Source organism: Cyclopterus lumpus, chromosome 22 (genome assembly GCF_009769545.1).
Source record: "Cyclopterus lumpus isolate fCycLum1 chromosome 22, fCycLum1.pri, whole genome shotgun sequence".
NCBI classification, from domain to species: Eukaryota; Metazoa; Chordata; class Actinopteri; order Perciformes; family Cyclopteridae; genus Cyclopterus; species Cyclopterus lumpus.
The window spans coordinates 3,752,561-3,821,513 of record NC_046987.1 but is presented as its reverse complement, the minus strand read 5'-3'; the positions used below and the strand labels follow the sequence as shown (position 1 = coordinate 3,821,513).

Below are 68,953 nucleotides of genomic sequence, written 5' to 3'. Positions count from 1 at the left end.
TAGCCCCGTGAAGGGACGGCCTAATCCACCCACTTTCCCCACTGCCGAGCATCCCCGCCCACCGTCCAACCTCCTGACCACATGCAGCTGGGATGGAGGGATGGAGCAGAGGGAAGGAACAGTTGACAAGCGCGTACTGTATTGAATCGCATCAAGCAGCCAAACTTGTGTGTCTGTGTGTGTCCGTGGGCGTGTGAGTGTGTGTGTGTGTGTTTACTCACTTGCTTCCACACTTGAGTGAGTGAATTACAGCCCTTTTAAATGCACAAACCTCTCTCCCAAAAGACATTTTCAGAAGAATGTACACAAATGTCTGAGGAACTGAGAAAGAGGAACGCAACTACTTAAGAAACATGTTTATGTATGCAGATGGCTCCAGAATGAATTCCAAGGGTCTTAAGTAAGAGACAAGAGAGGCATGCTGGGCTGTGATCAATAAAAAACTCTTGACATAATGTCCATTATGCAACTCTGGCCTAAGAAAAATAAATAAAAATCCCCACTTGCTAAAAAATGCAGAGCACCACGAGAGTTGCTATAAAAGGAGAAGGTATGCGACCGATTTTCCATGCAAAATGGACCAGATGTACGCGCGGGCTATAGTTTTGGAATTACTTTGATGAGCATTTCTAAAGCTGTTACCAGGAGGCCAACGAAGAGAGTTATGTGAAAGCGTGATGTTTACTGACAGCAGGAAATGCAACTCAAGATAATCCTCGAGGACAAGGACGAGGCCGAGCAGGTCACTGCGAGGTGCCCAGCAAAGACACCGACGCCGTCACTTAATTCTGCTCACAGTGTGACATGAAGCAGCGACTAGTGGTGACCCCTCCCCTTTTCAATCGTATAGACAAACCTGCGGGCCCAGCGTTTGGTTTTGTTTGCTCTGGGCTACAGTAGAAACATGGCGGTGCAACAAGGCGGACTCCATGGAGAGGACCCATGAAGATAATGTCGCTCATTCTGAGCTGGTAGGGTTTTTAGTTTTAGGGGATTATACACTCATGAATACGTAATAATGAATATTTAATTCCATCTCTGCCCTGTAAGATCCACACAGGTCCTTTAACTACTGCCAATAAAATGTTTCTTGGGTTTGCACTCACTTTTTATTTCATCTGTCTCTAAGTAACCCTAAAAAATGATATTCAATTATTATAAAATATTGCATCACAAAGGGATTGCTACGGAGTGTCTGGGTTATATTTTACATTGCGATTGCCTCGTGAAAAGACTTTCATATTTCTTCTTTGACTGGTCTTCGTACTGACAGAAAAACAAACATGCTGACCGCTATAAAAAGAAAGCTAAATGTCACCCTGTCTGTGACTTCTTGCTCGTCCCCAAATCCATCCCACAATATTGCCGGTCTTGGACTCTTGGAAATCCATATACTGTATTTCAGGAATGCAGACTGAAGTCTGATATGCCTGAACCTAGCTAGCATAACAGAGGGCAGAAGCCTCAGAGAATAACACATAACCAAAGCCCTAAATAATTCCCTTGGACACAGCTACTGCCCAGAAAACTGCCCTGAAGCTGCTGAAACCCCAGACTTAAATAGCATGGACTCCACTGCTGTGACTGCCTGAGATAGACACTCAGCACTTTGGTTAGTGCTGCTTCTGGACATAATTGAAATGACATCTATATATATATATCGATATCATGTGAGAGGAAACTGTTCTTCCCCTCAGCTCTACCGTCACTTTTCAGCCTCTGTCAAAACTTTACTCTTTAGAAAAAGGTTGATGGTTTATAATCTCCAGTGCTGAGGAATTGAAGCTAAAGTGCCAAAAACGACAGTTCTCTCAATTGGCCACTTGAGACTGGCTCCATCCCCACGTTAACATTCCCAACTTTATATAAAAAATAACCATGTTTAAAACTGTACGTGGGGTGAATTGTTATTGAACTCAGCCAAAGTCATGCATGATAGGCATGGCCACCTACCTGTCACGATGTTGATCAGCGTTTAGTTGTATCAGAAGACTCTCCAAGGAGTCGGCTGTTTTATCCGGTAAGTACATTACAAACAAATGCATTTGTCTGATACCAAATTAACATCCCAATGAACATGTTACACAGTTAACGTGAATTACAGAGGCAACTTGTTTTTCAAGCTAGCTAGCTAGCCCTAGAGTTAGCTGGTAGGTTAGCCTTTGTCATGCTAACGGTACTTGGCCCCACGAGGCCTTGCTCTTTAACAGCTTTAAGATCTCGTCGAACGAGGCTTCAAAACCGTCGTCCACAAACCAATGGCGGACACCGCGGTCATGATGTCATCACCACGTCCACCACTTACGCGTTTAACCCATCGAACATTTTTTAGTGATAAGTATAATCCCCCCCAATATTGTCCACATTGTTGTGTATTACTATGGGAGAATATCTTTCTTTTATTTCTTCTTTTATTTCATCAATTCTTTTGAAAAAGATGTTATTTTTAAGAACATTACCCTCAATATTGTCATTATGTTTATAGAATAATAGAATAATATATATTATTTCCCCTAACATTTTATCACACATCCAAGTCAGTCAAATCCAGTCAGTTAAAATAAAACAATATTTCAGTCTCTTAATTTTAATTAATTATGATTTCATATAATTAAATTAAATACAGTCTCATTGCTTTGCTCTGTCGGCGACCTGAAATCGTGTTTATTTTTTTTATTTTAGCTAATTAATTCACTTCACCGGTCATTTGCTCGTCAAGTGAAGAAATGAAATATAATTCTGAAAAGCAGGGGCCAAAAAGATGAATCTCTCTTTGCGCGTGTGACCGGGTGTGTGCTGAAAATCCTCCGCACACTTATGCAGCCCTATCAGCCATACGGGGACACTCGTGCCTTGTTGGTCAGTGTGGGCACGGACACATTTTTAAGGCCGGTGGTGACGTGGTGAAAATAGGATCCATGCACCCTACACGCTAACTTACATGTATAGGTCAGAGCATGCGCTGACCTCCTCTCACCACAGCGACCGCGTAATTCTACGCCGAAAATAACTCGCTTGCAGTTGTTCCCTCTCCGACTGGAGCACGCACCCACTCGTGCTGGTCTCGGTTAAGACCTTTTATGCGTCTTGCTCAGACCGACTCCATTCACCAGTATGAACGCGGGCCGTGTCCTGAGGTACTGAATGTGACCCAACGTGTGGTTTTTACGCGTAGGTCTTTTTGATGTTAACTGCACGTGATGGGCGGTCACCACGTTCCCAGCGTTCAAAAGAGTGAATCTTTTTTTCCCATCCGCCCTGTGTGTAAGCCTATGCGTATGCCTGGTCCATGTGTGTGTTTGTGTGATGACACTCAGCGGCTTCACAGTATAAGCATAGCAGTACCACCGTAGCAGCAGGAGCTGGTCTCTAATCGTCCTCCTTTGGTTAAAGGAGCCTTCTACCGCTGAGCCTCATGTGGCCACCCTCAGACAGAACTGGGACGACACATACGCACACACACGGTCACCCAGCAACATATCATCCTATGGAATCTATCTAACCTCAACACTAAGCCACAGAGAGGCAGCTACTTAACTGAAGCATCATCTTCCCCTACTCTGTAATAATGGCCTGGCCGAATCAAAACCATTCCTGCAGGCTTTCCTCAGGGATTGATTAGTCAGGAGCTGCGGAGGGCGTAGTGTTTACAGCTTGTTTTTATTCCCACTCACAAATAAATGTTCACATTTACCGCAGCCTCCATACCCACGGGCTGCACACGGAGGAACACTCCCACTTTGGCGGCCTACTGTTTGGTGCTGCAAGCGAGCGGTGGTCTAAAAGTGACGCAGACAAGAACATACGGATGGGTTTCATGAAATGCAATGCCACTTTAGTCACTGACCGCCCGCCCGGTCCCCGTGAGGAGGGCTTTGTTTCTACATAGGCCCTATACCAAAAGTCGGCCAGAGTAAATATACTTTGTAGAACTGGGAACAGCGATCGCGCCGTGGCCAGCTAACCATATCATCCAGGCCATGTGATCTCCTCCCATTGGTCCACACCGGTTAGGTCTGTTAAATGCCATGACGAAGACCTATGGTCGAAACGTGTTCTTTTTCAATGATTTGAACATTGAACAACAAAGGATTTTTTATATATCCCCAGTTACTCGTTCTGAGATTTCGGAGAGCATTGATTGCTTTCCTGTTTATCCATATTCTTTCTGATCTCCAGTTGAATACAAAGATAAACTAGTTACCTCGCTCCCCACCAGCACAAATGAGTGTTATGCATATTCACAACGCTTTACTTGCGTGAGTTTACTCGTCCGACTATTTGTGCTTTATTCGCGTCACTCTCTTCATTCGTGCCAGAGAGGGGGTGTGGCTTATCTCTGTGGCTTTACTCCGTGGAAACAGTTATCATTTCACCATCCACCATGGAAGAGATAACCACCATTTCTGCTTTATACTTGTAGTGGAAATCCCACAACATCTAACGCCCTCGTGTTTGGGTTCATAACATCGTGGGCTCACGCAGCTCGGTGAATGTCACCGACTACGTCTGGATAACTGCCGCTTCCAGTGCTACTAAAGTAGCAGCAGCCAGTTAGATTCACCAACGGCACGACGTCAGTGATGACGGGGGGATCATCTCCACGCTGATTGGCTTTCGCAAATCCATTTGCGCCGCCCGCCCGAAAATTTGCTTTATCCGCAAACATTCGCATTGACTTTGCATGGAATCTACTCGCGCGAAAAATCCTCAACACTTTTGGTGTGAACGCAGCATTAGTCAGATGCGACCGGGGAACCGTGATGTGGCAACATGTGTGACATCTGTGCAGAAATAACTAATTTCCCCCAGATGTATTGCACTGCACCAGACAAGTACACAAGTACACACACGCAGCACATTACGGGGAACCAGCTCATCTTTTGCCAAACATCCACGCAAAATTCCAACCACAGACTGTCGGGCGAGTGCTGCACACACCGAACACACCTTCTTGATTAGCTGCCAGGCCACCGCTTTCAGATAAAAGTGACGAATCCTGGCAGAGACGACTGAAAAAACTGGTTTCTGCCGCCGGAGTTGTTTTTCCACGAGTTTTGTTCCTGTTTTTAGCCTCGACCTTTATCTGTATCAACAGCCTTTACTGTATACCTTTAAGGGTTGATGAAGCATGCACGTGTGTGTGTGTGTGTGTCTGCGTGCTTGCACACGTCACCGTACATAATCTGCATCCACGGCGACAATTCCCCTCTTGACACTTTCTCTTGTCACCTGATCTCCCTGTGAACCCAACACAGGGAGATGAAAGAGAATCACAGCGTCAGAATTACGGGACATTTTTTGAGGTTCCTTCGCTTTGCCACGGGGAAATGCAAAAAGAAAGAAGAAGAAAAAAAAGTGTTTGTGAGTAAAAAAAGTATTTTTGAAGTCCGTTTCCGTGTGCCGGACTCGTGCAGTACCAGTTGGTTGCCTCCTCTGGGGGGAAACCATAGCTATGTCAGCTGCAGCTGAAGACAACACATGGACCAAAACAGGAAATTAGTTCACAGCTCCCTAACTAGCCCAGTCCAGCCCTCGGATGGTTTACTCATTGCCTGCCTTCAGGGAAACAGATTTACATATTTAATCATTTTGTAGAAAGTTGGAAACGTTGCTTCCTTCTTGGAACTCATGGGCACCTCTTTTTTTTTTTTTTTTTCAAAGGCTGCACGTAGGGTTCTCTCAATGAAACCACTGCGCTGTATTTTTGTCACCAGCTCCAGTGATGCTCTCTTTCCTCTCTTTGGTCCCATGGGAACGCGCATGGTTCATACTGTGGAGCGGTTTTAAGAAACCATATGAACAACATATATAGTGACTTCACCACTTTCTGAGGGACTTCTGATGTAAAGCATATAGCAAAGTGCCCTCGTGAAGCCGGTCATATGATATCTAAAGCCACTTTCCAGCAACACGTGTCAGTTTCCGCTCGCTGCACCGATGCGGGGCCTCTTCAAAATAAACCTTCGTCTTCACAGGAAAACAACTCAGTGCGGTTGCGGCAACACAACCACTTAGGTTTCTGAATAAGATCGTGGTTTGGGTTCAAATATCAACAGAAAAGTGCTGCTGAAGTGAGCAGGTTATGTGACAAATGTATCAACGCAGACTTCCCCTTTTCCCACGGGGGGGGGGGGGGGGGGGGGGGGGGGCTCCCGGGTTAAAGGTTTGACCCATTCCTCACCTTCCCACCCGGCCCCTGCGCGGCCTTCATACGTCTTGGTTTATGATGGTATATGTACTTTATGAGGTACAGCTACGAATGCTGGATGAGCATATACATTATGGAGGTTCAGAAAAAGTTCATATGCAAAAAACAAAAAACAAAGATACATTTAATAAGCTATTCAATGAAACTGGAAAGGTTCCCACTTTAGATGGTGTGGCACAGAAGACTTGGGCGATGAGGTGCTGCCAGTTGTAGCTTGGACACTAGGAAACCCGAACAAACAGCTTTTCCCGCTGCTGTTCTGGCTCATTTAGCAAATTAACCTCCAGTATATTTGTCATAACCAGTGTGGGAATATTTAGTGCATCGACGTGGCTGGCAAACCAAGCGGACATGCTCCTGGACGGTTTTAGCCGGTTGTTCGTCCTGGCGTGCCCACGAGCTGCAGACCTCCAGCATGGCGGCCACGAGGACGCGCCTCACCTGGCGGCCCCAGTGAACACGCTACTGTTTGAAGTAGTCTCACTGCTCCAGGGTTAGCTTTCATCAGCATGTCGGCAGCAAACCCTCTGAAAGGCTGCTCTTTTTTATTTTATTGTAGGGGGGGGGGGGGGGGGCTACATGTCACACCATTTGGAGCCCGTGTGAAAACGCATTGGTTATCCTCACACAATCCTCTCATGAATGCTCGTCCCTATGCGAGAGGACAGACTGTTTATGTTGTTCTAAGAAGTCATGTGTGGCATCTTTACCTCGTTTATTTGCTTAGGAAACAAGGACGAGTATGTATTAGGGTACACGGAGGGAACACGTATAGTGTAGTGTTGTAGTATTTATTGGAATAGTTTAGTATTTTATTTCAAATATCTTGTTTTTTATAGCAGGTTGAGCATTTCTGTCTGAGACTAATGCTGGAGAGGCAACTGCACCGCGAACTTGGCACGTGCTTATGTGCACATTGAAATCAAACTGCCCACTAAAAGCAGCAGCATGTAGGACACAGCCATGCACAACAAGACACACAGCACCATATTCGAAAAGCATGGCACCACACACAAAGTATTATTTTTGTTTGTTTCTGTGGCCCCGAGGAATGCACCGGAACCAACACGATCCATTCTCCCGAGTGCCACCATGAAACCAGCCTTTCTACGCTGGCTGGTGTGCAGCTGGGAAGAAGGCCTACTGGTCGGCTATATTTGTCGGGCGGGGGGCCTACAGGGTTTAGGTGGAATACCAGAAACAGACATTGGAGACAGGGTCAAAGGCACCCACCACCACACACCCCCGCCTTCCCAAATACAAGACATATGGTTCTGTGTAAGTAAGCTGATAAGTGAACTTCTGTTTCTCAGGCGGGCACGTTGTGCCTTCTGCTGGTGGATCTCGGTGTTATTATATAACATCTGCCAGTGTTCTTAGTAAGCCGCACACTGCACAGGTAATATAAGTGGCATTATTCAAAAGTCCACTTCAACCACAGCAATGATAGTTTAACCCCTAAAGCTGCACATCAACAGATGCAGTGTGGTGCGTGTGTGTGTGTGTGTGTATGTGTGCGTGTGTGCGTGCGCACGTGCATGCAACGCCAACCGGCTAGTACCGTAAAGGACTGTTGCATTCCACCCGTTGGACCTTCAAAACACGTGCAGAATTCGGCACTGCGGTCTCTCTCATTTCTTATTCGAACACTCTCAAATCGTTCATCTCCTAAAACACAGAATGTTTGCACCTGTTAAATGATATGGTTTGCTGCTGGTGGTGTTTTTTGGTTGTTTATTTGAACGTTTTTTTTCTTTCTACATCCAGATACAGTACACACAGTGAAGAACAATACTTCAAACATGGGAGGTGCGTTGTAATTATTGCTTACGGTCTTATTTTATGATATATCCATGACTGTCCAGTCTGTCAATTGTTGTTGAACTTATTTGTATGTTATGTGTGAGGAGTGGCTCCAGTGCTGAATACACCTCTGTCAATATAACCACCGGATGAGTCACTGAACCTGCAGTGACCTTTTGTCTTGAATACACAAAGCACCAGCTCAGAGAATAACCGGCATCAAAAGAAGAGAGAACAGCATTTCCCTCTGATGAATCATCTTCAGAAACATAGACGATCTTTATCAGCTGGAGGGGACCGCGGTCGCCTGGCAACCGGCTGCAACAAAGTAGTGCGCCAGCACAGCGTTAGCCAGCGAGCTAACCAGCTAACCAGCGATGCGGAGGAGTTTATTTTGTGCTTTATTTAGAGGGGAAAAAATGGTGAAACAGACGATACAGATATTTGGTCGCATTAAACCTTCTAAGAAAACTACAGCGGTAAGTGGACAACTGGGGCAACGTGTAAATACAGCGCAGTGCATGACGGGATGCTTATTTCAGCTCGCTGATGCTGGCCTCCAAACACCAGTTCAGACCGGCATGTTGTCCCCTCACGACAGGCTGGACCCACTGAAGACACACCTGTACGAACATCACACCACTCGGGTTGTGTTTGCACTTCAAGTTTCATAACGTTTTTTTCCCCTTCACAACAGACATGTCGTAGCAGGTGAAATCACAGGTGTAAACTAATGGAATAGATAATGATAGCTCCCTGCCTCCCATTAATTATCCCAGTAAATCATTCAGGTCATAAATATTGGACTATGCATACAGCACCAGGGCTCTGGGGCTGGCGCACCTGCACGGGATGCGATTCGTGTTTTTAATGACTTCTTCTTGCTATGACACGCCAACATATGGCAACGTGTAGTTAAAAAAAACAACCAGAAACGATGTAAAGTGACCATATATTTTATAGACCTTTGCTAAATGGGTCTTTTTGGGGCTTATACAAATTTCCAAAGTGTTGAATCGAAGACTCTAGTTTTGTTGTTGTTGTTGCTGCCGATGTTCAGTATGTTTACTTGTGACCTCCTTTGGCCACAAGTTGTCTTTGTTTATTCTTTTATTTTATTTCTGGGAGATGCCTTTTTTTATTTATTTATTTATTTTTTTTACAACATTAGATCCACAATAAATTTGAATTCCTTAAACTGCATCATACTCATACTGGGCCGGAATCAAAAATGTTTTAAATGTACCGTGGCAAGCTTTTACAATAATATCAACCAACTGGTGTTTTTTTGTTGTTGTTTTTTTTCACACACGTGTATGTAATGTTCACCTTTTATCAGTGGCCTTTATATTGGATACACATGTACACAAAAGTAATATCAATGACAAACATACCTGGCAGCACTCTCACCAATCACCCAAACACCCAGTTTATTGTCTGTGCGCGACAGCTTATGGAAGAAATGATCAAATTACTTTCTGTGGCACTTTAGTCTGAGCTTGATAATATCCAGCGAAAACGAAATGGGCACAGCTACCTCCTTGGGGGCTTAAAAAACAAAAAAATGTTATAAAGGTTTCCTAGCAGAGCAGCGGTGGTCAGGAGGAGGTGACGCTGCTAGAGTTGACGGTGAAAAACAATCCAATTATATTAGGCCTTATCTTTTATTCCCCAAACCCCCTGGGGACCTTGTAATTGCATCGGTGTCCAACCCCGAAACATGTGCCAGAACATATGCTGAGGGCTGCGGGGGTTTGGATCGACCCGGACGGCCCTCTCTTTGAATGTCTATCTATATCGGTTTAATGTTCCACAGCTTTCCTCCTCTCCCCCGGGCGACGCTGAGCGGAGGTGATATTACCCGGTACATGGTCACGATTGCTGGTTTCGGCCTTCTGCTTTCCACTGGACACATGCTTCATGAGCTCCAGCTCTTTCATTTCGGGGCTCTCATTATCCGAACCACAAGTGTCCAGACTTGTATTTTAGACCTAACGTGATGCATTGTTCTTGTGTTTAAGTTGGCATGATACCGCATACCATAACAGTCTTAGAACATATAGGAGACAACTGTTTTCAAAAGGGTAACTGAGTGCCTATGGCTGTAAAATAATGTCCACATATTGTGTAAGTTAGCCCGCTCTCTTGCCCTGCGGTGATGTCCAGTAGCCCGGAGGCCTCGTCCCACTGGAGGACTGACTGCTGTTGTCTCTGGCTCCCTCAGGTGTACTCTGTGGACAACGATGAGCCGGCCGGTGCTTCCTTGGAGTTCCTGGTGCCCAGGGACGTGGCTGAGGGCTTTGTGAACAACAAGAGGGAGTGCTACAAGTTCAGGTGGAGATGTATTCGTATCTGTGAAGCCTGTGTTTTATCTGCCGATTGTATTCACGCTTCATTTCCCACGCCGGCCGACTCATTTGGTCCAAATAAATACCTTTCACAGGTTCTCTTTCTTTTTGTCTGTGACTAAACTGATCCGTTTCGTCTTCTACGTAAAAGAAGCAGTTTTCTTCATGGAAATAGAAATTAGAGCACTAAGATATATAACTGCATGTATACAGTGCGGATAAACTGTGATTAAATTCAATCTTAAGTGGGTGCAGAACACCGAAACAACGGCCACCCATTGGGGCAACATCTTGTAGATGACCATTAAAATGAGCTAAAGACTACTGTAGGAGTACAGTACCTGTGTAGTTCATGATATAAAGATACCATACAACATGGAGGAAGGTGAGCTGCCCAGCAGAAAGTTGCACAAGAGTGGTGCAGAGCCAGAACATCTGTTTGACGCCGGTGGGGAAAGCTGCAGCCTTATGCACTGCAGGGCCCGTGCCACACTTCCAAGCCCTAAATTCACAGTTGGGGAGTCAGTCGGCAGCGGACACCACAGAGTCTGATAATAGCCTGCGGAGGTTCCCTCGTGCCCTTACAGAAATACAATTTCCACATTTGGAAATCTGGGCGGACTCCTCTCACATCGCTCTCATCTTTCTGTGGGATAAGAAACGTGACGGGCTGAGGCGTCTCTAGAGGACGGAGTGACCGAACTCCTCCTCATCCACACGGGAAATGAAATGAAAGTGTGTATCCAGGGCTGCTGTGGGTGATTCTGTTGAGCCTCGGCTGTGTGTGAGATAAACCATCAGCGTGAACTATGCTCGTAAACAATGTTCTGACCTCGTCTGTGCTCCTCACTTGTGTCCAGGTTCCTGAAGGTGTTTGATCAAGCTGTCAAACAAGAAGAGATATTTGAAAACATCGCCAAACCAGTTGCAGACAGGTAAAATCCTAATGTACTTCTCTAAATGACAATTGTAAATACACGTTTGTATTAATGCCACGTACATTTGGGAAGGTCCATGTCTTTTAAACCCTTCGTCAAGCCTTCAAACCACGTCCCTTTAGGCTATCCCATTCACAAATCCCTGCCCACCTGTGCCCAGCAGCGCTCGGCTCCCCGTGCTGAGTTCAGGGCCACACAGGCTCTGAGCGTCCCTGTTGACAGGAAGTCAGTAAAGCTCAGCTTTCTTTTAAGGTGAAATGGAGGGTGTCTGTGATTTTTGGCGTGCTTTGCCTACTTAAACCACTAAGTGGGCCGAGCTGGCGGGCGAGATGGCACACTGTGCCATCGTGAGTGTGAGAACATTTCCAAGCCACAACACAGAGCCGCGTTGTAGCTGCTCGCTCATTTTGAGGATCACATTCATTAGAGCAACCTGCAGGAAGCTCTGGCCCTCAAGATCATCACAATCAAAATCTATTTTAGATACTAACGTGCCTAATATTTCTGGTCGACTGTGAGTAAAATGCAGAATGAGAAAACCCCGCCTTCAGCCTGGATCTCCTCCTTATTTTTTACGTGTTCGGCACGTTTCTGGCCGTCAACCTTTAAAAAAAAAAAATATATATATATATATATATATATATATATATGTAGCGACCAGGAAAGGGAAAGCTACAAAAATGTCCAACACAGATATAAGCGAGGCTAACCACCAAGCGGGCACAATTTGTTAAGAAATGAGAGTTAATCCGGGATTGGCTTTCACACACTGAACCCTAACCGCGGTCAGGGGGCGTGCATTTCTGGCACGACGCCAAAAGGGCTGTAAGGCGTCTCAAAAACCCACTTCAGACAAACTCAAAAACGAGCTGCGATGAATGCACGCAGTCGGCACGCAGTTGTTGAAGACGACATTTCGTCTTGCCAAAAAACTAAATTGAACTCCCCAACCTTTAAAAACATGTTTTTATCCCTTCTATCATAAAATATACACAACACAACGTGTTTTCCATTTACATTTCCGTTCTTCCATCTTCCAATTAGCAGAATTGTTGCTCCTTCACCTCCTGAGATGCCTCTCCACATGTTTCCCCTCCATCTTAACAAAGGGAGACTCTTCCAGGCGTCACTTCACTCCTCGCCTCTTAAATCAGGACTGACTTCAGAAAAGAGACGGCAGCCAAGAGGAGAGGAATTTAAATTGGAATTTCCTTTAAACAAATGTTTGCTGGTTGGCTGTTGTGGTTGTTATGTGAACATCATCTTGGCTCCATTTAGCCCCACCACGTGCATTCCTGCCGGGCTTCTTAGTCACAATAGGGGCTATTTATGGGACCTCACAAGTGCTTTGCGTTACCTTTGCTATTAGAAGACGCATAAACAACATGGCGAGACGTCTGGATTGGCTGACTAAGGACTCGGATGTATTTGACCTGACTCACACAGGGTTCACAGACTCTGGTATTGGGTTGCCCTCCCCAGCCAACCCTTTAACAGTCCCCCCTTTGTTGTGGCAGATGGTACACATCAGGTGAAAAAGCTTCAGTCACAACCATGTCTGTCTTGCCGCATCAACTTGAGCTCGGTGTCTTTTCGCCGTTAATAAGACAATAGCGTCCTCAGCCGAGAGGACAGTCATCCTGTCTAGCCATGACCTATCTGTCTCTCCAATCAGACATTTCTAAGTCCACTGTCGGTTGCTCGGCCCCTTCTGCAGGATGCCCGCTCACACACTGGATGTTCTGAATTCCACAGAGTTTTAACCTTTTTAAATCCAGTCTCACCACAGTGACTAATTCAGCCATCTCGGCCCCCGTGTGCCTTTGAACACAATCACAGGAAAAGGCCAAGACTTGTCTCCTAGTATTGACAGAGATTCTGAAAGGAACTTTCTCTGGCGACCGACGTGACCCAAGCTACATGAGGCCCAGTTGGTGTGCTGATAACTCGTGAAGCTTATGTTGATATTGATATGGCCCCTGTTCCAGAAGTACGTCTGGCTGCAGGAATTGCAAACGGAATCAAATTTGAAGTGACAGAGCGTTTGTCCCAGAGCCCCCGTCGTCTTGAGACCTTCATTCAGGTTTGGTCGGTTTGAATCACGGCACTAAAACTCTCAACTAGCAATAACTGTCAGGCCGTTGTTTGGGTCGGTGCTGTCATACTTGGGCCCACATCAAGTTTAGCCAAAAGCTCCAACCCAATCACTCGCACACTAGTCTGTCTCCGCTGTGGTGTAACCCAAACCAGTCATTTCAGCCCCAACACGGTAGTTCAAAAGCAAACCAGCATTAATAGCTCCAGTAGAGGAAGAGCCACCGTAATGATGTCGGGCTGGCAGGGCGAACCCTCGATCAGTGCTGTAATCCAATTTGAAACCGTGAAACCTGTAGCCCAAAGTTCAAAGAGGAACCGGGCTTCGTTCAGTTTAATCCTCGAGCCCGGCCACCTCAAAAGATTGGACAAAAGGAACGGGAAGAAGACGGATCTTCTGTGCGACGAGTTGCCAATCTCCAGGAGAGCTGAGGTGTAAACAGGAAGAAGCGTTGGGGAACGCCCAAGCCTCAGCGGCAGGGCCGAGGCCACATCATTAGCGGTGACATTACACTAAACACAGAGCCGGTGTCTTTTCTCCCCGCTGCCAATCACTGGCCATGACTCACGCTAAGATTAAATGGACGCTCTACGGCCGTCCAACAACTCATAAGTGGACACTGTGTTTTATATAAACTGACATGCAGTTTGTTCCCCTCACCAGTCTCAGGCAGGGTGTGGAAGTGTACGGTGCACAGGAAGGGAAACCCACACACTGACTGCTCCAATACTGGGTTGGCAAATCCATTAGAATAAGCGAGAGGCTTAGATTTGTTTAAAATTCATCTTGAAAAATATAGTGTCAAGATATCCTTTTCCTTGCAATTGGCAGGTTAGTGAGCACACCGTTGATCCAAGCCTGTACGTCATTTGGCTAGTTCTTCATAGTTTATTTCCAAGACGATAGAACAGAAGTTTTATTTTGATTTTATCAAAGCAAATGTATCCTCCCTCATTTGAGCAGCACTATTTTGTGCGTTCTTTCATTTAAAGCAGCTCGATACCATTGGTTTCCATGGCCCTGTGCACGTGCAGAAGGGGGCAGTTCAGTGCCAAACCAAAATGTACCAGGCCCTGTCTCGTTGAGTGGGGTTTTGGGCCTTTTTTCCTTCGCTCATACTCGGAGACATTCCTCCCTCACCGGCAGATGTCTGTCTCCATGGCAGTTCCCCCAGTCGCTGCCATCCTTTCCTGTGGATTTAAAGTGTCAGATTTAATTGGATCAAACCTTTGGTGTCTGCTCGGGGATATTCTGGACTGTCGCTCGCACACTCGCAGATCAAGATGTGACTATTTCTAAAGAAAACATTTCTCTACTTTCTACTCTTAGCAATCAGTCATCTTCTGGCACATGTTGTTGTTGGGTTGCATATATACTCATCCTTCTACAGTTCAGCAGTAATCAGTGTTTATTACAGCTCATCTGTTCTTATGTTCTTGTGGACGTACAGTAATATAATCTTCCAATGGTACAATAATATCTACTATACTTGTAAAATGTCCTTGTCCAGCCACCTATGGAACAAATTGGATGTGGAAGGAGCGCCTTGGTAGCGGAATGGTTCCAGCGTTTGATTCCAGCCAGCAAAATGTCCCCCAAAAAAATCTTTAAAAGATCAGAAATACTTTGTGGCAGAAATCAATGTTCAAGAAATTGTGTATTAAGTGTGTGTGTGTGTGTGGGGGTGTGTGTGTGCGCATACAGTGTGTTGGCTGGGTATAATGGCACCATATTCGCCTATGGCCAGACCGGCAGTGGGAAGACCTTCACCATCACAGGAGGGGCCGAGCGCTTCAGCGACCGAGGCATTATTCCCCGCACCCTCTCCTACCTGTTCCAACGCGTCTCCCAGGTCAGCACAAATCATTCAGGAAATCGATGTCACTGGAACAATACGGCAACAAACTGTTTTATTTTCTTTGTTCAAACATTTTTAGTCCACATTTTGAAGCATTGCATTACAAACCCTGTACGGAAACGGCAACATTGGGGGTTGCATCGCTTGAGGTGTTTTTTAAAAAAAAACCTTTGTCAAGTTGACGCTCTAAATTTGATATGGAAACACCTTTGCCGATTGATTTCTGACTTTTTTAATTTCGCAGAATTTAATTGCCATGACTCGGCTGTTTCTGGTGTCGCCGTCTTCTCGGATGTTATCAAATGCTGGTCTCCGTCTCTGAGTCAACGTGGAACCCGGCCAATACTAGCTGTCATGAAATGACAATTACCAATTGAGATATATTCATGAGGACCTCTAGTGTTCTATCGTAGATGAGATGGATGACAAAGCGGACTTCCAGTTCCAACCTCTTCTGCTTCGTTTACTGGCGGGTCGCAGCGATGCGTCAACGTCTGACCAAACTTCACTGTAGCCCAGTGCATTGGCTCCAAACCAGGCCATTTAACCGTGTCTAGAATTCGCATTGAGTTTTTTTTCCGACATTTCACAAGTTTGAAAGAAATGTATTTGACAATTTAATGGAAACCAAGCTACTGATAACTACAAGAAACATGCAAAAAAAAATACCCTACTGTCTCTCTCAGCCATCCTTATTTTCCCTGTGCTGCAAAGCATCTACATTTTAAACATCTGCTTCTGCCAAATGTCAAAAACACTAAGATTTCCCTCTGTATGCACCCAGTGCAATTTAACATTCAGTATTTTATGCTCCACAGGACAGCAGTATGGTTTACACCACACACATTTCCTACTTGGAGATCTACAACGAGATGGGATATGACCTTCTGGATTCCCGACATGAAGCATCTCGACTGGAGGACCTACCGTCAGTGTTCTTTTCAATACTGTAACTTTTACTATGCTGGTGGTTTTTCAAAAGTCCAAACAATTAGAGTCTTATATTTAACCTTGTGGAGTGATAGATATGCTTTTTTAAAAGCTGCAAAGAGCCGTCACCCCTGGCTCCATCATGCTCCTAAACATTGTGGGTTTAGCTGTTTGTCAGCCTGGCCTAGAGTCGTGATGCGGTGACATACGGAGACTCAAGTATTTACCACCTCACTACCAACTGCCAACGGACATAATGAGACTGTGAGACAGCAATGGATGCGGTCTGACCTGGTGGCAGACTCCGCCACTGGAGTGGAGAGCAGAAGGCTCATGTGGAGAAATAACCTCTCTTAGCTTGTTGCTGCTGCAGCTGGTCTGATTCCTATTTACATTTTTTACATTTTTACTTGCTCGTGTCCATCTTTCTTTTTGATTATGAATTCCATTTCTCTGGAGGTTTGTCTGTGTATGATTTTCCTTCTTCTTTTTTTAAATGTCAAACTCAATAGTTACTCATTTCCAATGAGACGTTAGTCCTCCAGGCACAACATCGTCCCAGTACATCATTTTACTGTTTACTGTTTTTTTTACGGTCTTGTATTTTCTTGTCCCAGTTCCATTTAAGTTTCTTCCCTCCTTTCGCACAGGATCCAGCTTAAGGTCCAGATAGCCACAAATCACAGTCTTCTGGAAATAGACAGTTAACCATGCTGTGGCCACACTTGCTGATTCAAGAAGAAGCTGTGGCAGTGACGAATGTCTCTCTCCTTGTCCTTCCCTGCCCGCCCCTTCTCGTCTTTCTCACATACTTGGACTCATTTGTGTTCCTGTTTGACTTCATCTCGTCTCCATTTGTGCATTATTCCCATCATGCATTCAGCATCTCACCCACCGAATGCTCCACAGTCATTACCTTTGAGTGAAATACAATAATCATAAACGTCTTTGAGTTTGTGGGGCTGCCAAAGCACAGGCCTCTAATCACATTTAGATTAATACTGTTTTATCAAACAACATCAATTACCTGCACATGTTAAGATAAATGTCCACATGTGTTCTCCAGTCATTCTACCCTCTTTGACGTCTCAATCCAGTAGTCATACTGTCACACGCTTGCTGGCGTGATGGAAATGATGTGGTCTGAGGAGTCCTTTCAGCCCCATCTGTCCCAGCACACTGGGTTTCAGGGGGCTTGATGTGGGCCACAATCAATCACCTGTTAGTGCCTTTCTGCTGTCAAAGATAATGTGTCAAAACTGGGTCGCAGATGTGGTTTGTTTGGATTTAGAGCAAGGCCAAGGCGATGGAAGAGAAATAGATGACATAACTGACATAATTGGTTTCTCATAATTACTTCAGTGTTGGGATTATTTGTGTTTGGCCTGGATTTGTCCTGCTTTGTCATTTTTCATGTTTTCCAGTAGATGTATTATACATGTAATTCCCTTCAAGAAGGTTTCTTTTGTTTCCCAGAAAGGTACTGATCATGGAAGATCCCGACCAGAACATCCATCTGAGGAACCTGTCCCTACAGCAGTCAGCCAATGAGGAGGAGGCTCTGAACCTGCTCTTCCTGGGTGACACCAACCGCATGATTGCAGAGGTGAGAGAGAGGGAGACACATGCTTCCATCGGGGTACTCCACTAACAGTATGATGGGACTTTAATTCTATCTATTAATGCGCATATATTTATTTAGGACAATCCCCTTCAGGTGGTCATACACAAAATACAAACGACACAAATAGACTGCACACAAACAGTTAACTAGCTACAAAGTAGCCAAGGACATATTCATTCATTAATATCACTCACATTGTTACAATTAATCTCAAAATAGGAAATCAAAGCATACTTTAACATATCAAATATCAAAGATCGATTGTTAGAAGGTAAATGAGGGAGCCTTGAAACACAAGCTGGTTTTCCAATTGCTTTAGTAACTGTAGGAATACATCTGAGCAGCAACGTCTGTGTGGATTGTGATGGTCCCTGTGGACAGAAGGTTCCAGTGCACCAGAGTCCCTTTAGAACACGTAGAGAAGCCTGCTCCCCTCAGTCCTGGTTCTGGGTATCGGTGAGCAGAGCAAGACAAAGCTCTGCTCCTGCGACAGTCTTCTTGTTGAAGGTCTCGTCTAGGCTCTTGTTTTCTCCACTGACCATACATGCAATGTTAGTAGTAAGGATTGTAGTCGGTATGCACAAAATACCTGACCACACCCAGGATAAGTGACAAATGTTTTGTTTTTTTTGTCCACAAATTCTAAAAGCTACCTTAAGACCCTTCTAAAATATGATGTTGGTCCCCTGTGGTCCCTTTTACCACGTCGCCCCCCCAGTAAAACCAAGCATTTTCTCTATAATTTCTGTTTATGTTGCGTGGGTCTTTTCTTCACTCAGACACCCAGACTCCCCAGGCCAATAAGACGTGTGGTGGGTCAGCTCTTGCTTTGCAGCAAAGGGCTGATCTCACCTTGTTTACTCTTGTTGCTAGTTTGTAAGTAAATAACAGACAGTAAAAGTGAACTGCCCGGTCGGGCTTCAATCAGATACTTGCGTTTGCGTTTCTAACGAGTATTCCAAAGTCAGTTCTTGATGTGGCTGGAGCAAAACCAATCCAAAGGACATAGTTATGGGATCAAAGATGGAATTTCTCCGGAACACGGAAATGGGTTTAGGAGGTCGTACAGTCACGTACGTTTTTACCAGAACAATAACTCAATTTGTTCTTCGTCCACCTTGAGGACACACTGCTAGTGTCCACTGTTGTAACACCTGGGGGTATAATTCAGTGGAAACACATTCTCGGATGTTTCATTTGTCTGTTGATCAGGCATTCGAGGCGTCTCTCAGTTCACTACAGTCCACCCACACGGACACTTTGGTGAACTCGTCCTCTCTGGGAGACCCAAGCAAACAAAGAACCGTCAACAAAGAGTCCTCCCAGAAGCCCTTGCTCCTCATAGACGTCGAATGAAGTTAACACTTGTGCTTTTCTTTCGCCTTCTCTTGCTCCAAGCCATGTGAATAAAAGATGACACATCCGTTGAAGCTGCACTCGGCAGACCATGAGTTCAGTCGCTCTGAGACTTGGCAATCCCCTCTCCACTTTTATTGGACAGGAAATAAAGTACACCTTCTAAACTCCTCACCCTTCTTTTAACCTTAGCAGGAAACAGTTCCTCTCATCTGCTGCATTTTCTTTTCTTTCTTTCTCTTCTCTGCGTCCCTGTTTTCACATGTGGGCCTGGATCCTTTCCGCTGTCTACATCCCAACTGCCTGCTGAACTTGTACGGTGCATAGCAGGTGTTCTGAATGAAACACTTCACTTTTAATCTTTTGAATCATCAATCTCTTAGCGTTTCAGGGTTCGTGGCACCACATTGGCCCTTTATGCTGACCCACTGCAGCCCCGTGTGTGTGTAGTCAGCATGTGGTGCGTGTAAGATCAACATGCGGTCAATTGAGAACATCGGAGAATACAGGAAGTGACTCCAACAAGGTTGAATGGTCCTGCTGTTATTCTTTCTCACAGCTTAGCCAAACCTAAATGTCCCTGTGTGGACACTTTTCTCTCTGTAGACATGAACACACAGTTTGTAACCATTTAAATATACATACTGCGCTCGTCTGCACTATTTTAAACTGTTGAGTTTTTCTGGGACGTTTATATGTTTATATAATATCTGGTGATATCAAAATTAACTTATAGTTGCGCTCACCCGGACTTTCAGGAAGGACACAATGACGCTCAGAGATTAGAGCCAACAGTCACTTCTTATCTATGGACTGCTGCCAGTGCATTTTTAATACTTTGAACTGTCATCCATGAGTGCTGCTATCAATTTCCACTGTAGGACAGTCACTTATTGCATATGTCACACATAGCTGAAATGAATGCAGCCCAACACGGCAGCCCTGCAAAGAATCCCACCACCATGAGGGTTATATTGTTAAGCTTTTGTTGAAAAAGAGGTCAATTAAATGATCATTTTAGAGGATAAAGTTAGTGGTACTGTTGAACTGTATTGTGTTCAACAATACAGGTGGTTTCTGCTATTTATATATATATATATATATATATATATATATATATATATATATATATATATATATATATATATATATATATATATATATATATATATACAGTATATCGGGTGAACACAATAATAGAAATGCAGTAGAATTCAATACTGTTTGACAGCGCCACTCCTCTATTTTCAGGCAAGCAACCCCTGATCAGCAGAAAAACATTGTTGTGAACGTGTTTTGTTGCTTTTGTTGGGACAGTTTACGGCAGCTAACAACTGCAATGAAAACAGGTATCACATTGAATATAAAATGTGGTTTCTTGAACATACATTTACATTTATATTGAACCTATTTCTAGTATAGTTAATTTAGGAATTATGTACGACTGATGTTCTTTTAAATTAACATTAAAAAAATGGTCACGTTCCTCCTGCAGTACTCCATTTTACCCCCGTTTGAGAAATACTGAACTAATCTGTCTTATTCCGGCGTAAACCTCCGGTTCTGAAAAGTGAAGCCAAAGCGGAAGTGTCTTAAACCTGCATTCTATCTAATGGCCAGCAGGGGGTGACTCCGCCTTTTAGTTAACGCTGGTCCATGTAGAGTAAACAGACCACAAAGCAGTGTATGACGGGGCTACCAAAGGATTGACAGTTTACCAACACTACCAACGCAGTACACGGCATCTCTACGTCACTCGTCGGCAGTCTAAATATGGCCACTTCCGGGTTGCAAAAAAACAAGATGGCGACGGCCAAAAAGCTGTCATGATGACTACGTCCACTTCTTATATACAATCTATGGGCTTATCACTCAGAGTGCTTCAGACATCAAAAATACAATTACACATTTTTACTGTCCAAATTCAGAGCGGGGGTGGAAACCGGAGCACCCGGAGTAAATCCAATGCCGACGCACATAGCAACAAGTGCCAAGGTTGGTGTGACGCTGACCTTGTGGCCACAGTGTTAACCGTGAGCCCCCGTGAGGCCTCATAGACTTCTCTCAGTGGACTTTGCTGCATTGCTGCACACTTCCTCTAACTGCAGCTGCTGGTGTGCTGCTTTATGGGATGAGTACGATTAGAAAGAAGGCAGCCGGAGCACGACCGGTTCGATCCCTGCTCTCCCCACAGTTCGCATGTCAAAGTGTCCTTGAGCAAGACACTGAACCCCCAGTTGCTCCCCGGGCGCTTTACAGCAGCGCACTGCTCCTAAATATGACGAATGTAATAAAGTCCAAGTTAATAAGTCTTTGATGTGCGCTTCCACCACAGCGTTGCCTCTTTCTTGGTGCTCTTCACATCCGGCCAGAAGCCCTCAGTGATAGGGAGCCCCTCCATCGGTTGGTTTACGAGTCTCCTAATGTGGTAGACCAGCTCCTTCTGGTTCAGGTTTCTGGAGCGTGTGATTCACCGTCAGTAGGGTAGCAAACACCCGGAGCTGGTCCTCACTGTTGGGCCTCAGTTTTAGACTCAGGGGCAGAAGGATCAGCGGACTCTGGATGAGGTTTGAGGTTAGTGCACGGAGACCCTTGTTTTCGCTCTTCTCCAGACTGACTTCAGCTAAAGTTTGCTTGACGGATCATCCTACCACCTAAAACATAGTTTTTTGAAAGGCCAATAACCAAAACACGTCTGGCTGGTCAGGTTAACTGCTCAAGGTTTTACCAACACTTGGTTGGTTAATTGTTCTTCAGATTCTGCAGCAGAGCCTTTCGATCCTTACCTTTGACCTTTTATTCAATCCTATTAGGTATGTGATCCCTTGTCAGCATCTAAGGGATGTTTCATATTACTTCAAGGGACACCCTGAGGAGCACACTTGTGCAGAGTGAAGGGAATTTGGACTGAGGAAAGAGCTGACAGCGGTGGGTTAAGATAGTGAAAGATCTGACGAGAGCTGTCACAACCTTAACAGGCAGGTGTTGGCACATTTACGCCAACAACAAGCACCCTTTTTTAGAATGAACGCTCTGGTATGTCTAGGATGATGTTTTTCGAGCAGAGAGAAAAAAACAAAGTCGGCCAGACAACCCCCTTTGTTCAAATGAAAATCTGTCATTTTAATCCACCATCATGTGTCCAGGCTGCACACAAGCAGACAGAAATAAGTCAATGATCAGCACTATGTCAGTGAATATCCATTTCCTCTGTTTACCCTCTCACTGAGGACCCCATGAGTAACCTTCCTCCTCTGGTTAATAAAGCTTGTTTGTGCAGAGTGACTCCCACTCTATTTCTGTCTCAACCTGACTTCTGCTGTTCCAGTGACCATCTGAAAAGCAACCTCAGCTTTTGTGAAGCTGCCACCATGTGTGTACTGCTCTTGGGTTACACATGGCGGGGCTTTGATCTTCAAACCAGCGGGGAGCAAGAAAAAAGAAAAGAAAAACAAGATTCAAAGGAAACGTGTTTTTTGTTGTTTGAATATGGAAAGTAGGGCAGATGAAGAATACAATTCCTTTTTTCTTTGTTTCTGTTTGGTGTCCACCATGGTTACCAATTAAGGATTGAAAATAGTCACGCAGAAATTTGCATCATTTTCATAATGTTCCGTCTTTCCCCAGACTCCGATGAATCAGGCATCCACGCGGTCCCACTGTATTTTCACCGTGCACATGTGCAGACGTGAGCCGGGCTCGGCCACCCTGCGGCGCTCCAAGCTCCACCTGGTGGACCTGGCTGGGTCGGATCGAGTTAGCAAGACCGGCCTGAACGGGCAGCTGCTCACTGAGGCCAAGTACATCAACCTCTCCCTCCACTACTTGGAGCAGGTAGCCTCTTCTGAGACGCCGTCTATTCATTTGGAATAATATGTTGTGCAAAACAGTTTAGTATTCAAAATATTACATTACATTATCCGAACCGCTTATCCTATTTAGGGTAGCCGATCCCAGCTGACATTCGGCGTAGGCGGGGTTCACCTGGAAAAGGTCGCCAGTCCATCACAGGGCTCATATAGAGACAGATGACCATTCACGCTCACATACAGACCATTTAGAGTCCAATTCACGCGAGCTGCATGTCTTTGGACTGTGGGAGGAAGCTGGAGAACCCGGAGGGAACTCACGCTGACACGGGGAGAACATGCAAACTCCTCTTGCTGTGCTAGCCACTACACCACCGTGCAGCCCGTATTCAAAATATGTTTTGTATAAATACTGAATTGCATTTTGGCATACATTTAACTTATTAAGTAAAAATAGCTTATTTTACTATTTTTAGTTTAATGCTTTCCGCATTTCTTTAGCAGATTAAGGCTAATTGATTGCCATACGTCTCATTATAATTCATCTTATGTGAGACATTTGATATTGATTAACTGGCAGCTACCATAAAAACCTAACAGCAATGGATGGAGTAACCCTGCATTTACAAATCGTCCCTGTCCCGTCCTCTTTTCTTCAGGTGATCATAGCTTTGTCAGAGAAGAGCCGCTCCCACATCCCCTACAGGAACTCCATGTTGACCTCTGTGCTGAGGGACAGCCTGGGGGGCAACTGCATGACTACCATGATCGCCACAGTGGCAGTGGACAAGAGGAACCTGGATGTAAGGCCACATTCAGACAGTAGATTGACAAAAATAATGAGGAAAAACAAGGTTATTGAGTGAAATATGAAAATACAGAGCGAAGGAAGGGGGTACTATTCAGGGTACTTCAAAGATTAAAGCTCTAAAAGTCACGAGAAAAACCCAGTGTTTTGGTTTATTTTTTGTCAAGGAACCACAATGCTTCACTTTGCATTTCATGTATATATATATATATATATATATATATATATATATATATATAGCCTAGATTTAATGTAATTTCTGGTCAATGCATTCAGCCTAAATCTAGGCTGTGTATATATATATACAGCCTGGATTTAGGCTGAATTTCATATATATATATATATGTGTGTGTGTGTGTGTTTATACAATATACATACAGTGTGTGGAAATATGATTAATTGGATTATATTCACAAGAAGACATCCATCCATCCATCCATCCATTTTCAATACCGCTTATCCTCATTAGGGTCGCGGGGGCGCTGGAGCCTATCCCAGCTACAAGAAGACATATGTTTAAAAATTAAAAAATAAAATAAATGTAGTATTTACATCTCAGAGGATTATTTGGGAATATAACCCTCCTCTCCCGGCTACATAACATATTTTATGTTTTTAAAACGTAACAAAATATTCAACTTCTATGAGAATCCCAGAGTGAAAAAAAAGTGGTATGTTCTGCTTCGTAGAAATGAATGAAACGCTGAGCCTTGTAAAGAAAGTATAGCTCGACATTATTACATGTGGTCATCTTTGTTGTGTCCCATTCACTTTCAGTAAATGTACCAGGTTTGTTCATCAGGAGTGATTTTGTCCCTCATTGAAACCTCTCTTTGAAACGGTCCTGCAGGAGTCCATCTCGACGTGTCGCTTCGCTCAGCGCGTGGCTCTCATCAAGAACGAGGCGATACAGAATGAAGAACTGGATCCGGCCCTGGTGAGCCACCCCAGACACTTGGCTGCTCACAGGCTCCTGTTTAGCATTCTCTCTATGTCTCCTTTACATGCCTCCTACTCTGTTATGGCATTTCTTTTTTTTAATATCCCAATAACTTCCAGCTGCAGACTGGTGTGTACAAACGTCTTCACATGCAAAGCAAGCACAAATTGCACCATGTTGTCACTCTGATGGATCAAAAAATATGCGAGCGGGAAGCCTGTTTACTTTCAGTCCTTTTGTTTAGTTGCTATATATACTGTGAATGCATGCTTTATTTTGGTAGGTTAGAGAAGAGGCCAGAGTGGGAGATGGAGAGCAGAGAACATTTAGCTGAGAATATGTCATTGGATTGTTACAGCATGTATTTGTAACAGAGGCCTCTGCATTTCTCTTACGCACAAACATCCACATTTGCCTTTTTGTTATTGTTTTTTACGTTTTATATAATGTGATATGAAATCCCATTAGAGATTTCCTGAGCAGCTACGCCAAGTCAACCCCTGACAATGGTTCCCCTGCCTCCCGTTCTCCTTCCACAACACTCACACCTTCCTGTACTGTAGTATGCCAGGAAGCAGACCTGGTAGCTGTTATAAAGGCCCCTCTGGGGGATATCCAGTAGTAAGTCTCCACAGCTACTTTCGCTTCCTCCCCTCCCACCCAGATCTGCCCGAGGATCAACTGCTACTGTATTACTGCTGGTGAGACTTGGCTGGCCACTTGCAAACCCTACAGAGGTATTTTTAAGAGAGTCTGCGGCCGGGCGCAGTAATTGTGACAGTGTCTGGCTGCTCCCAATTGGGTCCGGCACAGTTTCAGCTCCAGGCAAACCCAACGCTTCGCGGGCAAATTTCTTGTCTCCATTTATGTCTCTTTAGTATGTTTCTCATTTTGTCCGTTGCTCCAGTCTCTCTGTCTCTTTCTCTCTCTCTCTGCATGGTTTACTGAGAGAGAGAACAAATACAGTTGAGCCAGCAGTGCAGTTTGCAGATTAGAATGATGTCATGTGTTGTGGTTTGGGGTGACACTCAGACTCCCGTCTGAAGGCACGCTGTCTTTTGGACATGCGGGCTGCGCTAATTGATTTGAAACCTGGAGGTTGCTTTTTGCCCAATCTTGCAGCGAGTGTTTGGTACATCACTCAGACTGCCTCAATGGTCCTATACTGTAGCCTACAGGCTCCACAATGCACTTCTTCAGGAAACCAGCCATACCAGACACAACATTGAACTCTCATGGACAGGGTAAGAATGAGATGTTGATGTGGCTGATCTGTGATCAGCCACAGTGAGCTCACCATACAAGGTTGGCTCTGTTGGTCTCTCTAAGAGCACTAGTCAGTCTTAATCCTCCATTTAGGACAGGCTGATCCTGGTCTGCAAGACTAGAAAATGAATAGGATCTTCCAAGATGCTTCCACCATATTCTTGGTATGTAATTAAGGGACTCTTGAGCATTGTGTGCAGGGGGTCGCTTAGTTTGAGTTGAGCTGAATCGCCATCAAACTTCTAGGTAATTCCTAAAAGGTCAAACAAGTTGATTTTAAGGTGTTGTTATGCAGCTACGCGCAGGGTAATAGGAGGCTGGGTGACCCCACCCTGAACCTGGACTCTCCTTTCACCTAAAGAGACACGCAACATGTTGCTTGAGAAGACAGCTCTGATTAGCGCATAACTGTGAGTTAAACAGAACCCTGCTCAGAGCCCACAAGAGAGAGACATGTTTATTAAGCGGGTGTGAGAATTCCTGAGGGGGTGGTTGCTCCCACTGGATCCCTCATTCGTCCCGCCTCAGAGCCTGGCCTTCGTTGGGATAGAGGAGTTTGTAAGTGGAGTGGTGTGTGTGGTTCAGTCCGGTGCTCCTCGCCTTAGTCTGAAACTCCTAAAATGAATGGTGCCATGCATGGAACACAGCCCATGGGTTATTATTTTGTTGTAGCGGATATAAGGTCCCATGTTGAGGTGTGAGGTGTGGTGGGCTCCGACTCCTCTTCCTTCATAAAAAGAGACCCCCATAATTGAGACAATAACACTGCAGTGCAGGGTTTCTGCACAAGATGGATAGTATATATTCAAAGAGAGGATTTACGGGTTTAAAGTTTGGTCTATTTCTTCAAGTTAGTTTAATGTTTCAAACTTAATTGACCCTTCGGCTATACTCCATAGACTGTCAAGCAATCACTTGAGATGTCCCTCGTAGCCTGACTGGTTTAGTGGATTTAGAGGTTCAACATTGTGTAATAGTGATGCTAGTTACCTGGAGATGTTGGAAGGAGATATACGTTTCTAACACATTACTTCCTGGATAAGTCCTTCAAGCGCATATTTAGACCTTTCAGTGTGTTTCTCTCTGAAATTTGCTTATAATGTATAATCTTTCTTGAGGGGGTGCAGTTGTTGACAGTGTGGGCTCCATGGTAGCTCCGACAGCTTGTCGGTGTAGCAGCGGGAGGCGGGGCTGTTTGAGAAAAGTAAATGACGTCTGTCTCAGCACATAGAAAGTAACGCAGAGAAACATGTAGTGTTGCATGGTGCATATTATACTGACTTGGCTTTCCATAGGACTTGCTGGCATCATCGGTCACATGGCCCGAGTCAGTCTTTATTCTGAGTGTATGGAAGGAAGCCCGCCGTGGTACTGTGGTACCAGCGTGGGCTCGGCGCTCTGAAATAGTCTGCGCGATTCTGCTGACCAACGGCTGGCGGTCAGCTTTTCAGGATGCAGCAGGGAGAATTACATCAGACCAAGGGCTCCAAAAAAGAGATGCAGGGAGCGGCTCTAGTGAGGGATAGTCAGCAATGATGTTAAAAAATATGATATGGGGTGGATTTGGGGTGAAATTTTCATTTAGCTAAGTGGCACCTACCCAAAACCACACTTGCAGGTCTGTCTCTTCTCGAGCATCTCGAGTTGAGAATGTCTGACTGTGTGACTGCTTTAGACTTTCCAGTCCAAAGATGTGTTTGCTAGGAGTGGATGACTCTTTCTGACCTTTTGACCTTGATTTAAGTGGTAAGTGAACTTCCTAGCAACTTTGTGTCAGGAGTCACCACTTTCTGTTGTATTTTCTCTCTTCCACAGAGACCGTTCCAGCCTTTCAGTCTGCCTTTAGTATTTTGCAGTGTGGTCACATTCAGCGGTGATCGTTAAGTAGGATTTATACTGAAGAAGAAGGGTCATGTGAGAAAAAGAACAATCGCCACTTGTTTTTTTTTAGGTGGTTTCACTGTGTTGTTTCGTGGTGGGATTTGTGCAGAATTTTTATTACAACTGGTCTGGCTTTTTTTTCTTCAATAACTACTCCATCCATGTGTTCTGGTGTTGGCCTATCTTCCCTGCCATTAGCATGTAAATACACTTCTGTGTTTAGATGTCATGCACAAAAAGGTCATCCACTTATTGCACTTCATTGCCCCTTTTTTCAGGAGACTTACCAAATAATTGAATAGCCAGTTAACATCTTGTACTATTAGCTGCAGAGAAATCACGCTGCGGGTTTTATCAGGATAATCAGTCCTCATGGGTCGTCTGTTATGGATGTGGCCCCTTTCACATTTAATCATAGCGCCTCAAGTTCAAGAAAACGGCACACTGCTAATAACATGCTCAGCTACAAAAAAGGGGCTCAAGTCAAGTGGGCTCACCTCTAAACTTTTGCTCCTGTTGTGGACCAGGAGATTCAGGATGTAATCCCATTGAACAGGTCTGTGTCACTAATGACAAAGAAAGAAGCACTGAGTGCAGAGAACTGAGTGCGTACCTTCAGGGGTGTAGAAGTGATGCCATTACCATCTGTGGGTGATACATTTGTAATCAACACATAACATTTATTGTTATACCTTGGCAGCTCCTACAGATGCATCATGCACATCATATTGTCAATAGGCTGTTCTGTGGATTTGAACCGCCCACTGACCCACAGCAAAACAACCATGCAAGATGCAGTCACGAAACCCTAAAGGATGGATGTGGTCCGAGCATGGAAGCCATTGGCCCCCCCAGCTGGCTGGATTTCTGGGTTGTTGCTGGTGTGATCCCATCACAAGATGAGCTCAAGTTTTTTGACGCATGCTACTGGGTTTGCCTTTATGCTACTGAGTTAGCCTTTGTGCTACTGGGTTAGCCTTTGTTTTACTGGGTTTGCCTTTATGCTACTGGGATAGCCTTTATGCAACTGGGATAGCCGTTATGCTACTGGGATAGCCGTTATGCTACTGGGTTAGCCTTTAGACTGCTGGGATAGCCTCTCTGCTACTGAGTTAGGTCACTAAGCTCATGAATGAGTTAACTTCTGGACTTCATTGTCGGTCCATGTGTCCATGTGTTATTTTACATTGTTTCGTGACAAGCTGTTTTATGTTTTGTGTTGGATGTTCATATGGTTAACAAGGTTTTAAAACAGGCGGTTACCAGTTCTGCATTGGCTCATGTTACCAATCACAGTAGGCCTACACTTAAGTCACTCACGGTTCCTCTTGTGCTGGGAATATCAAATCTGAAATCGAAGCTAAGAAAGTCCCTCAAAATTTAAGAAACACGATAGTTCCTGTGGTGTGGAGACATAACAGGGTGTTCTTAGAACTATGAAAAAGGTCCTCTAGTCCAAAAAACCCTATTTAGGGCATTAAAACATACAGGACAGCCGATACACCAACCTGAAATGGTTCTGTCTCATCAGAATTCATTATTTTTGGCTACTCCTACTTACATGTAACTTAACGTCTGATCTGAACTCCCTAATCCTCTAAGTGCTAGGTAGCTAGACGCCTGCTAATCCCTGCCTAGACTGACACGAGGCCACTTACACTGACCTCCGTAGACATGGACCCTTTCAGCAAGGAGAACCAGACCGCCACAGGCTTATCTCCAAAGATTAAAGGTTACTATGTCAACAAGGCTCATCTGTATTTGGGGAATTCTCTTTTTCATGCCTCAAATAGATTTTTGGGGTCTTATATTATATATTATGTTCAACTTAAATGGCAGTCCCTGGCCACCTGTGCTCAGCAGGTGGATAACTTGATGGCTGGGTTACACAGATTATAAAGCATGTTTCTGCATCAATCAGTGGAATGATGCGTTGGGCTGTTAATGAAAACAACGCCCTGGTCCTGTCACATCATCTCTCCTCTGGTCATGTTTTTTTTTTACATCAATAGACATGCTAGCTTCTTTTATTTTTTATTTTTTTTCCAAAGATTTCTATCTATGTACTTAGAAGCTATGTCAGTACTCTGTGAGATATTTTTCTTTTATACATGTATGTATATATATATATATATATATATATATATATATATATATATATATATATATATATACAGAAACCAGACCCGGACAGCGGTTACTAACAGCAACCACCCGGTTGGCTCGGTGTGCGAGGCCTTAATTGAACATGTGCAGACAGACGGCAACAGAGGGTTTTAAGTGTACTATTTTTCTTTTCTTTTGCTACCGTAGCTTTTTCATGCTAATTTAGTTTTGCTTCTTTCATTGGAGCATCCAGTTGTCTGGAATCACTTAAGTTTGTCCTCAGAATGCATCGGCAAGATAAGCCGCAAGATCAATTTCAGAAAGATTGTCTCATCAGTTGGCGGAGGCGACGGCGAAACAGCCTCTGTCTGTTAGCGTAGGTGCAAAGTTGTGTGTGTGTCTGTGTGCGTATGCGTGTAGTCCACCATCTCTAACCCTGCCTTTTTTTGTGTGTGTGTGTGTGTGTGTGTGTGTTTGTCTCAGCTAATAGCCCGTTTGAAGAGGGAGATCCAGTCTCTGAAGGAAGAGCTGGCCATGATGACAGGAGAACAGAGAGATGAGCAGCTTACTGTGGAGGAGATCCAAAGGTATGTCACCTCCTCCTGCTCCCTGATTCCTCTTCCCTTCAATCAATCAATTATGGCCTGTGATGTGAGGAGCAAGGCATGCAGAGGGAGTGTGTGTATGTGGTGGGGCGGGGGGGGGCGGGGGGAGGGCATATATGTATTGAAACAGACATGGCCTATTTTACTGATGTATGATTATTGCGTAACGTTACACCCAGGCTAGGCGCCAGAATGAAGTGGCTGAGGGGGCTCTTAAAAGTCAGCAGGGGCAACTTTTTTCCATAAGATAACATTCCTTGATTCAACCACGCAATAATGTTGGAAAGGCAAAACAACCAGCAACAGCATAAGGCTACTGTTTTAAAAGCAAAGAATACATCTCTCGCCGAACTGAGTGGCGCATCCCGTCTGCCAGATGTCTGAGAGTATCGCAGCAGGCCCATATCTTGTGTGCCAGTTTCCAGAAGAAGACGCAAATACAATTCTGGCTTTTATTCATAAAAATGTGCGTGTGTGTCTACCTCTGCAGCCTCAGGACAGTGCGGACATGTATAGGGCTGCGTGTCAGCCTTCTAGGATGTTTACAGTGCGGGGGACAAGAGCAGATTTTTTAAATCTCTAATTTGTATTGTGTAATGCTTAAAACCAAATATGTTTATGATTTATATGTGTTTGGGGTTCGCCCTCAAGTGCCTACATAACTATGCTGTTGGCCATGCACCGATGCTCGAGTTGAAACCTCATTCACTGAAGCTTAACCAGATCTAATGCAGTTCCCAAGAGCCCTCCGCTTCAGCCAGGGCTGCTTTATTTCTGCTCTTCTACTCAGATGGCAGAGGGACCCAGTCAGTCAGTCAGGGCCAGAGTTCAGGCCCGAGGTTCCATGGAGGGCTTGGAACACCCCCCCACCCACAGTGCTGATGTATTTGGTCCCATCAGTCTGCCTTTTTATCATTTCCTCTCTTGTAGAATGGTCATCCTGGACTTGCCCCTGCTTGAGGGAGCCTTTAATGATGTCTGTTGTGACCACATTCACTGCTTATGCCTCGACTGAGTGATTGCGCACATTATTTGTTGTAACATTTCCAAACGCTCATACGTCCTCAGCCACACCGATTTAGTTTTCACCTTCACAGAAGAATATTCTGCTCCCTTAAGTGTTTTCAATCCACGCCCAGACGAGCTGTCGTCAATTTCAATCTTTTTTTTTCTCCTTCCCAAATATACTATTAGTTTACTTCTATTTTCTACTCAACACATCAACTCACACCTTTGGCAAAAAACACTATTTGGAGACTGTGAAATTCTGGAGTTTGAAAGATGGCGCTTTTTCTCAAAAATATTGTACATAGCAGAGAAGGGCATTCTCCAGAAGCCAGCTTTGTATCACAAAACCAACGGTGTCTCGCGGGGCCCTGGGAGAAAGACCTCTACGTTTGTTTGAAGTCCTTTGTCGTGTAAACCCAGCGTGTTTCTGCACCGAACAAGTTCGGAGTGGAAAATAAAAACCGCACGTTGCCGTGCCCCCATCGGATCCGTCTGGACGGCTGCCCGTCGGCCCGTCGGCCTTTTCCAGAGCTCGAAGAACCAATGTTTGGACTATCACCCAGTGATAGTTTATCAACGGTCCGGCCCACTGGAGCTGGAACACGCGTTTAAGTAAATAGTTTTCTTTTGACCACATTTTAAACATTGGATATAAATATGAACTCTTTGAGTGGCTGCTGAGCCCGTCCTGAGTGTGATGGAGAGGGACTGGAACATGGTTTAAGCATTGTTGGTGTTGTTTGAGAGCACCTGCGTTTGTCTGTGTGTCTGTGTTTAGGTTGGAAGAGCTAATCAAGGCCTTCCTTGAGGACCCTGAACCAGACGTGACACTGTCTTTGGGACCAGACATGAGAAGAATCCAGCACTGTTTCTCCCTTCTGAAGGTAATACGTTGACACAATCTCCCTGTTTGGTTTTCCTCCTCCTGTCCATGAGTAGGTCCACGGGCCATGCCAGTGTGGCAGCAGCAGATGTCCTCTGTCCAGGGACTTCATTGAAACTATGTGTTGGTGCTAGCAGTGAGTGGCTGGAAGGTAGAGGGCACATTGGATCAGTGAGGGTGCATCATCCATCAGCTCAGCAGTGACCAGCTGACCAATCCCCTCCTACTGTTTATCGATAGATGCCTCACTTTTAGCGTGGTTAATACTACTGCAGGTGGTTACTGGAGCATAGGGTACTTATATAAACATGATCTTATCTTCAGGCCTGTAAATCATGTGCTTGAGGCCAGGAAGTGAACATATCTGAAGATTCTTTGAAGCCCAACTTTATCCAGCGCTGTTGGTTTTCCCACGGCTTTGTTGTTTAGCAGGTATCTGCCATTGAATTAGAGGCTCGGTGTCATGTGACATGCATTCGTCAATGCCAGGTCTTCTGGAGAATTGGCAGGCCAGCTAAAAAACTCAAGACAAACCTACGAACAAAACTTTAGTCTGAACTCGTTTTTTTGACGTTATATATATAGTCAGTGCAGTATTTCTGTCACACAATAGTCAAACAAATGTGCTGAAACATCTGGGCTTGTTGGTCAGTCACTAGATCAACTGACTTTGTGAAACCTCACTGCACATATCGTGATGGAATACGTTTCTACCGCTACAAAAACGTGATTTACACATGTGCAAATTATATCTGTGTGCACACAACTTGCACACAAAGTGCACAACATATTTATATAACTGCAAAACACACATTGACAAACTCTTTTACTTCATGCTTCATACACCGCTTTGAAGTTTTAATGACCCTTATTCGCTTGCATAGGATTCAAAAGTAGTGAAATCAACTCATGACATTTTCTGGTTCCAGATTCTAAAATATGAGAATTTTATATCATTGTAAATCAAACATTTGAAGCTCTCCTTTGGGCTTTTCTTCTGGACAAAAAAAACAACAACTATACTTTCAGATTTGTTATAGACAAAACAAATGTAGCCATTTCCACAGGAGATCGTGCAGAATGAAAGTGAGGCTTCTAGGGAACCAAAGTTATTATTCTGTAGCCATTACATTGTGCAATCAACATTTACTTAATAATAACAATGTTAAAGCAAAAAGACTAATTCATTGACTAGTTTGATAATGAAAGCACTCATAGTTGCTGAAAGTATACGCTCATGTAATACATGGGTCATTAAACATATTTCCATCTACACATCATTATACAACACACAGGGTTGGGACAAAATAAATTGTAAATAAATTGTTTTAATGGTTATATGGGAAGAAACCAGCTTGCATGATTTGTTTTAATTAATCTCATATTGTAAAGATATATATATATATATATATATATATATATATATATATATATTTCTTTTATAAAAGTGTAGTCTGGGCATTTTGCTGGTCTTGGCTTGATACCCAATCCACTGACACTGAAGACGTTTGCACTCGCATGTTGTTCGCCAAATATTGTCAGAAAGCATAAACTCTGTTGTTCTGCTTTGTTTGGGAGAAGGTCCGATGTGTCACGGAGTGCATTCAGCGCCCGTCGGGCAGCAGCCGCTGGAGTGGAGTGGAGCGGGCCACCAGAAGCACTTCCAGATCCCACTCCAATGTCTGTTTATCTCTCCTTCAGTTTGTTATGTTCCACAAACTCTATCTGCTGTTCAGTTTACATTCCTCCGAGCATCACCCCAGTCACACTCCACCGATTCTGGAGGAATTTGGGATCTGGTTTGAATTTGATTCCTTTCTTTCTTTCTGGCTAGCTGTTCCCCTCTCAACACTCCGTGGTTCAGCAACGTATGTCTGTTGTCACTCTGCAGATCTTCTTCAGGAGGCCTCCAGTGCACACACTCTGACACTCTGTACCTTCTTCTCCTGCGTCTCTCTCCGTGTGGGGAAGACGCCAATCCGTTAACATGTGTTACACCTGTCTTCAAGCCTGGTGTATCATTGACACAGGAGTCCTATCACAGACGGGCAAAAGAGGGCGAATTGAATTTATGTTGAGGGAATATCACAGGACTAAGAAGATGGCAGCTTTCCGGGATGATACCGTGTGTTTTCTAGCTCGTTCACATTCATGGAATGAGACGGTTGTGTATACTGAATGTTTTTTTTTTCCTTCTCCACAGCAAACCCAAGCGTAGCAGATATAGTCGGCTGCATCTGCTTGTTGCAATTGCACCCATGTCTCAATCTGTCACTCAACATATCATCCCTAAAAAAGAAGCCATTCTCTTAACTTCCATTGGCGGTCAGTAATCTTTCTCTGATGTTTCTTGGTACAGATGATGATCACGGACGAGCAAAGTGGAGGAAGGAGACGCGGTGACGGGCGAGTGTCACCGGCAGCAGTAGATGGAGAGAGCCCCCGCTCTGCAGCAGAGGTGACCAGACTGAAGGAGATGCTGACGCAACGGGACAATGAGATCAGTATCCTTCTGACGCCAAGCCGCTGACGGTTCCATTAATACGGTTTGTAGGTAACTTGTCTGACAAAAAACACAACTCTGTTATTGATCAGCAGGCTATGAAAGTGTCTTCAGAGTGTAAAAGCAGATGGCGTGGAAGGGAAAAGTTCACGGTAACGCACGTGTATCAAAAGGGAAGTGCACGTGGGGAATTTGCATTTTAAATTGATAGAAAATGGGGGGGATGTCGGCTTTGAGTGTCCGCCAAGTCCTCGTGAGCAGAAAGGTCCTTTACGTAAATCTTCCTCTGTTATTGCTCGGTTGGATTACAACGCTTCTTATGAAACACAAGCAGCCTTGCATTCATCACCGGGGCCCCAAAAACACACATGCGGAGTGTTGCTTTAACGTGTACGTTTTCCGATAGATCCTCATCCACCGACTGCAGTTCATCACGGTGACCGTTAATCATAGCTATGGCATTTGCATGTTGAATATGATATTTCTAATAGCTTCATGGGATTATTCCACCCCTCAACCCCTCTCGCTGCAGGTTGTCATTAGATCACAGCGCATTAGTCGGAAAATTGAGACGTCTGCTTGATTGTTTTGCCACAAAAACCTCAGGCCTCCAAAACAAATAGAATATCATCATGCAGATATTTCACCGCAGTATTTCTTGGACCAGGCGTGTGCAATGTGAAATCTTTCGGTTTTGACATGATGCAAACGTAATTGCCACCGCGTGTATTTCAATGCACATATTTGGGCCAGTAACGCACACGCCCCACCGACCATATTTTCCCGAGTCTTAATTTGTGACGTTTATATATATATATATAAAGCTGTACTAGCCTAAACTGTCAATCCCTCAGTCAGGGGGGGTCTGTCTGCAGCAAGTAACACTATAGTCTGGGTGGACCGACCCTCATAACTAACTAGAGTCAGACCATTTCTACAACTTCAGCTTGCATCCGCTAGCTAATCACCATGCTTTCCATGCCCCCGCTCTGTTAAAACCGTTCCTGGGAGCCAAGTGGTTCCTGTTGCTAAAGGCTCCTTCTTCCCAGAATGAGGCTGAGTCCTCGCAGGGTTAATTATGCCAATTTCCCTGTAAAACAAAAAGGTTGTCTCTCCACCCGCTGGCCCTGCGTGTTTCCATGCACGGTAGACTCTGCATGGAGTGGGGCACCTGGTAGCGCTTAGTCCACTCTGCTAGAGTTATGACACACCCACCGCCAACATGATGACAGAGCAACGGGGAGAGCCAACAAACACTGCAGACTTTAGAGAGCAACGTTGCATTTGCACGTGAAAGTTCCAGGTAGCGCTCCGAATTTCCCACATTTTTCTGTCGCTGTGTTAAAATGTTGTTGTACAGTCGAGTGAAGTGTGTCTTGAAACTACACCTGTCTACACATCCATCAATCCATTATCAGCCGCTTATCCGGGGTCGGGTCGCGGTGGCAGCAGGTTCAGCAGGCCGACCCAGGCTTCCCTCTCACCCGCAACACTTTCCAGCTCATTCTGGGGGATCCCGAGGCGTTCCAAGGCCAGCCGGGAGATATAATCCCTCCAGCGTGTCCTCGGTCTTCCCCGGGGCCTCCTACCAGTTGGACGTGCCCGGAAAACCTCTAATGGGAGGCGTCCAGGAGGCATCCTGACTAGATGCCCGAACCACCTCAGCTGACTCCTTTCGACACGAAGGAGCAGCGACTCGACTCCAAGCTCCCCCCTGATGTCCGAGCTCCTTACCCTATCTCTAAGGCTGAGCCCGGCCACCCTACGGAGGAAGCTCATTTCGGCCGCTTGTATCCGAGATCTCGGATCCTATCTACACATTCACCTTCTTTTTTCTTTTTTTTAAAAGCCTTTCTGGATACTTTTCCGCATGATGCCGCTGCTGCATGAACTGTATGAATACGTCCTTGTAGTCGGTGCATTACCTGCAGTAACTCAGAGGGCAGTCGGTACGCTCCCAGTTTGGAGAAGCCGACAGGAGTACTGGTGGGGAAGCTGAGCAAAGTGCTGATGTGGGCGCCACGTGAACTTGGATCTGACAGTCGCACAGTAAAACTAGGAAGACCAGGAACTCCCGTGTTCTGTGAGGTAAAGGATTGTTTTGTCAAAGGAGTCCGGTGGCTTTTATATTACAGGGATATTACTCAGAAAGGGCTGTTTGATGGCAAAAGCTAAAGCGGTGAAAATATTCTCAATATATTCCCGTCTACAGACACTTTTCCTTTCCGATGAGAGCCGAAGCCGTATGCTCTCTTCATAGCCATCGGACTTGCAGAACACAGCAGTATGAACACGGTACTTATTGATTAGCTTACTGTGGCGACCTAAGTCACCGCAGAGGGATCTTTTCCGTTTGAAAACCCTAGAAAAGAGCAAAGATGGACTTGCCATTTAAAGGACTAGTCGTGTGTATGATCCACTGAAAAAATAGGGAGTGGGTCCTCTACAGGGAGTCAGCCATGTTTCTACAACAGCAAAGAATGGGCACACAAACACTGGCTCTGGAGAGGGCCAATCAGGTTTTGAGGTTACCTGAAGGCCGCCAACATTCTCCAACACACTTGGAAAGGGACGGGTGAGCTTACTAGCTACCACTAAATCCTACACACTGCTCCTTTAAGAGTCTGTCACCCAACGGCATCCAATTCACGAGATATCCTTATTTAAAATGTTTGTCAAAATAATGTGATTAGTTTAATAGTTAGATTCATTAAACAGGTTGATATTTCGCAGCGAACTCTGAACTCTTGGTCTCTTCAGTCCACTGGTCTAAATATTGTCTTCTGGCACTGACAATGTTTTCAAGTAAATGATGAATGGTAATACTCACAACTCTCAGATTATTCTCCCTTGGCTCACATGTATTCAATAGGGGTTTGGCTAATACTAAATCATAATGGCAACATTAATAAGGTACAGAAGTAATCTCACACTGTGTTTACTGCTTTGGCACAGGTTTTTCCTGGATTGTTGTAACAGCTCTAGCTATTGTTCGGTATGATTTCTTTCATCCAGACACTACTGCTCCAAATTCCACTGAATCAGAACTAATATGGTTCAATTTATTGTTCAAAGACTAAGCATGCAAATAAACTGCCTCTGGGTCTCATAGCTGCAGTAGTTTATGAACTGGGCTGGAGATGTTTGGCTCCTTATTTTTAGCCACACAAGTAGGTAGTTGGTCAGCCAGTGAAATATGTGGACGTCCGCTTGAGGGATTGGCACAGACATTTTCTCCCAGACAATGCATCCTCATGACTTCGTGTTCCCCCGACTTTAAATCCAGTGCCACCAGCAGTTTGACGTTTTCTGCATTATTAGTGCCAAAAGAAATAAATCTGGGAAGACAATAGAGATAGCAGGGATAATAGCTTTTAATTGCTCTTTAGTGTTTGGTGTGTGTATGTATTCATCATTACTTGGTGTCATTTAATCGTGCAAACAGAATTTAAAGTTGTCAAACAGAGATGCAGCAAAGAGTGCCAGCTGCCACCTGGTTTAGCACATATGCAAATGAGTGCTGATTGAATGAAATGCCCTCAATCAGTCCTTATGCAGACTGTAAATGTTTCCCCGGTCCTGGATTACACTGATTATAGCTACATGAGCTTGTGTTTGAAAGATTTGAAGCAGGGTAGGGCCGAATAGAACAGGATACTGCTTTAGTTGTAAAGCTACTCACCACTCAGTGCTCTGTTGACGCAGGAGTTTAAATCAGCATTGGCAAGTCTTTGGTGTCGTTTGGACAACTGGCTTCAGTCTAGTGGGTTCTTTTTTTTAATCTCTGTGTACTGCACAGTGTATTAGTAACTGACACGGGAACTGTGATCTGTTTTATATTACAGCAATCATGGTGATTTGTCTTGGACGCGATGTTGCGCGTACGCATTTGAAGGCTTTACAAAAGCAGTTTATTTGAGCTCCATCGACCGCTCCTCCCTCGGTTTTCTTTCAGTCCAGATTTAAATGCGTTCGCTCACCTATTCCAGTAACATTTCCCATGTTCTGTGTTCACCATGCTCACCAGAGGTCACTGGTTACAGGTCAGCTCAGAGAGAGGTTGGACGGGTCCAACAAACACACAGGACTTTCACCCAGGAGACAGCTGTTTGTGTCCCGTGTAAAATAAAATAAAATAAACTTATTTCACCGAGGTACGCGACAAACATACTCATTTTAACCCAAGCCACAACCTTTTCTTCAACCCAATTAAGTAGTTAATCCTGGTACTTTTGTTTCTAATAATGAAGTAAACTTACGTGGGAAGTTTATTTTGAAAAGACACAACGAGGGGACACTGACACTGCATCATAGGTTAAGAATTGGGTGCAATGATTATTTAAAGCTTCAAAGTGTATTGTGGATCTTTAAAAAGTGCAAAGAAATATATAATTGCTTCAATACAGCAATCGTGATCGAGCATCTTAAAAGATTTTCTGATGAAATCGGAGCAATTTGTGGCACCAAGCGAGATTTGGCTCTGCACCTTTTTGTAGCTGCGGTCATTTTAAAGACATTTTCTCTATTCCCTGGGATGTCTCTTTATAGGACGGCATAATAGAGAGCGACAGGGAAGATGAGAAGGAGCGATGGAATGCACATCGTGAGCGGAGTCCGACCACATTTCTAGTGCGTGGCATGCGAAGCCGCCCAGAGATCCAATGTGCAACCCCTAAAATAAATGTTCATCCCATACTAGAGGTCCACGCTGGTGTTCAGCATAGATGAAGACATCAGACGCCAGAGATCTCAATAATGGGAAAACCTGGTGAACAACAGTCTGAAGTAATGACTTGTAAGAAACAATGACATAGGACCCACAGAAATGTCCATATATTTCTGTAAAACTTGGCCTCTGTAGATCATTTGGAACCGTGTCAGGGTTTAGATCTTGGCAGTTTATAGAGGACTGCATGCTTCATTTCATTGGAAACTGCAATTGGAGACTTGGTTCCTTCATGTTATTGTTCCCCCTGACATCCCCTTTGTATTGGCTGACAGGAGTATGAATTAACGTCTCCAGCCCCTTCAAAACTATGTCCATTCATCATCCAAAATAATGACATTCTGACTCTTTCTGTTTTTTTCTTCTTTGAACTTCCCAAAGTATCTGCTGACCACCACGGTTTCGGCCCGGCCACAAGTAGATGTCTGCTAATCTCATGATAGAAGAACGGACTAATGTGTTGTCTCTAAATTATGGGTTGTGATTAGGCCATCGAGCACGCTCCCATTTATAGCGGAAAAACAGGCACGCAGGGAGCTGAATGCATATTTTATGAGACTGTAATGTTTTAGTCATGTAGGTAATGTAAAGGAATACTTCTTTTAGTATAAGTTAAGCTTTTTTTTGACAAGCTTTTATTTCTTGCTTTCTGTTGACATTTTAAAAGCAATCTTGGCAACGTCCCCCCCCCCTTAAAATGCATTTCTAGTTCACACAATTCCCTCCTTCTGATTGCTAAATAAAATTGCCTCTGCGGGCACCGTCGTCTCCCTTCTCACCGACAGTGGACTCCAGCTCTGCATGTCATGAAGCAGGCGTCAAGTTGTTAATCAGATTTGAAACGAAAAGAAAAGCCTGAGTCTGAGCCGGAGGCAGAATAGCGCTGTCGAGTTGGAAAGCAAAGTCCAGGACATGGAACAGAGGCAGAGATTAAAGTAAATGGTCCTATTGTCATGGCAACCAAAATGTGAACAGGATCGAAGCGGGTATCCTTCTCGGCCTCCTCATTCAACCACTAATGTACTCTCTGTCGCACACTCGCACCCAGAAGTACGGACACAACTACACTCGGATTCAAGCAGACAAACACGCGCGTGCAACCTCATCAGTGGGAGAAGACTTTGTAGAATCCTGGTCGTGTATCTGCCTCCTCCATGGCTCCTCTCCACTGATCCATACCATCATGACGTCTGCTGAGGTCAGGCCGTAGAGCAAAGTGTACAAAAGTGAAGCCAATATATCCTGGTTACGGGCCCTGCCATCATGCGTCTTATGATGTAATTTGGAGCCAGGATATGCGCATTAGTGATGGGGGAGGGGCCTGGAGCCGTGGTATCGAGATCCACGCCAATCACGAGCTGAGCGTGGCCACAGCTTGTTGTTAGCTACGTTAGCATCACGGTGGTTAGGACACAACTAACCACAATTCAATTCAATTCAATTCAGTTTATTTTGTATAGCCCAATATCACAAATTACAAATTTGCCTCAGAGGGCTTTACAATCTGTACACATACGATATCTCCATAAATATTATAAAATACATGGTCAAATTGTTCGATGTGATTCGTGTTATAGAAACGGAATCTGCGTGTCCGCTGACGCTGATAGGACGTCCCGTCCGCGAATATATATAAATATACTGCAGCCAGCCACCAGGGGGCGAGCAACATGTTGAAATACAGACTACGGGGCCAGACGCTGGGTGCATGGCAGCACTCCGGCGTCATTAAAAGCCCCCAATGAATCCAGCGGCCTTTAAGATATCAGAATGTATGTGTATATTGTCGATTCAGTCCATCAACTGTCATCCTCATATCCTGAAATTGATCTCTGTGTTTATTTATTTAGTTATCAGTTGGAAGAGGTGCTACTTGAGTGAACGATCCTTTATTTGTTTCCATCCAGTACTTTGTCCAAAGGAAAGACAAGTAGAATCCTTGACTCTGTGCGACAGGTATCCTCGTGAAGATGCTGAAGAAGGAGAAGAAAAGGTCCCAGGAAGCAGCTGCTCAGCTTGCTCACATCCCCGATGGCCAGAGCCCGGCCCCCCAGAGGGCCCCGAGGGCCCCGAGGCTGACGGCAGTGCCACAGCCGAGGGAGGGAAGCACGGACACCATCTCAGCTGACCATGAAGGACGAGCTATACAGTACATGAAAAGAGGTACTTTAAGAAGCTTTAGTCTCTCTTCTTTTATATTTTCCACTCTTCTTTACAAAGCAAATTTGACAAACACTCAGAATTGTAAAGATGTTTTAGTATACGCCCTTAAATAATATGCCAAACGTGCTTATTTTAAAGCCGAAACTTAATCAAGTAGCGCTGCTAATTTCAATTCACAACATTGGCAACGTGTTTAAAACTGCAAACAAAATTAGGATTCAGAATGCAGTTTAGCGGCCTTCCTTAATGGCAGTCGGTCTTTCTGACCCCGAGGGCTCGGAGCACTGACAGGTGATCTCCCTCGATAGGAATGTGGGCAGCTCTGTGGTCACGCTGGTTTTCTCTGTGCCCGAGGGGCAGTGGCGAACCCTTGATTTCTGGAGTTTATCGTCTCACTGTCTAAACAATGTCATCAGTGGGATTGCATGCTTTTGGGATTTTCCCCTTCCGAGGTCATTCTCGAGGCCCAGTGTGATCGCGTCAGCAGAGCGACATCAGACAGCACAGTATATCAAACCTGTAATTTAGAAATCTCGCGAAAGGAATCGAATTAAACAGAAGCCAGTTCGTCTCGGTGACTGGCGGCGTGCTTGTGGTCCCGAATGGAGGGTCATCACCGCGTTGATTAGGTTTACCTCCACGCAGCTTTGCCCGCGGCGCGGGGCCTTCCGAGGGTTGAGGTGTTCAAAGAAAGTGCAGCGACGCTTCAGACCGCAGCGCCTCTTCTTTTTGTTTTTTTTGACACAAACTTAGTTTAAATGGATTGCGCACGTTGCCGAAAGTCGAGCCAATCAGGCTCTGAGATCGGCTCCCCGGCCGGCGGCAGCATTTACTCGTCTTTTTCCTGTTTGATTCCGGTTAAGTGGAGCCTTAAGTGTGATGATGAACCTGAGCCCTCGTAACGAGCTCGGTCACAGCCGCCGGGGAGCGTGAGCCAGCAACTCATCACGCTCAGGCTGCGCTCCCGTCTGTGCTAACCACAGCTCCCCTCATCCTTTTCTCCTTTGCTTTTGCTGCCCGGTGCGGTAATAAGCCCGGCACAGAGGTAATTGCAAACAGGGTCTCTGAAAGAAGAGCCCATTAGAAAACAAACACGCGCTTGAAACCGGTCCAGTCAGAGTCGGTAAGCGAATCAGTCATTCACGGATGGGACAACGAGGAGCACTGTGACGGATGGCTCTGAAGCCGTGGTTTATGAAACCCACTGATAAATGAGTTGCCATGTGCGTTTCAGCCGCTCATAATGGGATGCTGTCGAATACGGAGCTGGCGCCTCTCAGTAATCCATCCGTAATTGCAGTGTCGTGTGTGTGATCTTGAAAGAAAATATTGACTGCAGATTTAGTGTTAACATTGTTACAATGAGCACCTGGAAATATGAATACCAGTCAGTCGAGAGTCGTACTGGATCCAAGCATTACAATATCACAGGTAAAGAATCCAGCTGTTTTATGGACACGGGTCATTTCTGTCAGACACAAGTCGTTGTGAAGAATCCTCCTGGCTCTCGTTACCTTTGGCCAGGACACCCAACAATTCAGCAATACCGCCCTCAAATGACATTTTCATGGTCTTATATTAAGGGACAGGTTGTTTCATGTCATAGCCTACGAATAAAACAAAAAGAAGAAGTTGAGGAAGACCTTGAGTAAACATGCCTTTTAGATGATCATGACATAGGTAGCTGCTAAGTCCTTGTCGTGGTCCACAGACCCGGGTAGTGCAGCCCTCAGGCCATGAAACTGCCATCTCACCCTTTCATTGATGAACCGCTAACGGCATGGGCCCAACTGCCACTGTTTCACTGTGGAGGGAAAACAACACATAAGTGCTTGTGTTGAATCACAGATTGTGGTGAATTGTGTCCTTAGAGTTCACCGGGTAGGGGGGTCGTCTGGAATACCCTGCGGAGTCCACTGCCCCCCCCCCCCCCCCCCCCCGACCCGGCCCCGGATAGGCTGATGAGAATGGATGGATGGAGAGTCCACTATATATACATATAATAGATTTAGCACTCAGCGCCTCATGGCACCGCAATGTGTAATCTGTGGTGTGCTGAGGTCGATTCAACATGGGAAGTGAAGCAATGTGTTTGCTTGAGGAAAAAATGTCTTCAAAATGTGTGAGTTTATTCTCAGAGAATATCAGATCTTTATTTCTCCAATAAATTTACAATTTAAATCTTGGAAACGCTCAGGTTGCTATTTTTCTTTACCTCCAGTGGTCCTAACGAGTTGTGCAGGAATGATGCATTTTTGTAGGCCAACATACCACTAACACACATCCTGACTCATTGACCCGCAAAGGGAGAATCCCCCGAGTGTGTTCACATTCGCTATGGCTGCTGTAACGGCACAATGAGGAGGATTGTTTGGTTTGTGAACACAACATTCATAGTCCAGCGGGTGAAAAGCAACTCCAGATTCACCCTTTGGAACAACCTTTTTTTGCCTCGCTATATATATATATATATATATATATATATATATATATATATATGATTGAGAGGCATTATTATTTTTGTCTCCTTTACATAGTTTTTTTTTTTTTTATTGAATTTGATTCTACTCACTGCGTCTTTTTAATGGTTCATCTGTGTATCTTCTCTTTTCCCTCCTACTAACATTCATGTTGGTGCTGATTGTAAAGAGGAGCGTGCTACTCTGGAAATGGAGTGTGTCTGTTCTTTAGAAAAATGCAATTTCTTCAGCTTTACTAATTTCCACATTGCATTGGGAGTCATGAACTAAGCTGGTGTGATTACATCACTCTCATACACTAAACAATGACTGAATCCGATCCCCTTCACAGCAATATTGGTGCTGTATGTCACTGTCCATTTTGTTTCTGCTCCGCCTTCACCCCCCAAACAAACCCCAGATCCTGAAGTCCTTTGCGAGCTTGTTACACGTCCGCTCTGGAATGTCGGTCTACTTTTCTCACACTTCATCAGAAGCGTCTTTCTGCTCTGCGTGCCGCCAACGCAGCGAGCGGAACGCACTCCGGCCTCCTTCAGCCGCCGACCAGCAGGGAGGGCTGGACGTTATCCAGGAAGGACTCTGCACATTGGGACGGAGCAGAAAGGACACCGCGTACACTTCATCGACGTGGTTTCAGGGATTTCTTTAAGCAACGGTTATTAATGCTCCAGTGTCCACGTTCGGGAGGCCGTGACATTGTTACATATTATAATCCCCTTACTAACGCAGAATGTGCCAAATATTAGAAACACACAATTGTTTTAAACAGTGCACCGTGCTGTGTATCTTGTACTCCACATCTGGAGGGCCTATAATCCATGACCCACTCGGAGACTCATAACCAAACTATAAGCGCGCATTAGATCATTGTTCTTTTTACTGTCCTAATTCAAAACAAATGCCCCACACTCGACGGGTCAATGCATGCCCATGCGTGTTTAAATGTCGGTTTGATCCGAGGGCTCTGGCGCCGTAGCCCTCCGCCTCGGATAATTACTGTCCCCTGAAGATTAACTGTGAATGTAATGATGATGACCTTTCCATGGAAACCATTCATGCTGATTGAATGGCGTACAATCCACTGTACTCTTTTCCATAATGCGTCCTTCTGTGCTGGACGCTCAGCTTTGCCAGCATGGAATGAAACGTGAAGATTGGGCTTCTCATGCCAACGCGCGGGGGGTATGATGTTTTGGGGTCGTCCGTCCGTTTGTTAAAGCTCCACTTTGACTCAAGAATGAACTGGTTGGATTTGTAGGGGTCAAAGGTCACTGCGACCTCACGTCCGTCTCGTTCTCGCGATATCTCAGGAACGCCTTCGGCGAATTTCGTCGGACTTGGCCCGAACACCCATTTAGATTCAAGAATGAACTGGTTTGGGGTTGAAAGTTGAAAGGTCACTGTGACCTCACATGCTAATTATGACAACTTCACACTAATGTCTAAGAGGATAACATGATGAGGGGGTGATCATTTGGGCAGACGTGGATGTAAACTGCAACTTTCCTGGTTGGCGGAGGGTCGGCAATTCTACGACTGTTTCCACCGTCTTGTGAGTTGCTCACGGAACACGATTTCTACTTTCTGCCCCCCGGATTGAAAAGTGGACGACTCCGAGATGCCTTTTTTCCTACTGACTTCTTCCACAGGCACAGATACACAGTGTCTTCTCCGTGTACTCTTCAGATTGTTTTCTTAGTGTCAAAAGTTCTCTAATGGATGGACAAGGTGTTCCTGCTGTAACTCAGGCTGGTGTGGGCCTGTATTTAAGCTCACGGAGAGTCGGAGGAGACCCGAGACTTGTAGGAAGATTTTGATCTTACTGTAAATCCTGCGAGCATGTAATGAGACGCTGATGGTTCTACCAGGCCTGGCACACGTTGCTGTGATCCGAGAAGGAGCTCGAGACAGTAGCGCACCTCGACAAGTGGAACACCTCTGTCCCCGCGCAGGAGGAACACACAGCGTACCAGATCCATTGTTATTTTACTGTCCAGTGTACTACTGTCTACGGACTTATAACAGCCGGTGTCAGGCGGCTTTCCTTATGAACTGATGGCGCAGTCGTTCATCTGGTATTTCCTTTCAAAAAACGTGTTGAAACGGCAACAATAGTCACAACAACACATTTCTCCCCTGTGAAAGCTCTGCGGTTTGTCAGCACTCAAAGCACGGAGAATCGGGAAAGTTGGCCCTCGGTCGGTGCGATCTCATTACCCCACAAATGATGTTAGTCCAACATAATATGATGTCACCCTTAGATATCCCTGGAATGTTGCTTCTTTTTTTCTTTTTTTTAAACAAGAGTCGAATGGAGTGCGTTTACCCTCAAGAAACCCCTTAAACCGGTTTGTTGAGCTTGGCTCTTGGAGCACACTGTACGACCGTGAGATGCCTGCTGGTTTCAATCAGGACCTTCCAAAAATAAAGAAACAAAAATTCCTGACTGTCCTGCAATTAATCTCGCATGAGTTACTGTCCTGTGTACGTTCTTTGGTTAGAACAGCTTCGTCACAAAGATCCACACAATTTAACAACAGAGCTGAATTTGTAAATCATTGTGAAGCTTTGGGTTTTCCACTGTAATCTCGCTAAATGACGCCGGTTTGTATGTTTTTTATTATAATTTTAGGCCATACACAATCCGGTGCAGTCTTACGCTCAGGGAACAATGTTGGTTTGTTGGAAACGCAGACCTCTTTACTGTGAATTTGATTTTTTGGGGTGAGACAGAGAGCCCTGGTAGAGGGATCTAGGATGCACGACCAAACGTCTCGGAGTCGTTCACTTTGTGTCACCACAAAAGCAACTTTGGGTTTTGGAGAACGCGACAAACGACAGCACAGTACGAATACGCCACGCTACATGTAGCAGGTCTTAATAATCACCTGCCGACATGATTCAGTGTCCACGTATCAGTTTGGCCTCCTTTGGGAGCAAACGTGTCGTATTCACAGCAGGCGGTTGACTTTGGGATGGTGCGTGCTTGGCTGACACTTCATGGAAATAGGCCGTCGTTACCTCCGCCAAAGATGTCGTGTTTTCGTTTACTTTTCTTTCATCCGTCTGTTTGTCAGCAGGGTTACGGAGAGGCCAAAGAGGAACCCATTGCATTTGTGCCCTTTTTAGTTATTTATGCTATTAGTTAAACATGTGCTTTTCTGCTCTGACATATATGACATTTTAAAATGTATTCAGCAGTATGAAATGATGTTGTTGGTGTTGCCTTACACATTTGCCTTTGTCCTCTTTTTCCCATTTTCACACAATGAGAACGTTCATTGGCAAATATATTAATTTTCCCCTTTTTTACGATTTTTCTTCACGTTTTTACACTTTTTTACTTTAATATAGTACAAGATGAAAAACAAATCTCACTTAACTCTTTTCAAAAGACAAAGAATGAAAAATATACATTTAAAGAAATCACCACTGTCACCCAAACGTACTCTAGATGTATACATTTTCCCCATTTGTTAATACATTAGTCACACTTACAGTATCAGTACTTTTATAAGACATCTGCTCATGACACTCTATTTTACCAATTTCAGTAAACCAGTGCTGTAAAGATAGACTTCCTGGTGTCTTCCACGCCTTCTTTAAAACCTAAAAACCAAAAGTCTTGTATCACCAATCACTCTCGAAGGGCAGGAAATATAGTGCCCTCTGAGTCTGGGGTCTGACCCCTCCAGCACTCCACTCCACTCAAGACCCAGACTGTGAAGTCGAGAAGGGATCCAATAAAATTGTCCTGGACATTTTCTTTGAGTTTCCATAGATCCCCTCCCAGTCCTGTGTACTCAGTGAGAGGCCCGTGTCCGTCTCCCAGGCCTCTTTAGAGCGTACTGTATCGGCCTCATCAAAGATCTTGAAATAGTTCACTGCCAGCAACGATATCAGAAATATAAAGGATATTTCTTGGTGAGCCAAAGACCTTTGCTAATAAGTGTTTTAGTTTTAAATGTTGCCAGACTTTAGATCTGAGAATCTAGTCGGATGCTCCCAGGTGCACACTCAGTGTGACCCATTGTCTTTCGGTTTATTCCTTTAGTAAAAGTATTTGAAGCAGATGTACAGCACTTTAAGAACATTGCTCATTACTTAATATTACAAGCCTATAAACAAATAATAAACAATCAGCAGGATGGGGGGCCAATCTGCCGTGTAATGCTGACATGCTCAGAATATGCCGTTTATATTTGTGTTTATGTTCTCTTCAAACGGTGAATGACTGGCTAATAGGCCTTCAGTTGTGTGGTTATAGTTGGGAGGTCAACCGTATCAGTGGCGCTCTGGCTCGCATCTGGCTGCCAGGCTGGAGTGGGGTACCTGTGTATGTGGGAACGCACACAGCTCAGGTCTGATGTTCACATCCACACCTAACTTCCCCTAGTTACATGAAGAGCATGCAGTCTTGTTAGGAGGGTGCGATGTACGGTAGGTTCAGGTTGGACCTGTTGATATGAACAGTAGCTGCTGATTGTCAGGATATCTGATGTCTTTGTGCTGGATCTTTTTCTCTCAGGTCCACAGCTGTCTATGGGGAAGCAAGAAGCCTTTGAGACCTTCATAAGGGACCATGAGGACCATCTGACCATTAAGGACAACAAGGAGCTTCGCAAACAGAGGTCAGTGACCAATAGCACAAGTTGTGAGGCAGTTCTAATACATTCTCTTCCTTATGTTGCCTAACATTATTATTATTAATGTGCAGTGGTATTTTATTTTGAGCTCAATCAATGTTATTTGCATATGCATACTGTACATGTATAGGTGTTGAACAGTACACAGTGTTGTGTTGATGCATGTAATGCATTTCAGACATTGGGGTCATTAGAAGTTCAATTCAATTCAATTCACTTCAATTCAATTCAATTCAATTCAGTTTATTTTGTATAGCCCAATATCACAAATTACAAATTTGCCTCAGAGGGCTTTACAATCTGTACACATACGACATCCCTGTCCCAGGACCTCACATCAAATCAGGAAAAACTCCCCAAAAATAACCTTTCACAGGGAAAAAAGGGAAGAAACCTTCAGGAGAGCAACAGAGGAGGATCCCTCTCCCCAGATGGACAGATGCAACAGATGTCATGTAGAAGTGAAACCACAATGAAAATGAAAGCATAACAGTGAGAGCTGTCTATGAAACATTAGAGTGCTGTACTTTGGCAATTGAGAATAACTTGTAATAGCAATAATAATAATAATAATGAACAACTTTACGACTAATACGCTTATAGTTACTTTACCACATTCAATTCTTATAATCACTTTAGTTTTGCTGCCATTGGCCATTCACACCTGCGTTCTTTTGACCAGGTCAGCTGAGGCCAGAAGAACTTGGGAGAAACTGAACGAGGCCAGAAGCCGAATGAGTAAGTCGCCCTCCAGAAATCACATTACATTTACGACTTGTGAAAACATTGAACTCAAACATTTCCTCATTAGCTTCGTCCAAGTGGCAAACTACGAGGCTATGGTGCGCGCCCTAAAGAGCGCCAGTCATTTCTGGCAAACGGTAATGAACAGATCTCTGTTCCCCCGGAGCGGAGAAATGTCGCTCGGCACATTCCTGAACTTTTCCAGAACCCCCCCCCCCCCCCACACTGTGGTCTCCCAACCTGTGCCTTTTACTAGCCGGGCTCCGGCTGTTTCATGACGACTCTGGTAGCGACCCCCCGTGTTCTTCTCGGCAACGTCTTTAACAGGCACAGTGAGGCCTGGCTTAAACCCCAGCTTCAGTTAAGGCTGTGTCGAGTAATAGAATCTTTTATTCAAGTAAAAAACACACACCTGTCTTAGTCTCTTGGTCAAATAGCATTGTGGTGTTTTTATTTGGCCGGGCGGTGCATTCAAGTTGTGATGCATTACATGTGACTTTTGTTTGCCTATCCCGAGGCACGGTAACGGCCACCTTAACCATAACCCATGCTGACGACTTCCTTAAGTGTATTGCATTGATGTGCATATTCTGCGTGTACTGTTCACAAACTGCGAGGCCTGGCCCAGCACCAACGGCACCCCCTCGCAACTCCTCCCACCCCCCCCCCACGATAACGATAACATAATAAAAGCGTGTATATTTTGTCTCGGCTGGCTGCACAGTCGTTTCTAGACGTCCTGGAGCGGATGGTTCCAAAAGCGATAGACGGCGAGGACAAAAACAGATCAACCATCGGTGTAGCTGTTCCTCGTTGGACGGTGCTGAAAGAAGAGAGGCGGTCCGGGGCAGCAACGCTCTTGGACAGGATGCTATTTGTCCCGCTCAGTACGTCCTTGTTCGGAACGGGACGATTTCTACTCACATTTTAAATTTTTTTTTTTTAACAGTTTTTTTAATTACTCACACAAAAGTTCTGCACTGCAAGATATTAGGCGACATGAATAAATATATTGTAAAAAGGAAAAAAATGTACAATTAAAAAGTACAATTACTAAATATATGTAGACAAAAAAACTATGTTAGAGTGCGTTCCTTCAACCCCTCATGAATGTGCCTTTTTATTGCTTCGTGGATTCTTTAATAGGTTTTAAAAGATAAAATAAAAAAGACCTCATCACAGTTGGACATGAAGTCGCGGTACAGATCCCTTTTGTTTCATATTGCGTCATAATGAGTTTCACGTCCTGTCGCCACTGCTTTCAATGCGTTTCAATGATTTTCGCTCTTTTGCACTTTTCCAGTCAAGTCACGGCAGATAAAAATGTGCTTTCAGTGTTCAATCTGGTTTGCATTTACTATCGCAAGCTACATTTATAAATGTCCCTGGACTGTGTGTGTGTTTGTGGCTCATTTCACATGCCATTTGAAATGGATAGGTTTGCTGCCGCATTCGGCCATTACAGCCATTCATGCCAGCGTACACTTATCATCCTCGGAATTGAACAGATAATAATAATTCAGCATTCGGCGTGTGAGGTGCTGACAAAGCCGTTTATCAGACGTGTCAAACATCACGCGAAGACGTCATGTTGCGTATCAACTCTTCAAATGTGTTCCGCAGACATCGTCGCTGGGTGGGTGTAGTATTTAGAAATTGGATTTACTGAATGAATGTGTGTTTTTAGGATAGGATTTAACATTTGAATCCTTCAACTCATTCAAATTTGGAAAGATACCCAAAGAACATCTTGAGGCTGTCAGATATTATTACATCGTACGGCGCACGGGGCTGCATTCTTCCGAGATGAGAGACGGTGTTTATAGTGGAAGGTGTTTGCCTCTTCTGGATGGAAAATAGTACCATAATGTTTCGCTCAGCGGGCTTCCTTGCCATCTTGGAAGCCCTTCTCGGAAATTTTACTCTACCTGCGTCTCATGGTTAATGGAGAACACGAAAACATTCCGCATAATACAGACAAAAGCTTTGCGCCGCGTTTTTCCTGATGGATGTACCCAGCATGAGGGTCAGTAGCAGGGGAGGAGGAGAGAGGCAGTAGTCCATGGAGACGTCAGTGTCTAAACATTACCCTGGTTTAAACAGTATTGTTCTTGGCCACTGCCAATGAGTCTGGAATCCAATCACACTGGAGGAGCATATATATACGTTCCAAGCCCTTAGGTCCCAAAAGTGCAAGGATCTATATTTATTCAGAGGGATCAGCGATGCACATCTTCTACCTCATGAAAGGTGTACGGCAGCTGGAAATGAGCCAGCGGCTTTGGATTTCTCTGCCAGATGTGTTTGGGGGGAGGGGTGGGGGAGGGGGGGGGGGCGATTAATGCAGTACACTGCAAGATGAAACATCTGCTAACTGCTTTGGGTATCCCACCTTCATGCTCCGCTCACCTTTGCTGAAGTGACACAAAGACTTTCCGCTAGATTTTGAAGGAAGGTCTATTTGGAGCCTAAAGCGTGTCCCATTGCCAATCAGGTTGTTCTACCGAAGCACTTGAGAAGGAATAAAGCAGGACGAATGTGACTTGACTTCTGCATCGCATGTGGTCTTGGTAACCAGCGGCAACCAGGTTTTACCTGCTGATGATCAGCTGCTCATCAAAGTGATTGTATGTTATCGTTTTTGTATGTTTCCTTTTGTCTATGTAAGTCTCGTGGCGGTAATAATAATAATGCATTGAATTTATATAGCGCTTTTCATGATACTCAAAGACACTTCACATAATGATAACATCCTAAAAGCTAAAAAGAAATATATAAGAATAACTAAAATACAGGTAAAAAACAAATAAAACAAATAGGGACTTTCTGAGTCGCTTGGACCCTAATAAAAAACAAACAAACAGTCACACATTAAAAGCAGTTCTGAACAGGTGGGTTTTGATTTGCGATTTGAATAAGGAAAGATCAGTGCAGATATGGAGAAGGCTCTGTCCCCCCACGTCCGGTGCTTGGTCCTATGACAGGAGATTGGCATCAGAGGTAGTTTATTAGTCCAATTATATTGGTGCACTTAAATAATGCTACTTTTAAACTCGTAGGGAATCCGATGACTGAGGACTTGCCTCCACGTGGCTCTCAACATGGCGCCGGCTGGTCGCTAACTGCCCTGACATTACTTCAGTGCGTCGATGCTTCGTATGGACTTGAGTCGACGCCCACCCAGATATTGAGAAGCTTGATTGTATGAGCTTTGGATCTTGAGCTCTCCATCGGTAGTGTGCGGCGTATCACATTCAACCTCCAGGGCACGAAAAACCACCGGATATTTATTGAGGCTTGTAGCTCGACACCGGTCCTTAAAGGCCCCCTGACGATGTGGGAGGAAAGCCTGCACGCTTTGGAGGACGTTGTGGTTTCGAGCCAGTCTTGTGAAATGTGTCTTTGATGGAATCTTTCTTGTCATTGAAAGTCAGAAATACTGTCGGAATCTTCCAACAGGATGCTCTGTGACAACAATCTGTAATGTTTAGTTGCAATATTTTGATACAGTGTGGCCAACAGGAGTTTATTCTCTCACCGTAGTTATGGAATATTATATACCTGCATTGGGAAGTTATCACCTCTAAGTGTACCATGACCCCGACAAATATACAGACGGGGACATAAGTATTTGTGACTGTGACACATTATTTTCTAATTTTTCCTATTTACACGACTGCAATGGATTTGAAATAAATCAGTCAATATGTGGTTGAAGTGTAGACTTTCAGCTTTATTTCAATGGATATAACAACAATATGGCATTGACAGTTTAGCCATTTTTAAAAAGTTCCCCACATATTCAGAGGTTCAGAAGTAATTGGACAAACTAACATAATAGTGACTATAACAATCATTATTAATACTTGGAAGAAAATCCTTTGCAGTCAATGATTGCCTAAAGTTTTACACCCATAGTCATCACCAAATAAGTGATATAATCATTAAATATCATATACATATATATTACACCCATAGACATCACCAAACGCTGAGTCTCCTCCCTTGAGATGCTTTGCAGGCATTGATTGCAGCCTCCTTCATTGCTGCTTATTTGTGGGTCTTTCTGCCTTCACTTTTATCTGAAGTAAATAAAAAGTATGCTCACTTGGGTTGAGATCAGGTGACTGACATGGCCATTGAAGAATATTCCATTTATTTGCCTTGAGAAGCACTATTTTTTCAGCATTTGGCTGAATCCAAGCCGATAGTAAAGCCCTAAACACCTCAAAACTCATCCTGCTACTTCTATGAGCTGTGACATCATCAATGAACACCAGAGACCAGTTCCATTGGCAGCCATACCAGCCCGTGCCATATCACTGCCTCCACCATGTTAACCAGATGATGTGGTTGGCTTCGGATCAGGAGCCGTTCCTTTCCTTCTTTTCTCTTCCCATCATTCTGGTACAAGTTAATCTTGGTTTCATCTTCCAAAGAACCTTCATCTAAAACTCATCTGGCTCATTCAGATGTTTTCTGTCAAAGCCTAATCTGTCCTTCCTGTTCTTCAGTGTTCCCGGTGGTTTGCACCTCGTTGTAAACCTTCTGTATTCAGGTTCATGAAGACATCTCTTGATTGAAGACTTTGACAAAAACACGCCTCCTTCCTCCAGAGTGTTCCTGACCTCAGTATTCATGTTATGAAGGGTTTTTCCTTACTAAGGAAAGAATTCAGCTCCATCTACTCTACATGTCTTCCGTGGTCTTCCAGACCTTTTGGTGTTTGTGAGCTTGCCAGTACATTCCTTCTTTTTAGGAATGCAGCAAACTGTTGATTTGGCCAATCCTAATGTTTCTGCTATCTGTCAGATCGGTTTGGGTAGCCTGTCTGCCTTTTTAATGGCCTCCCTCACTTGCTTCATGACTTCCATAGCAGCCGCCCTGCACGTCCTGGCTCACGATGATGTGGGTTACATACGACTCACGGTGCATTCCTTCTTGTGCCGCTATAACGGCGAAAAAAACACAGCGGCGAAGTGCGGCCTGCGGCTGCCACTCCGAGCTCGGCGCCGTGAAGTGTGGCCAAACAAAAAGCTGCCGATAGATTTAACATTTGCGACACCCGGAGACACGGTGACCTACGATTTCTTCCCGCCTGAACACGCTCATTTACATTCCCAGCTACTTTCACTGCAGACTTTCCGTGAAAGCACATGGCTTTGTGTGTGTGTGGCGGGGGGGGGGGGGTCCCGAACCCGGGTTCATGCTCCACCGTAGGGAGGAATAACAGCGTCATCGTGGGCACAACATGTCCCTGCGCGTCATTTGTAACGTTTCACATCATCCATTCCCCCCCCCCCCCCCCCCCCCCCCAGTGGTGCGGTCTACATTTAAAGGAGGAGCGTGTCAAGAGTTTTTTAAAGATGAGCTGGTCTGTGTGCCGCATTGGGCAGATTGCAAACCGTTTGTAGAAACATGAATGGGTGAAACTCAAGCTGAAGTCGCTGGACCGACCTCAGGACCTCTGTGAGAGACGGCGCTTTACTGGAGGTCACTCCAGTGGGACAGATGTTGGTCTTAAACGCTCTGTGTCTCCATCGTCTCTTTGTCAAAGCTTTGTTTTATGGCCCCATGAGAGGTGTTGCATGAAAAGGTAGCCCCCCCCCCCCCCGCTCCCACACGCACCCCACCCCTCCTTTCTCCGCCAAACGATACTTCATCTGGATTTCTCGTTTTCGGAGCTTGGACCTCGGGCTTTCAGATTGGCGACAGCATCGTGTTACAGACCGCACCGTCTACGTGTGCATATAGGACCTGAGGGGTTGTAATGGAAACTCACCACATACCCAACTGCCATTCAACGTCTCTTTTATCTTTTCGTCTGCCTCATATAGTTATCCTGGGCATTCACTTAACTCGCTATCCGACACACTATCAATGAGGATATTATTTTTTTTGCCTGAGTAGTAAATGTATCCCTGATTTAGTGTGGATGGAAATGGCCTCAAATATGACCTATACAATATTCTTCCCTCCATTTACTTTACGGGTGTCCTGCCACTGAAGCGTCGCCTCACACATTCAATATCTTGAATGGGGCAACTAACTGCAACAAATACGGGGAAGAGAGACATCGAGAACAGAAGAGCAGACACAGATGACTTCCCCATGTGTTGACCCGGTGTCGCTGCCCAACAAGCCTCTCTCGCGTGGCTTCTGGGCTCACCGGAGTCCCAAGAGTTCACTCCGACTGTGGAAGTGTGTTCCTCTTCTGCAAACCACTCGATGACGAGGTCACCGGTGCCGGAAGGGGGAATTAATATCGTGTCGGTTTAAAGGCGGCTTGGAGACGGTGGACGTGTAACGTCACCATTGTGGACCGCAAGCCGCTCCCTCACTGGATGGTGTTGTAGGGTGTGTTTTGTGACTCTGTGACTCTCTGACTCTGTGACTCTCTGACTCGCTGACTCTCTGACCCTGTGACTCTCTGACTCTGTGACTCTGTGACTCCCTGACTCTGTGACTCTATGACTCTGTGACTCCCTGACTCTGTGACTCTCTGACTCTCTGACTCTCTGACTCTCTGACCCTGTGACTCTCTGACTCTCTGACCCTGTGACTCTCTGACTCTGTGACTCCCTGACTCTGTGACTCTCTGACTCTCTGACTCTCTGACCCTGTGACTCTCTGACTCTGTGACTCCCTGACTCTGTGACTCTCTGACTCTGTGACTCCCTGACTCTGTGACTCTCTGACTCTGTGACTCTGTGGCTCTGTGACTCTCTGACTCTCTGACCCTGTGACTCTCTGACTCTGTGACTCCCTGACTCTGTGACTCTCTGACTCTCTGACCCTGTGACTCTCTGACTCTGTGACTCCCTGACTCTGTGACTCTCTGACTCTGTGACTCCCTGACTCTGTGACTCTCTGACTCTGTGACTCTCTGACTCTCTGACCCTGTGACTCTCTGACTCTGTGACTCCCTGACTCTCTGACTCTCTGACTCTGTGACTCTCTGACTCTCTGACCCTGTGACTCTGTGACTCTGTGACTCTCTGACTCTCTGACTCTCTGACCCTGTGACTCTCTGACTCCCTGACTATCTGACTCTGTGACTCTGAGACTCTGTGACTATGTGGCTCTATGACTCTCTGGCTCTCTGGCTCTGACTTTCTGACTCTCTGGCGCTGTGACTCCCTGACTCTCTGACTCTGTGACTCTCACTCTGTGACTCTGTGGCTATATGACTCTCTGACTTTCTGACTCTGTGACTCTGTGACTATCTGACTCTGTGGCTCTGTGACTCTGTGGCAGGGTCCGTCCCTTCAGGCCACTCCCCCTCCAAATTATCATAATGAACATAAACAACAAACATCGTGATTGTTACTACTCACCACTGTCAAGCATGAGGAGCAACGAGTGCACAGGCAGGATACGAGCAGTCCTGCGACAGCTACAGATACTGTTTCTTTGATTTATGGTTTGCTTTCGGGATGTAATGAAAAGTTCAACACAAAACAAAACAAAAATGGTTTAACGACAACCTTTAACAATTAGAAATATCAGTAGGCAGAACACACTTTCACGGACTTCCTGCAGTAATGATAACTCTGTGTGTACATCTTCGGTCACATAGAACATGTTGATGAACTGGAACCAACTGGATGGTCGTTCCTTGGTGGAACTCACTTTACCAAGTCTTCAGTCGCAACTATAATTTACAGGTGCTTATTGGTGGTTGGAAATTGTGTTGGAAAATGTCATCCTAAGGCAGGCAAAAATAGTTGGAATATAATGTGGAGAACAAAGTTGAGGAGTTGGATTGGTTAGTTTCCAGTGTTCTACTGAAACAGAAGATGAACACGTGCCAATGTAAACAAGGTTGTTTCTCTCTCTCTCTCTCTCTCTCTCTCTCTCTCTCTCTCTCTCTCTCTCTCTCCCAGATGAGCTGAAGAAGCAGTTGGCGTTGCAGAGGAGGCAGAGGGCAGCTCTTAGTAAGATCAAACCCACAGCACAGAATGCCTGTAGCACAGCGGCATAATATCCCACTCCATCCACCCACACCGACAGCTAAACAATGCGCGCATGCTTGAAGCAATTAAACCCATCATCACAAACTAAATCCCCCACACATCTGCTCTCTTTCATATCTCGGAATAACGTGAGAGTTCAGGTTTACACTCTCGACTTCTAACTCAGACCAGTTTGTCATCTTTTTGATATTGAGCTCCCTTCAGAGCGGGGCTTGTAAACACGGCCAGGCTCGTGCACTGTATGTGCAGCGGCGCCCACTTCAAAGTCTCGTGCAGTAGTCCTTCGCTGACTGGGAGCTTAGTGACCAAAGACTGGGCGTCACAGCTCCGAGACGCCGCCATTTTGATCCGTGAACGCTTTGATGAGGAAGTCTGGTTGCGGAGCACACAAACATCTCCCTTCCAGGTCGGGCGCCAAAGGCTTTTCTTATTATTTCCAGTCCCGCATCACAGACCACTTGGCCTCCGTTATCCGGGGCCAAGTGGACTGAAAGCATCATCTCAGGAGGAAACGCACTCGCGCGTCACGCCATACTTCGGGACGACCACGGCAGAAGGAAACATTACGTCTGCGTCTGTGATTTCATCCACAGTGTGTCCACATTTCTGCCTACCTTTAAAAACGCTCGCCGTGCCTTGTGTCTGTCCAACTCCACCACAGGTGTAACGGAGAAGCAGCCAAAGGTCGAGGGCGAGGTCGAGGTCGACCCGGTGGAAGAAAAGCTGTGCAGAGACATCGAGCAAGACAAAAAGGCGTGAGTGTGGGTAAAGTGCAGCTCGATGTATGACATGCCAGACGCCGTATAGTTTCTCCCGAGACGCCGCTCAGATCGATTAGACGCGGCCAAGGCAAAAGTGGACACGTGGACACGAGATGAGTGGCTGCTGCTTTTATCCCCCGTCAGCTACAAGAGCAACATTGGCCGGCTGAGAGAGCTGAGGACAGAGATTGAGCACCTGCAGCTGTTGTCGGAGAGGGCAAAGGTCAAGCTCCAGAGAGACTTCCAGAAGTGGTGGAGCCAGGAGTCCTCCAGCGTGCAGGTGAGTGACCTTACCTCCCCCCCCCCCGCCCCATATACGTATATGTGACAACAGCACATAAAGCTTCCGTAAGCATGACGGCGTGTCAAAGGTATGTTTTCTGAAATTAGCCGGGAAGGCGGCGTCCCTTCATGGGTGCTTTTTTGCAGTCAGTTGTCTGAATCATGGCCTCCGTGGACACGCTAGCGTGAGCTGATCCGCATGTGACTCTGACTCAGGAGGCTTGGACGGCACCAGCGTGACCCTTGCAGCCTCGGTGCAGCATCATGCTTTAATGGGCCCTGGTGGGAAGATGTGTAGGAGGGAACGAGGACCAGGAGAGCAGTGAAGCAACACAACACAGCATCAATACAGTCTGAGCAGAGTTCTAACAAGGACAACATGTTCAGGGGGTTTCTCAGCCACACGGCGGGGGATAAGGAGTGAGTCAGCGTTTATTTCAGTCCGAAATAACAATTTTGTGTTTGTGCTTAAACACTTTGGATGGTCCCCGATGTTTTGAAGTGGGGTTGATTGAGGTGCTTCTCCATCGTCGGTGTATTAGCTACTGAAGGGGGAGAATCAGACAGGAACCAGCACGGGAGCAGAGGTGTGTGCTGCTGTGGACAGATTTCAGACTAAATATCTGTGTTAGTGTACGCTATATTTGGAATATTTAAACCACTTGGCCTTGCCATCCGACAGCCCTTGGAACTGAAGCCGCTATCTGTCATTTTACAGAACACGGGAGTTGCTGGTCTACAGTTGTTTTCCTGGTCAGTTAGTGTTATTGTGTGACGTTGGTGAGTTCTGCCTCCGTTTGTGCCGAGTGAAGCCAATGAGGAAGTGTCTTAAACTTGAATTCACTCTACTGACCATCAGGGGGCGACTTCTCTGGTTGCAAAAAGAAATCTGATTGTATAGAAGTCTATGAGAAAATGATGTATTCCCTCAGTAAACATTGTGAACATGAGTTTATGGTCTCAAGCTCTCAAAGTTTTAAGTCTTCTTCGATACAGCATGATGTTAATTTAGTGAATTATGGTCCATTTAGAGTCAAATAGACCATAAAGCAGAGTATGCTTTAGGGCGGGCTTACTGTGATTGACAGGTCTCTACCCTACCAGAGCTGTATACGACGTCTCTACGTCATTCCGAATGTGGTCACTTATGTTCACTGGTTACAAAAAAAAGCCAAGATGGCGACGGCCTGTAATCCAAGATGCCGCAGTTCTGTTCGCTAAGCCAATTGATAAGCTGGCGAGGTCAAAGCTCACACTTCCGGTCAAGGACAGGAAGTTCTCCTTCAGAATAAAACCCACTATCCTGCCTTCAGAATAAAAGCAACACATTAGGTTTCAATCGGCATCCATTTGAACTATTGTCTAAACAATAAAACATTCATTCATTCTCATGCATCATACAGTTAATCATTACATTTGTCATTAAAACAGAATAATAGAACAGTGATCCTCTCTTATGTTTCATAATACATTCCTCCAGAATATTCCAAATTAATTATCATCCATCCATCCATTTTCAATACCGCTTATCCTCATTAGGGTCGCGGGGGCGCTGGAGCCTATCCCAGCTGACATAGGGCGAAGGCAGGGGACACCCTGGACAGGCCGCCAGTCCATCGAGGGCACAATAGAACAGTGATCCTCTCTTATGTTTCATAATACATTCCTCCAGAATATTCCAAATTAATTATCATATCTTTCTTTATGTATTAATTTAAAACATAAACTTCTCTTATCTACATGTGCAAATACATATAAAATCCACTACAACCCAACAATGGCGACGGCCAAAGTGCCGAACTGGAGGCTTGTTCGCGATGACTACGTCACCTTATTACACACGGTCTACAACACAAACCAAACTAACAACACAAACCAACCTAACTGGTCGAGGCAGCGGGAGACCAGAACCTCCTGTGTTCTGTGAGGTAAAATGAGGGTTCCTGTGACTTTGAAGAGAGCGTAGGTACCGGCTTCAGGTCCTCGTAGGAAAGGGATATCTGGAAAAGCCTACACTCAAACTGATGTTGATTGTTTTAGACGTCTAAAATACCCCGTCCACAGCAGTACTGCCAGTTTCTCCAAACTGGGGGCGTCTACTGTAGCTATACTGAATATGGATGTTCCTCTCACAAACCCCAGGACAGCACATACAGAGAACAGGGTCTCCGGTCTCTCACACACACTTTGCTTGGCATTGATCGAGAAAGTCAAACACAAAGAAGATGTTGAGCAGCAACATCTGACCTGCAGACACGGATGGCGCTGTACACGATGTCTCACTCCCATCTGAGCATGGTTTGGGGGATTTTTCCCTGGAAAGAAGAGGAAGTCTGACAGAGAGAGCTGACATGTGCAATTCTGGATCTTCCAGGCAGGAAGCAGGCCTTGTATCTTTCTTTTATCTTTTCTTTTTTTTTACAGCTGTTTTCATTCATTTATTGTTCTGTTTTTGGAAACCAGCACACATGCAATTGATCATACTTTGAGTAAGAGATGGAGCGAGACACAACACAACATGCCTGCAGGTCTTCTGTTCCCCCCCCCCAGCTGTTCGTCCCATGAGGCCCCGTTGTGTTTCACTGTCACCAGCACGCAGTTATGTTTCTGAAAGGGTTTGACGGTTTCTCAATGGTTGTGACTAGGACTCAGGGGCCACGGACAGATGTCCTGCAGGGTCGCCACGTGGAGCCTCGCCGCCGCCTTCGCCGAGCACGGCAGGATATCGGTGAGAAACATTTTGGTGTTTATTTGTTCCTCTGCGATGTAAATGTCGATGTCGTGGTCGTGTCACTAAGCGTTCATTTTGAGCCTCTACCGACCCACAGCTCACCTCGTGTACTGCTGGACCCATCAGATACTTCCTGTGCTCATAAATAACCATATGCTCAAGGGCCTCTCGTGGTTGCCGTGATTCACACTTTTGAAAATCATATTTTATTGACAGTTGTACACCCACATTGACTCCTCGCTCCTCTTACCAGTCAGGGGCCCTAAGCGACCAATGAATTGCTTCAGTAGCAAAATGCAATACAGCAATCAGCGAGGCTAAACTCAAGCCGTATAGATTGTCTGCTGCAGCCCACATTTGACACACAAGCCGTCATTAATGGATACGTTAATATGTTCTCCTTCTGAACGGGACCATCGGCTCACTATTTGGCATTGTGGGATGAGGAGACGTTGCAAACCATCAGACCTGTAACGGTGTCACTACAGTAGCAAGGAAGCTCGCTGTTGATCAACGGAACTTTAATGAATTCATCGATCCATTTTCTTGATTAATTATATTATCTTGAATATACTGTTGGGAAGCAAATGTGATATATAATAATGATAAAGCATCGAGGGCCACATCTTTCCTACTGGTCTCCATCATACTTTCATACTGAGAGAGTGATAAACTCACATTCTGTCCGTTGAAAAGGTCTTAACTTGACCCCGTGTTCGTACAACGGTGTCGGCTACGTTGCACTGTGGCTCCCTCTTGTGGTGAAGACCAGCACAGTACGCATGTGATGACACTGAGGGGAGAACAGAGACCAGCGAGGTGCAGCGAGTTCCCCCTGTGGACCCACTGGAGGAGTTTCATGTGCTGTGGCTCTCCTCCCTTGTGACACAGGGCACCTGGTCCGAGCAGCACCGAGTGGGAGTCTCCGGCCGAGCCAGAACCAGATCAAGCCCTCAGGTCAGCCCAGCCTCACTTATACAGCAGGTCACACTCTGTCCTCGTCATCGTAGAATAATTACAGCTGCTACGTTTCCGTGCATTTCAGAAGGGTCGTCCCCAAAAGCGCAGCTCCCTCTGCGGCCGTCCCAGCAGGACAGGACGAGCCCCCGGACGGCAGGCCGACTGACTGCACTCCTCCCTCTGAGTGGAGGTACACGGAGGGCCCGCAAATTTGGTTTCTCATGACATCATAGCACCTGTAGTGGCTCTCTGGGCCTTTTTTTTCTCACCAACTCATTCGACATGGCAAAGGAAAACCTTGGGATTGAGGTTTGATGACTTCCGTCTCTCATCATTAGATAAGGCATCTGAAAACATGACACAGTAGGAATGTAAACCGTGCATGTCCACCACTGTGTGTACGTTTACACGGTATTTACATTGCATATCTCACATGTTTGCAGGAGCTCTTCAGTCTATACATACAGCCTGGCCCTGTAGGTTTTATAGCCGCGCGGTGTGCTTTCTCTGCACTTACGAACGCAGCCATAACCTTTTTATTTCTCTGTGAAGTAATGTCTCCAAACTCCACTAACCAATCAAAGACCAGGGGGCTCGCTTGAGCGCCGCTGCTGGAACTACCGTTTTACAACCACAGTAAAACACTCGGGAATGACATGCACGCTTGTGTCCGTCACTCCGGCAACCGCTCGTAGCACAGCGATACTATTGTTGTTCTTTTACAGCGGCTCCATGATGTGAGGAGCTGTTACCTGTTAAGGATGTTCAGCTATGGCCCTCTTTCTTGTGCCTCACTTTGACCTTAGAGGTCAAAGAACCGCCAGAGGATTGTATATCCCTATTGGTTTCCACATTCACTGACCTCGATCTTTTAACCAACGTCAACCAACGACCAAAAATTAAATAAAATTCATAATTTAACCTTTTAAATGCCAGTTTGTTTGTATAATGCCACTGTTGTTTTTCATGGTGGGAGACACACCAAAGTGTCATTATTTTTTCTACACTTTTTTTCACTGTCTGAGATTTGTGCATTTTTTGCAACAATATTGATTTTGATGCTATGATGCAGCAGCAATGGCCCCAGTGCAAACCGCACAGGGCAAACATGAGGAAATGGCTCCACCTGCCGAAATGATCCAAAGATTCAAGATGAAAAAGACACAAAATCGCTTTGAACCAGAACACTTCAAACATTTTACAGCATTGGTGTTCACCTTCAAAACTTTAGGGATCTCTACAAGAATATTAAGCGCCTGATTTGTGATATGAAACTCAAGAACTTCTGCTGATATTATCATCATGATATTTATCATCATTTTCAGGGCCCTCTCCACCACCAAGCTCTCCTCCGCCTCCATCCCCCTGACTGGAGACCAGCAGACTGATGCTGACATCCTGGCCTTTGTCAGAGCCAGACAAAACCTCCTGAACAGGACAGGTGAGACACACACACACACACACACACAACAATATATAATAGATTCACTAAGCGTTCACACAAAATAGGCATTAGGTATGATGCCTCACAATACTTGTTTTTTAAATAATGCACACCACATTCTGTATGTCTCATCCTGCACTCGACTGTAGGGGATTCCTTTTTTTGGTGAAGACCCCATATTTTTTCACTAACGGGTCTGACGAAACCCCCGAAGCAGCCTCTGGGACGTCCGCTCCTCTCCTTTGACCCTCGTAGGGCTGCTTGCTTTGGCACACAGGAAAGTGGACTTGGTAGTCCAGTGGTGGGCCACTAGATATCCAGAACAGCTGAGGTCATGTGAACAAATAGAATCTTTCTTTTCTTCCTTCCTTCCTTCCTTTTCTTCTTTTCTTTCCCCATGTTAGGCAAGGAAGACTCATTTCACGCCTCTTTAAGCTGGCACTACCGAGCTGGCCAGCAACTGTGCTCTGACAGCGAAGCCTCTCTCTTTGGTTGTTTGGTAACCCCTGTGTGGCGCTATCCCTCCTATCAAAGCAGCTTTAAAGGGCACCAGAGCATGCTGGGATATGGAGGGAACTTAGCGTGAGTGAAACCGACAGCGCGAGTTCAGAGTGGAGGCTGTTTAAGGGTGTTTCATTCAGGGATTGTTACCCTGAAAATAATAATGTGTCAGACCGAGCGAAGCACAGGGTCTTGTCATATTCCTTGACGGCTAAAGGAAAGACCGTTGGGTCATTTTCTTGATTATTTCTCAAATCCGTCTTTCAACCATCCACCGTATGCAGGAAGTGTCGCCGTGACATCTTCCTGCGCTTTTGAAGGGTTTTGTCTAGAGGGAAACCCACAAGTTGCAAAACTCTGGTGAGAGTTGTGTTAGGTCTGTGTTAGGTCTGCATTAAGATCGCTATCTTGTTGGGGGGTTTTGCCCGTCGCCATCTTTGTTTGTTGCAACCCGTGTTGGAGAAGACGTGAAACTAGCGACTGAGGCCATAAACGTCTCATGTTTAAGTCTGTGAGAAACCATTTTCTCACAGACTTTTTGCAGCCAGAGGTAGTCGCCCCCTGCTGGACATGAGCAAGAATGCCAGTTCAAGGTTCTTCCGCATTGGATTCACTTTTCAGACCAGAAGGTGGCCGCCTGATTTCCACTGGATGTCTAATCTGTCTTTTTTTTATTTCTATTTATGTATTTCAGGCCAACCTCAGTGATAACATGAAGTTCTGATGAAGGTCTGAAGTTATCGTCATCTGACTGCGAGCGCCACCTGACCAAGTCTGACCTAAAAACGTGTATAAGACACTACTATTAAGAAAAGAGAGACTGTCAATCAAGATGTGTGAAGAAATGCTCTCATCGGGGTCCAAAACATACAACACAAAGCTCACATCCTGTCTGACTTTATTTTTACACACACACACACACACACACACACACACACACACACACAGACACACTTGTTGGCCTCCCGGAGAGGATGCCATTGGCATAATGGGCAGCAGTATAAGTCCCGGCCCGCGCCGGTCATTTGATCTGAACAAATGTTGTCTCAAGATATCAGAGGAAGGAGCGGGCGACTGGAAAGCAGCCGGCTCCAGTGTGTGTTTGAAGAAGAGAATCGTCACAGGAAGGACAAATGCATTTCTCACTTCTGTCTGGCTGCATTTATCCCAAGTGCAACACATTTTGTGTAAAATGTTGAAAACGGAGGCATGTAATATATGTACAGTAGATTTCTTGATTTATTTCTGATACTCACAACATGTCAAATAGAAGAAATAAAGCTACAACGCATCGGACTTTGCAGTTCCTATGATTCCTATCATTCACCATGTTTCTGCCTGTTCTGTTTTGTGAACGTTCTCAATAGAATAACACATCCTTCACTAACTTCCGCCACTGAGACGTTGGGTTTCAATCATCAGTTAAAATACTCAAACTTATTCTACATTATACCCCCCCGCCCCCCTATCCCAGCATGCACTGGGCAGAAGGAAGAGAACCGTCTATACAGGGCTTCCTTAAGGTGCAGTATTTGAAAGTCAAATAAGGTTCAGAACATTTCTTTGCATGGAGTATTTCTTCTGTATGGATGCTTATACTCAATGATGGCACCATGTCGTTCGTTAGTTCAGTGCAGATAAATAGCAGTCAAACTAAGTCACATTAAAATTGAATATTAGCGTTTGGTCTTCCCAATTACTGGCCTCAAACAAGCATGGCACAGAGATGAGATGTGCTGGTCCACATCCTGACATCCCGTCCCATCAGACAGTAGACGGGCTTCGCCCGCCCCGGTGCTCCTGACGTTCACTGCACCCGTCGACAGTAATGGTAAATGGACCTGTACTTGTAAAGCGCTTTTCTCGTCTTCATTTACATACTGATAGGAGGAGCTAAGGTTCCACCTGCACATTCATACACTGTAGACACAGCTACAGTAGCAATTTGGGGGTTAAGTGTCTGGCCCAAGGACACATCGACATGGGCTAGCGGAGCCGGGGATCAAACCGCCGATCCTCTGATTGGACCCTGCTCACCACTGACCTACAGTCGCCCTCAAAGTCGGCCCATCCCGTGGCGTCAGACACACCTAGCCGAGACAGGATATAAAAATTGGAGGCAACTTGTTTGCATGGCTTTGCCTTGATTTGTTTGACAGATGACAAGCAGCTGCACACTTTGCATCCAGTTGCCTTGTGAGAAGAAGCCCTCTTTGATCAAATCATCTGTTATTTCTCTCAGTCATAGACTTGAACTTCGACAACGCCTCCATTGTCTTCCGACCACTTAAAGTGCCGTACACATCATTGACCCACCCGCTCTCCCTCTGAGCCACAGACTCCAGGGACTGACTTCAGAAGGATTTTAGCTCATTTCTTCCAGGCTTTCTATGCATCACCATGCAGCCATACGCCTGAAGTATTAAGGTGCTAGGAACCCAAAATAAAAACGAGTCCCTATAGAAATGTACATATATGTATTCATTCTCACTCTAAATATTATTATAATTATTATAACAGTTCACTATTTTTACAGACAAATACAAGAGACAGATGTAAGAAATAAAACTATAACACAGTATAATTACACAGTATAATAGACATACATATAGTCTCTTTCTAACTTTCTCTGGGTTCCTACGGAAGCATAATGCATTTACTCTGGGGAGAAATCTGTATTGACAAGATTATTATCTCAGATTTCTGAGAAAGGTTTCCATGGCCACCAACTGGCTGTGATGCCCAGCCTGAGGTTTGCACCAGCCTGCTCATTCTACTGTGTCTTCACTCGTGCTCTGATGAAGGATAAATTCATCAAATCCAGTGCCCTGTATCGCTATCTTCCAATCTACTGTATCTGTCATTGTTCGTGGAGGCAGACTTTCAGTTCTTCTGTAGCTTCTGGGTCTCAGCTGTGTGAGGCCCCCACACAATGTCTACGGATCCAGCTGGGAGTCGGGCGGTCCAGGATCAGACCTCTGACACTTGGTCTCGCACCGGCTCAATAGCTAACTGAAGGTCCGCTACTAAAAATAAAACATGCTCCATGTATTGACCAATGAGAATACAGCCTCCAGAGACTGTTATAACATTGGGATAACATATTAGGCTATAACATGTCATATATGATATGTAGCCATCATAGAGATACCACTGGTCCTTATCTTTGTCTTTGGAAACGTATTTTCAGGCAGGCAATCAGTGACAGCAGGACTGGAAGCTACTATGATGGTTATCGCTGACATTATTGGCATCTACTCTGAAAGTCAATGATTTTTGTACATCTTCTCGGGCTATTTTAAAATGTCAGCTTTCTAAGCACAACAGCCATAAAACCCTGTTGGGTTCTCAGCTCTTTGGTTTATGGCCCACAGTCAAGTAGTGCTCTCCTCACCTCTCCACAATCCAAAGTTCAATTCTGCAAAGTAAATTCAGGAATCCAGCAGTTTGTGGTTGAAATACAAGTCCCCCGATAAAACGACTCATCAGCGATGTTGAATTGTTTTCAAAGGCAACTGTGGGTGCTCGAACAACCAACAGCTGTCGGGTAAAATATTAACTTTTGTTCCGTTGACAAGATGCTGCCCCCACTTCTTTATTAGTGGAAACGGTTGAAAGTGTATGTGGGTCCAGATGTCCCGCTAATGGTGAGGAGGGGTGGGATTGTTACCCGAGCAACCCATAAATCAAAGCCCAGACATCTATGGTACTCGGACCAATCAGAGTAGGAGCACTGAGTCGAGATGTTTTACCTTTAGAGGATTAACCAGTTGGAGCCAAACATCAACCTTTTCTTGGTGTGGCTGTGATTTAAATCTGTCTGCAGTACTTTAAGTACATTTGTCTCCATGTTTGACTATTTCTTATTAGCTCTTTCAGAGAAGAATGCCACACACTTCAGTAATGGAAGCTGTCTGTAGGGAGCTACCCATGAGATCTGTTTACTTCATCAAGACTTTGATTGTTAGTCCTTTCTGAAGTGATTGACCTCTTCTCTGAGTTCGAGTATCCACGTTCGGGTCCCTTCCGGTGCTCGAGGAGGTTGATGGCGAGGTTCCAGTTGGTGCGGGTCAGTCTGAACTGGACAGTACTTTTGATTGTGGCCCACTTCACATACCTGCTGGTTGGGGCCACCATCTTCCAGATACTGGAGCGGGAGGCTGAGAGCAACAACCGGAACTACTTCCAATTGGAGAAGTTGAACTTTTTGGCTAACTACACCTGCCTGGACAGACCGGCCTTGGAGAAGTTTGTTCAGGTTGACTTTCTTCACAGTTCTTCAAGGAATTCATGTCACATAAGTGCAATGGGGAGTTCTCGTCACAGAGAAATTGAAAGATCAATTTTATGCTACGGTGCACAGCAATAAATGGTGTTACAGTAACCTGACCTGATAAATCGATAAGTGGGTCATGATCCAAGACATTTACGGAAGGGAATGATAGAGTATGTCATCGGCATAAGTGAGGTGAGTGTGATCTTATTTGAATACACTTCTTTATTCGCAGGTCATTTTAGATGCCTGGGAAAGGGGAGTGAATCCTTCGGGCAACTCGACGAACCCCAG

The 68,953-nt window shown here is 45.1% G+C and overlaps 2 protein-coding genes across 2 annotated transcripts in view; both read left to right on the top strand.

Annotated features, from left to right (window-relative positions):
* The first annotated feature begins 8,424 nt into the window (after positions 1 to 8,424).
* On the top strand, positions 8,425 to 65,340 carry kif6 (kinesin family member 6). The gene is made up of 23 exons (XM_034525126.1): positions 8,425 to 8,493; positions 10,239 to 10,348; positions 11,223 to 11,297; positions 15,100 to 15,247; positions 16,072 to 16,181; positions 17,660 to 17,789; positions 22,791 to 22,997; positions 23,632 to 23,775; positions 24,631 to 24,717; positions 30,457 to 30,560; positions 32,365 to 32,470; positions 34,829 to 34,973; positions 41,655 to 41,861; positions 48,870 to 48,972; positions 49,670 to 49,725; positions 57,618 to 57,668; positions 58,369 to 58,462; positions 58,613 to 58,748; positions 61,396 to 61,478; positions 62,373 to 62,438; positions 62,527 to 62,631; positions 63,767 to 63,882; positions 65,081 to 65,340. Exons 1-23 carry the CDS (start codon positions 8,434 to 8,436, stop codon positions 65,092 to 65,094), a joined length of 2,457 nt encoding a protein of 818 aa, XP_034381017.1. The 5' UTR covers positions 8,425 to 8,433; the 3' UTR covers positions 65,095 to 65,340.
* A 3,091-nt stretch (positions 65,341 to 68,431) lies between these two features.
* LOC117725216 (potassium channel subfamily K member 16-like) overlaps positions 68,432 to 68,953 on the top strand; it is a 2,017-nt gene continuing 1,495 nt past the window's right edge. Inside the window, exons 1-2 of the mRNA XM_034525243.1 lie at positions 68,432 to 68,644; positions 68,895 to 68,953. The exon at positions 68,895 to 68,953 is cut by the window's right edge and continues 56 nt beyond it. Coding sequence (XP_034381134.1) covers positions 68,432 to 68,644; positions 68,895 to 68,953 — 272 coding nt within the window. The remainder of the gene's footprint in view (positions 68,645 to 68,894) is intronic.

What these genes read in the sequence shown, in the direction of transcription:
- kif6 (XM_034525126.1), top strand. Translation starts at nt 8,434, where the DNA reads ATGGTGAAACAGACGATACAGATATTTGGTCGCATTAAACCTTCTAAG. An exon ending in CCAACCGCATGATTGCAGAG is followed by an intron (nt 17,790 to 22,790) that starts GTGAGAGAGAGG and finishes GTCTTTCCCCAG; the next exon opens with ACTCCGATGAATCAGGCATC. An exon ending in ATCGAGCAAGACAAAAAGGC is followed by an intron (nt 58,463 to 58,612) that starts GTGAGTGTGGGT and finishes ATCCCCCGTCAG; the next exon opens with CTACAAGAGCAACATTGGCC.